At 37.9% G+C, this 72,089-nt stretch overlaps 1 protein-coding gene across 11 annotated transcripts; it reads right to left on the bottom strand.

Moving 5' to 3' along the window:
• Positions 1-13,354: 13,354 nt before the first annotated feature.
• Positions 13,355-71,389, bottom strand: Map2 (microtubule associated protein 2). 11 transcript variants are annotated; one of them, XM_051190375.1, is made up of 13 exons: positions 71,114-71,389; positions 55,294-55,407; positions 53,190-53,267; positions 39,194-42,913; positions 38,792-38,998; positions 38,487-38,621; positions 35,212-35,273; positions 31,356-31,500; positions 28,431-28,771; positions 20,770-20,862; positions 18,809-18,890; positions 14,349-14,461; positions 13,355-13,856 (listed from the first exon to the last, which is right to left on the bottom strand). In XM_051190375.1, the coding sequence occupies exons 1-13, from the start codon at positions 71,373-71,375 to the stop codon at positions 13,641-13,643; spliced, it is 5,568 nt and encodes a 1,855-aa protein (XP_051046332.1). In that variant the 5' UTR covers positions 71,376-71,389; the 3' UTR covers positions 13,355-13,640. The 11 variants fall into 11 exon arrangements, with proteins under 11 accessions (XP_051046332.1, XP_051046335.1, XP_051046334.1 ...); XM_051190378.1 differs by having other exon boundaries at positions 35,212-35,270; XM_051190377.1 differs by having other exon boundaries at positions 53,190-53,264.
• Between the last annotated feature and the right edge of the window lie 700 nt (positions 71,390-72,089).

The raw sequence follows: 72,089 nt of genomic DNA, 5'->3' as shown, positions 1-72,089 counted from the left end.
CAGGTACTCTCTGGCTGATTCTAGATTCATTACAGATAAGCAAAAGCTGATATTGAAAGAAGCCAATTTACTTAAGTCTGTACAGACACCAAGCTGAAGAACAGGGCTTGAAGCCACCTTGGACAACAAAAGGCAGAATGTTTGACTCGGGCTGAGGGTACCAGTGCCTCCTCAGTGCGTCATCCCTCATCTATGATCTTCCTCTTCCTTTGCCTGTGAGATACAGGGTCAGGGACTGTATGCAATATCAGTATACATACGCAAATCAGGTCCTAGGCTACCAAAGCTGGGGGAAAATCACATCCTTTGTCTATTTAGGGAAAGTTTTTTTTTAAAGAATAAAATTTTGAAATGTAAATATTGTATGACCTTTAGATTTTAGTTCCCACGAGTAAGCTGATATTGGAACACAGCCACACTCATTTATTTATGTGTTGCCTGTTTCTACTTTATATCATGACACATGGAATGAGAAAACAAAGAGGCTGTGTGTGAACACACAGCCTGTAGTACAGTGTAGCTGCAATTTGGCTTATTAGAAAATAATTGTGTAGACCTGTGATTGAATCTGTTCAGGGCTTCAGGGTTGAAAGAGGAACCTCAATTGAGGAATTGCCTCCATTGGACTGACCTGTGGGTATTTTCTTAATTGCTAACATATGTAAGGAGCCCAATCTACTATGGGCTGTGCCATTCCTGGCAGGTGGTCCTGGGTGGTATAAGGATGCAAGGTGAGCAAGCCACAGGGAGCAAGCCAGTAAACAGTGTTCCTCCATGGTTTCTGTCTTGAGTTCCTGCCTTGGCTTTTCTCAATGCTGGGCTATAGCCAGTAGATCAAATGAACTTGATGGGAGATGTCATTCTATAAATATGTTTCTTATATTGGTTAATGAATAAAGCACTGTTGGCAAAAAGGAAAGCAAGATAGGTGGGACTAGGAGACAAGGAGGAGAGAGGAAGTAGTAGGGGGGAGTCAGCATGGAGAGACTGGAGAAAACAGAGATCCTGGCCCACTCTCCGGTAAGATGAGACCATGTGGAAATACTTGCATTAATAGAAATGGGTTAATATTTAAGGCAGAGCTAGCCAATAAGAAATGATAGTAACAGGCCAACAGAATTATATCTAATACAGCGTCTCTGCATGTTATTTGGGGCTGGCACGGTGGTGGTGAGTCCAGACCAGCAGGGAAAAACCTACTCATAGCCAGTAAATCAAATGAACCCTTTCCTTTCCTAGCTATTTTTTGGTCATCATAATAACCACAGCGAGTAGAAAGTAACTAGGACACATTATTTGCCTCGATTCTTTTTTTTTAATCCCTTGAAATTTAATGAGAAAAAAATTTCATCAATTGTTACAATTGATGTTACAATTGAAATATAAAATGCTGACAAAAGCAAATGTAAAAGTTAATTTAAAATCCATGTGGGGCAGTATCATTTTATTGTGGGTATAAAAACAAGCACCTAGTTTTCAGAAATGATATGGCTATAGGTATAAGAAACCCTCATAATTATGACTATCTTCAATTCAACAACTCCTAGGAACTTTTATTAAGTACTATTTTTAATACAGGGTCTCATTTTGAAGTCCAGGTTATCCTAGAATTCACTATTTAATTCAAGATAACTTGAACCTGCTATGACCTTCATATTCCAGCCACCTGGGTGCTGGGGTTACAGGCGTGAGCTACTATTCCTGGAGCTTGATTTTTGTTTTAATATCAGTGAAATATTTCCTTCTAAAGTGAAAGTGAATGTCAGTCTCTCCCTAGACTTTTCCTGATTTTCATAAGCTGCATGATTGTGAATATGCTCTTTTTGAATTGGGTGCTATTTCCTTAGCACCCAAGAAATGTTGTAGGCAGGAATAACATTCTGTGCAAGAGCTAAGAGCTAGCCTGTAAACTCAGTCCCTCCACTTTCATAACTGAGCTGACAGAAATATTTCACTAACCAATACAATAAAAACTAACAATTTTAGGACGTGCATACCATGAAATGTAGGTTATTTGTAGCATATGTAAACATAAGAGTCAAAATAGAAAATAATTTTAAGGCAATTAAATAACAAATGGTTCTGTGATTGTGTAATTCATTGAAGCCTATCCAGAGAAGATATCCCTATAAATTAAATAACCAGTTTTCCAGACTGGCCCTGAGGCAGGCTGTCAGAAATCTATCAACCCATCTTGCTCCACCCTTACAATGTATAAATGAGAAAGCTCAGTCATTTTCATCCGAGAATCACAAATTACTCTGGAAATCTAATTGACTAGAACACTAGGATATAAGCAAGAATTATTACGACCATTTCTGTGGCTAGAGAACTAACTCTAACAGGGTGGGCGAATCAGTAATGAAGCGCATTTGACACTTTTCCATTACTCCCTCCCGGCCCTCAATTTCATTGAGCTAATGTGGCCTCAGTACTCACTAAGGCCCCTTCAGACTTTTGGAGATTTTCATTTGCACTTGTTTTTCTACAAGCAAACAATTCTACTCACATTTACTTAAAGCTGGTGTCTGAGATAGCAGTCCCATGTCAGCCCATAGTGGACACGCTGATGAAGCAGTGCAGGGAGGAGCTGGTATTCACCAATAGCGACTGGCAGGACAGAGTGAGAGGTCAAAGCACAGAGAAGCTTTAGTGTTTTGTTTTTCCATTGTCAGTGCTGACAAATACCTTCTCTCCATGCATGAGAGGCTTTGCAAGAGGAAAGCATTTACATCAAGGTTCCTCAGGTATGGTTGGGAAGCATTTCAGGCTGCCCTTTCAGAGATGCAGAATACACATTGTTGGAAAGGACTCTGATATGCAATTTTCCCAGTTACATGTAGGAATGAAGAGGTGAAGCCCAGTCACCTTGTTCGTCTTCACCACTGACTATTCTGCAAAGTCACTGTGTGCTCTGTCCCCACCCAGCATCTCATTTCTCACATCCTTCACACTGCAGACTGTGAAGCATCTAACCCCCATGGCTTCTGTCATCATCTCACTCTTAATGTTTTTCTCTTTTTTGTGAGTACAGCTTACATAAACTCATCCATTCCTGAGGACTCTCATCATGTATATGTGAGGAATTTCCCAAAGTTCTGAAAAGATTATTAACCTTGTTCAATAGGAAAATAACAGATGAAAAAGTTAATCCCTATGGCATTGAAAAATTAACAAACTTGCTCTGATTATGGCTTGAGAATTACTGCTAAATAACCAGATGTTTCGCCTGCAAGCAAAAGTATATGGAACCAAGACATCTTATTTGTACTGCATTAATATGAAGAGAAAGTAGGGAAACGAGAACAAAAAGACCCTCTGCCAACCTCAGACATAACAGGCTCAGAAACAGAGCATTGTGGCACATGCTTCTAATCCTAGCTTTTGAAGGGCCAAGGCAGGATGATTGACTTGACTTTGAGCCTAGCCTGGGCTACAAAGTGAGATTCTATCTCAACCAACCAAACCAGGGTCAAAACAAAACAAAACGAATCACAATCACAGTCACAATCACAGTTGCCTAATGAAGATCCATACAACTGTGAGAGGCTTTAAAATTCAGTGTCTGTTTCTTCTAAACAAAATCTACAGAGACCAAAAGCAGACACTGCATGGGGCTTAGGTCACCAACATATCTATGGTCAACTAGACTCATCCCAAAGAGATAGTACCTAAAGTTGGAGAAAAACAAGAGCTTAGAATGAACTGTGAGGGATGTGTGCTGTTGCTGTCATTTCTTACTAGTATACTTCTTTAACCAAGAGGTTTCTTCCCTGCTTTAAAGGCTAGCTCTACTGGTGACCATTATTAATAATGAGCTAGATTAGAGATGATCCCTGTATGATGATCATACAGCAAGTGCTGATATCATGAGCCCACCTGCAGTTATCATTCCACCTCTGCCAAAGATGAGAATCTCTGATGGGATCTCTGTGAACACAGCTTCTTCTTTTTCTACATGGTTTACTTAACAGTTGTTATCTATTTGATTACTAAACTTTAAGCCTCATTCCTCCTCCTCCTTCTTTGTTAATCATCTCATATGCTAGGTTCTATCATTTTATTTAAAGCTATCCTGATCTTGTTCATTACACCTGAACTTGACTGTCACTCCTCTACCTAGTCCAAGCTCTAGTCATGTCTGCATTCAATTATAATCTCTGCTCTTGATCTATTCCTGACATTGCTGTTAAAATTAATATTCTAAAATTATGAACTAATGCTATTCCTAATCGTCAAAAATCTCTAAAAACTTCTCTTTAGTTTGTACTTCAGAACATGTTAAAATATTGAGTACTGTCTCCAGGATCTCTTTTCCTGAACTCATGCAAATTTCAGGTGAATTTATGTTCAGAATGTGTCCTTTTATTTATAACTTTCTGCCTTTGTTTAAGAAGCCTCCTTCTGGTCCATTGTACATTCTTTTCCCTGTCCTTCAGGGCCTTTGTGTGAGTGTGGACTTCAATTTGTTCAGAGCTCTGATGACTTCTGGAGAAAGTTTCTTTCACTTGTCCCTGAATGCCTCTAGGACTTTAGAAGACCATGCAGTGACACTCAGTGTTTATGGCCTTTATCTACTTTCTATTCCACAGGTACTACATCAAGAGACTAGCTAAAAGTACAAAACAGACAAAATGTTAAAAATGCTCTTCTTTTGGTTGAGAAACGAAAAAGTGGCTAAGTTGATCGATATCAGGTCACAAAAAATAAATGTGTGTGGTGGTTTGTATAAAAAACAACCCTCCCCAACTCCTACATTTTAATCCTTAGTCAGTAGGGAGTGACAGTACTTGAGAAGGATTAAGAAGTGTGACCTCCTTGGAGGAAGTGTGTCACTGGGGTGGCTTTGAGGCTTAAATAGACCATGCCAGGCCCAATATTCACCCCTCCTCTTCCTTTATTCTTGGCCTGTAGATCAAGATGTAGCTGATGTAGCCCCAGGTCTGCATGCTCCATTCTCCCTGCCCTGATGATAATGGGCTGAACCTCTGACACTGTAAACCAGTTCCAATAAAATGTTTTCTTTCAATGAGTTGCCTTGGTCATGGAGTCTCTTCACAGCAATAGAGCAGTGAGTAAGACAATGTAAAAATTGTCCCCTCTTGTAGGAAAATTAACAATGGAAATAATATCAAGGATTTGTCTCAACAGCCAAAGACCCATATTGAAGAACATTTGATATGGGAAGATTATTGATAAGGGGTTTTTGGGGCTGAAATTCAGTGTTGTTTGTGAGCCACATTTTCTGTTTAGGTGGGGATACACTAGCTTCTTAGCCATAGGTTAATGAAGATACCCAAAGGGCTAATTAAAGGGCCTTTAAACGAGGTCCATTAGGTTTTGAGACAAAGATATTAAAAAACATTAGATTGGTACAGAAATCCAGTATTCAGGAGAAAGCTGGTGACTCGAGATTTAGGGCTAAAGGATGCTGTTATGACAGGAGCTTCTCCAGGTTTAGAGTTGTTAGAGTAAGAAGCCCATGAAGGTCAGAGGAGGCCCATATGGAAGAGTTCCCATGCAACTTAGTAGTACAACTGCCATTTTATTAGACTAAATAATCCCTAAGTACATTCTAAATACATCTCCTTATACCAACAGGTAAGTGTAGTACTTGTCCCTTTTCAAGGAAACTTCTCTTTGCAACAGATGGGAACCTTTACAGAAAACCACAACCAATCACAATGCAGAGTGGTCAAGTCTAGTCCTAACTCATACATCTACAGTGCAACCCCTGTACCAAGGTAGAAAAACTGTAAAAGCCAGAGGAGCAGTGAATCTTCCATGAGATTGTGTCTTCTAGAAATGCCAGAAGCTACACCCATAAAGTCTCACCAATGTGACTTGAGCAAGGATGACACCAATAGACATGCTTGCATGAATGGGGAGAGCTCATAAGACAGGAACTATAGATAAATAAGGGAAGCTGAGAATGGGAGAAATACTCTTCCCCAGGGGAGAGTGTACCAGAGTGTACCAATTGGTTACATAACATCAAATTGTCAGCCTTGAAAACACACCTGTAAGTAATATTATTCAGACTCAATAGGTTGTACTCATGTGTTTAGGGACACACAAACACACACACACACAAATTTGAAAAGAGGCTGTGAATTTGAAAGAGAGCAAGGGCTGGGGGGTGGTGACATGGGAGGTTTTTAAAGGAGAAAAAGGTAGGGATAAATGAACTAACACAGAGAGGGGAGAGAGAGAGAGAGAGAGAGAGAGAGAGAGAGAGAGAGAGAGAGAGAGAGAGAGAATCAGACACAGCGAGAGAGCCACCCTGAGAGGAGGGCAGGCAACAGGAGTCCAGCAGAGCGTCTTCAGACAGCAGCTTTCATCTCTAGGCCACATTCCCAGCATCTGAGGAGTCTTGGACCCTAACAGAAGTCTCTGACTTTCTATAAGATAGTGAAGGTCTCACATTACATGATTTAGTTTAGCACAGCATACATGATAGGGAGCATGGTGGAGCCTGTTACGGTAAATTGTGAGTTGTTAAGCAACAGAGCAAACTGTTTCTTAATTATCTATGCAACAGGAAGCCACAGGGATGCATGGCCTGATTCAGGCCATGCAATCAGACTAAAGGTGCAGGTTTGTGTTCTAAAACTGGAAGGTGGCCAAAAGGACAGGCCCCATCTCATAAATATCAAAGGACCAGATGGAGAGAATGCAAGGTGCAAATCATGGTGTGTGTGTGTGTGTGTGTGTGTGTATGTGTGGGTGTGTGTGTGTGTATGTGTGGGTGTGTGTGTGTGTGTGGATGGATGTGGGTGTTTCTTGAGTTTGAAAACACACTGTGCTGACAAAACAGCAGCAGCAACAACACAAACCAAAACAAAGCACACCAGGAAGCCATGAGTCCATTACTTCAGCTTGAGGAAGTGGGCAGTGTGCTTTCAAAAAGCGTGTCTCTGATACTTCAGCATATTTAAGAAAAACTGGCAAAGTCCTCAGCAGTTTGAAAATTTTAGAGAATTAGGTTGTGAAGTGTTGAAGGCTACCTAGATGTGAATGATTTGGGTCACTGTTCTCAAAGTACCAGTTGACCAATGAAAAGAGGTACCTTTGTACTGTCATCCTACATCACATTTCTGTTCTCTTCTCAGAATAAGTAAAATTATCTTTGCTTTGTCAATAAAAAGGAATCCAAATTTCTTTATGAATTGTTACTGAACAAATGTAACCTAACCCTTCATTTCAAAACACTCTTTGAAGGACAGCATGAATGTAAGCAAAAGTACACACACACACACACACACACACACACACACACTGGATGTGATATTACTCCAACACACTTGCTTACATATATAAGGGCTTGGTTTTATTTCTAGAACCAAGAAAAAACATTAAAGTGTACCCTAATGATTTTGGCCAGATTGCACTAAATCTACACTGTTATTTAAAGGGAGGGAGTTGAAACTCTGGGAATGACTGTAAGTTGGTTTTAGTCAAGTTAGAACTCTAAATGTCTAATATGAAGATATTTCTTTTACCAGTACCATCACTCTATCACACAGTTCTAACATGTGTAACAATGCTGCCTCAATGTTAGCACTGATAATCTTGACAATAGAGAATTCAATAGAAATTCTTGTCCTTAAGCATAGTACCAGGAATTGGACATACATGACAGGGAACCTGGACAGAGTCAGGTACCACAAACTATGAGCTGTTAAGTCATGGAACAAACTACTCCTTACCTTTGTTCCAGAGAAAGCTTCAGGGATGTGTGGCCTGATCCTATAGTCAGAATCAGGCCTAAAGGTGTAGACCTATGTTTTAACCATAAGTAACCAGAGGTGACTAAATACGGCAGCTCTTCTAAGTGGATGATGTGGCCTAAAGTTATCAGTTCCTCTTCTGATAGGAACAGCCTGGATTAGCCATGGTGATGCATGGTACCTCCACAAAAACTTGCGGAGCCTCAGATGAAGGTGTTCTTGTACCTTCATGCTCCTCATGTGCCAGTGGCCTGTGATGGAGTTGGTTTTGTAACCTTAAATAACATAATGGGGCAGGAGATGCAGATAACTTCCATGATTTTAAAGTGTGAGTTGTGTGGCAGTACTAGCAGGAATGAGGTTTTCATTGGTGTGTTGTGGAGTCTGGAATTTCTAGTGTCTGTCATGGAAGGGGGTTCCTGACTGAGATGAAACACAACACCGAGTAAGCCCAACTTAAAATTGAAAACAAAAATTTCTTGGTGATGTCTTTGATGACTAGATCCGGAGCTGGGAAAAGAGAGGCTCTTGACCAAGATTTTGGGTGTCTAGCTAGATCCAGGCATGCCTAAGATAGTATAGGGTGGTTCTTTTTCCTCCAACCATAATTGGATACCTTTCTAGAACTAACCAATGGTAGCTAGATGTATGGTATTGACCCTTACCAAGAATGGTCAGGACACTTTTTCCTGGGATTCTATTACTCCCTCCTCTAGCTACAAGTGATCTTAGAAGATGCTAGCATATACAAAAAGTAAAGCAAAAAGTTAAAAATGAGACTTCATGATATAGTTTCTATGAGGTTGGGGTGACTTGAATTTTGTGCAACCATGCTTACCTATGCTCAGTAAGAAAGCTCAATCAACCCAGTGGTCTCACCAAGTTGGACTTCTGTGAAATCAGACTTTGGTCTTTGTTGGAGCATACCCTGAGATGACTAGATGTTTTCTTATGTTCTCTAGGCAAAATGAACACAGCAGGCACATGACCTGCCTATGTATTAATTGAACCAAGAAATTAAACCTATATTTAAACCTTTTAAAATTTCTGGTACTGACAACAGACAGCATCCTGCTAATGATGTTGTCTGATATTGGGGCTCAGTGGGTATCATTGTGAATCCAAGGCTCTTAAGTCCTGGAACAAAGAACAGTAGATGGTGACGAGCACAATGAAAGGATTTATTACAGATGTACTTTGAGTTGAGCAGCCCAAGGGCACCACTGCACCAAGATGGGGCATACATTACCTTAACATAGGGTTTGGGGCTCATTTGCAAAACATGGGTGTTGTTATGTCTTGCCTTATCTTCATGGGGCACCATCTGATTGGTTTAATAAATAGCTGAATGGCCAATGACTAGGCAGGAAAGAATAGGCAGGACTTTGTGGGAGAGAGGAACTAGGGAAGAATCTGAAGTGTGTGGATTTTGCCAAGGAGACATGGAGCAAGCTAGATGCATAATACTGAAAAAAGGTAAAGAACCATGTGGCAAAATGCAGATAAACAGAAGCTGGTTAATTTAAGTTGTAAGAGCTAGTGAGATAAGCGTAAGCTAAGGCCAAGCTTTTGTAATTGTTAAGTCTCTGTGTCATTATGTAGGGTCTGGCAGTTCAAAGAAAGCATGACAATGAAGCCCAAATGTACATGAGCTTTTCGGTCCATTCTCTGTCTTGTCACATATAGTTCTACACAGAAGCTCATATATCCGGTGTCTTCTTATTGCAACTCTCCATCCAGGGCTGTGCATTTTAGTACTATAATGAACTGCAACTTACTCAGGAACACCCTGGAGCCACTGAAAGGGAGCCAATAGAGTAAGTTAGGTTTGGGGTGGGGAATCCGGTTTTTCTTTGTCAACTTACTTTTTCAGATGCTAATTTTATGAGACTTTTCACAGACCTTAGCCTCATTCACACTATTTTCTTAAAATAGAAAGCAGCATTTCCACTGAAGCTTTGCTCAGTGGTAGAACATTTCTCAAGTATGTACACTACCCTGGAAGTGATGACCAGCACTGAAATACAGAAAACCATTGGTTTATCAAATAGATTAGGTAATATAGAATTGCCTTTTATAGGGAGTGGGCACATAATAGGAATCTGAAAGATAATCATGGCCTTTATTTAACCTTAGTTTTTCTTCGATTGAATCAAATGATGTGTATATACATATACATATCACACACACACACACACACACACACACACACACACACACACACACACACACTTCCACCTCCAGGAATGAAGAAATAATTTCTTTAAAAAAAAAAAAATCTGAAGTTTGTAGTTAGGTGACAAGCAATTTTATTTTGCAAAACAATCACTATACAGCAACAAATACATTTGCAAATTGATTGAAAAACATGAACTAACTACAACCAGCCATTGAAGAAATGCCTTTCTATGGTAACAGGCTCTAGAATTATTAGAAGAAAGAATCCCCCACAGATTTGTAGTGATGTGTTGGAACCTTGGGAACCCAGCATACAGAGTACACTTTTTGTTGATTTTTTTTTTCCCCTTTTTGCTAAAGTTGAAGTGGACTTTCATGATTGGCATTCTTTTGGGGTTTGAAAAAGATCTTTTTCCTACAGAGGGTCTTGTCCTCAACCTACAAGGCCAGGCTGAAAATCTTAGGTGTCAAAACACAAATATCAGTGTTGCTAGTAGCACATCAGTCTTTGAAGAAAGGCTTGAAATTGCCTCCCCAACCGATTAATCTACTTTTTCTTTTCTACTTCTACTACAAATCAGTTCCTTTCCTTCCTGTGGCATAAAAATAAGAGGAAACTAAACCCAGCTAGGTCAGAGTCATCCACATTTAGAATATTTCTTTACTACCACTGAAAAGATGCTACATTTGGCTGCTAATCTCACTTCTACCCTGTGTATGTGTGCACGTGTGTGCCTGCGTGCATTTGTGTGTGTGTGGAGAAGGCCAACTATTGTCTACTCCAGTTTACTGGACCTTGTCCTTCAGCTACCTTCAGCCAAACAGAGCTGGAATTACACAGGCATCTTTCCTATGGGTGGAATTTCAGCCCACCATCCTGCTGGAACTCAGCAGGCAGATCCAGAAAGAGTCTGTTCCTAAGTGAACACGGCCTTTGAAACTCATCGTGAACTCGGATCCTTCCTGCATTGTTGCAAGGTACCCAATTTCAATTGCAGGAGACCCAGAGTGTGTGAGTCCATTGCAAAAGTTGGCCTTTGAACTCTTCAGAACTCTGGATACTTATGTATTCTTAAACAGGTTCTCAAAGGCTAAAGCCAGAGAGAAACTGGCATAAGTGGATCTAGGAATGGAACTGTGAAGCTTTCATTTCTAGATCAGCGTATGGGTATCCCCACAAAAGTGGTGTCCAAAAAGCTTAATTTGAGTCATTATCTTAAAAGAGTAGGTAAGGTGGGATCCATCCCATGTTCCCATAAGAAAATATTGTTAGCCTGTGCATTTCTCTGTCTCTGTCAGTCCCTCTGTGTTAACTTTATATGGAATCACATTTTCACATAAAACAAGTACTTGTACTCATTATAATTGCATTAACATTAGAAATACATGATAATTTTGGTGCCAAATCTATTCACATTGGGGCTTACAGAATTTTATTTTGAACACACATTGTAAGAAACTGAATTTTAACTCTTGGAACTTGTTTTCTTAGCTTTAATGTTTATAATAAACAAGGTTGAAATTATTTTCCTCATAGTTTAAAACTACCCTAACCATCTGTTAACTTTTTTCCCTAGGGAACTTAATCCCTGTCTAGCACTATTAAAACATTAAAAAAAAAAAAAAAAAAAAAAAAAAGAAAGAAAGAAAAAGAAAAAGAAAAGAAAAAAGAATGGACTTCTCCACACACCATTATCCCATCTTCCATTTCTTGTGCATTTCAAGAGAAGGTAATGAATGAATTGTCCAGAGTAAAAACAGACATTAAAGTTATTTTAAAAATAACTGCTTTACAAACAAGGATATCCTTTTTGTGTGTGTCAACCTCCTCCTCGCTGAGAAGACTGCCCTGGTTTGATGTTGAGTTTTCCGTGTGACTGTCACATTGGCTGTAATACTCAATGGGTCACCAAAATGCCACCAGTGTTTCTCTGCTTTTGCATCTTTTTTACTTCTCTCTTAAATACCCACATACCTCTCTGTCCTGTTCTTACTCGTCTTCTCCTTGATTTGCCTCATAGACATTAAAAAAAAACCTAGCCAACTTCTTTTATTTAACTTTTCAGATTCAGTCTACCAATCCTGAGCAAGAAAAAGAACAAATAAAATATTTTAAAAAGTCCACCAAGTTTGATAATGCTTTATCCTATTTTGGTCCACTGACTATTTCTTATTCATTAAATATGATTTGTAAATAAATTAATTTAATTGTGATGTCTAAACTTATATAAAATAAAAAAATAGTATTTACTGATAAGTAAGTCATACCATGTTCTTGAACAGACTTCAACGTTGAATTCTGGGAAGATGGATTTAGTTATCTGTGTCTCAAAGATTATATCAATGTAGTTTTCCAATATGTTGTATTTTTCCTTTTTGATCAAGGGGTCATAGAGGTAAGGAATACAGCTATCTTCTACCAGAGAATTTAATGAACAAATACTATTTGGAGAACTGGAAAATAGATCCAAAATCATCATTCATAGTTTCAACTTTAGCAAATGGAAAAAATAAAAAGAAGAAAGGGAGGAAACAATAAAAAGAAACCTGTTTCATGGATGAGTATAGGAACAAACCCAAACTATTCAGTGATTAAACATGAGATAAATCCATAATCTTCGAACCAATGACCTGGAAACCCTTTTATGTATAACTGGACCCACTCCACAAACTCCATGTTGGTGAAAGCAAAGAAAAATGAAATGTTCTAGCATCACAGGAGAGACTTGACTCTGCCACTAAAACAGGGTTACAGCTTTGAGTTGTTACAGAAAGCAACTTCATGCTAAAACGTTTTGTCTTTTTTCAAATGTATTTTTAAATTAGGGAGAGAACCCTGCTAACATCTACTTTCACATACCTAAAATTGCAACACCAAAGGGTGTAGGAGACACAGATACTGTGAATAAAGAAGTATCATATTCAAGTATATGAGGAAGTATCACAAATGGCCACAGAGAAATATATATATATTTATATCTATAATACTGTATCAAACAGATGGATTGGGGGTGTGAAACTGATTGTGTGGACACAAATGTAGCCAATCAACTGACATTCTAATCAGACACAAGCCCATCCTGACGGAAAGTGCATCAATCCTAAGAAATGCACTTAACACTGCTTCATCAACCACAGCTCCAAAGCTTTATATCTAGCTTTTAGTTAAATAATTTATAGGGATGGCATACTCTGATATAATCATCCAGGTCCCAAGTGTTAATAACTTAGCTGCATCTTTCTTCCCATTTACACAAAGTAACACTTTGAAAATGTGTTTCTCACATGCTCTTTCAGACTCCTTGATGTCATTGAACCTGTCTTAAGTGACAATGCACAGTTTTTAATCTTTCCAACCATAAACAGAATAGTGAAATGAGCAGCTTGGATTTTTAACAAGGCCTTTCAGAATGACTTGGATAGCCTTCAGGCACATGAAAGGTAAAAATGCAATTTTAAAAATAATAATAGTACTCCATGCAAAACAGAGCAGAGCGAAAATAATTGTCCAATTGTATCCATGTAAAGCCATGTGTTCCTGTTGAGGATGGAAATCAGGTCATTTTCTGCATATACTATTCATTTTTTTATATAAAATTGTAACAATTACTACAGTTTGGGGGTGAGATTATTTATCTATGGTTTGTAAAGAATGAATATGACACCTGCTCAGAGCCCACTCTTGCCAAGAGCTCATGCCTAAATATTACTCCAGTGCTAAAGGAGAAGTATTCACAAGCCCTGCTTAGCAAGCGCGGCAGTGACATCCTCAGCCAAAGTGGCAAGCTGAGGGGATTCGAGCAGGTTGATGCTTCCAGAAGAGGAGACATTGCTGAGTCGTCGGGGCGATGCCACGCTCGACCTGCTTGGGGACTGTGTGATGATCTCAGCCCCATGGTCTACACGGGCCTTTGCATGCTCCCTGAAGTTCAACTTTTGGCTGTCAATCTGTTTAAGGGAAATATTTGTCTTCATTAGTTCAAGCATCTTCACCAGTCCCCAGCTCTTTCTCCATATCCCACAGCTGATAAGAATCTGCTATCTATTCAGTTCTGCTGCTATCTATTCAGTTATGCACCCCGCCCCCTTCTTGTTTGACACCTTCTTTAACTAAAGATCCATTTTGATCAAGCTATTTCAAAATGTAGTTAGGGATTATGCTGGGCTACTAAAGTGGTAGTCGTAGGTTTTTCCATTTAGGGACATGTATGTATATAAACATACATATATGTATGTAAGAACAATTATTTAAAAATATTGGTTATAAATTTGAAAGAGAATGAAGGATTCAGAGAGAGGAAAGGAAAGGGAGAAATGATATAATTATGCTATATTTATTATATTATAATTTCAAAAATAAAGGAAATGATTTAAAAAGGAATATTTCATAAGAAATGTGTTCACACAAACACATGACTGGTTCATGGCCTCATCTCTTACCTTCACATTACCACCTCCAGGTACGTGGTGAGCATTGTCAAGTGAACCGACTTTAGCTTGGGCCTTTTCCTTGAAATCCAGTTTTACACTCTCAATTTTCACACGTCCACCACCTTCAAGAGGAGAAAGCATTTCAAATTCCTTGCTGAAATGAAATCTTATATTTATGAAAGCTATTCTCACAAAAGGAAGAACCACATAGAATGCCAGAGACATTACATTTCACTCTTGTAACTAGACATGAGAGGAATCTGTTCAATTTTCAGACTACACCATTTCCCATTATGAGTCAAGATAATGGCATTCTTCTTATATCATTGTATAGATTGCTTCACATATTATTCATTATTCTTTATCTGTGTCTGCCTTAGAAACCAGAGAAGTTTTCCTGTCATAATACTTCTAAAAATAACACAAGAAGAAAATATCCTATTGCATCTTTGCTAAAACTTTGGACATCTACTCTTTTATTTTTACTAGAACAAATTAAGTGGAAATGAAACTATTCTTTATTGATCTTCATGATTAAAAAGTCACTTGTCTAAAAAAAAAACTTTTAGGCTATAATGGTGCATTCCTAGACAGCTGTGAACTTGACACACCTAGAGTTATCTGAAAGCATCTTAATTGAGGGCTTGTCCAGATCAGAGTGGTCTGTGGCCCTGTCTGTTAAGATATCGACTGTTGATGGTTATGGCAAGGCCCAGCCTACTGTGGGAGGGACCATCCTGGAGCAGGCAGACCTGGGCTGTGAGAAATCTAGACGAATATGAGCCAATAAAGAAGTCAGAAAGCACCCAGCAAGCAATATGTCTTCATGGCTTCTGCATTAGTTTTTGCTTTACTTCCTTGTTTCCCTCCACAATGGACTGTGACCTAGAAGTGCATGATGAAATGAACCCTTTCCCCCCCTCCCCATGGCTTTTAGCTATGGTATTCAACAGCAACAGAAAGAAAACTGGGACAGTGGATATACAATCAACAAACAGTTAGTTCTCTGTATCTGCAATTCTGCATCCTTGGGTTTGAAAACACTTGAAAAAAAATTGCATCTGTATCGGACATCTGCAGAACATTTTCCTTATCATTATTTCCTGAATATTCTACCATCAAGATTTATACATTTAGATTGTGTTAGATGCTATCAGTAATAATGAGATGATTTAAAATATACAGAAGGGGAGAGAAATCTATGCCATTTTATGTAAGGGAGCTGAGGATCCAGGTATCCACATGGAGTCTCACGTCAATCATCCAGAAATGAGAGAAGACTGCGCTCATTTGTACATTTTCAACCTCAACAACTTTGCTGATGAAACGAGTCAAGAATTGCATGTTATACAACTACTTTTAAGGTCTACCTTAAATTAGCATATAGGGTGCTAGGCTATGACTTTGAATGGATTCTCATACAGATGCTGACACTGCCACTGTTAAGGTAACACTGAGACAGGCTTTTGGTCAGGCTATTTTATATATTTCTAACAGTTTGACATGTAAGAATCTGCTGATGGTTATGGCGTCATGAGCACCCTTTACAGTTGTTTTCTCCATCCCTGCAGACCCCTCTCACATGTAGGGGTTTCTTCGTTCTTCTACACAAAGTAGTTATTCAGTGCCTCTCAGACCGTTCTTAACCATGGCTGAGTGTTTGCTGATGTCTTTGACTTAGAAAGGTAGAGCAGAATCTTTTTTTATTTATCTGCACCTAAGAGATCTTCATGGAATGCTTGGTTTCAGCCACACACATTTGTTCAGAAGTGCATCTTGATCCTTTAATCAGACTTAATCAGAAATTTTCATGGGGAGTTTGATTTAGAAAAATGATTGCAAGGATCTAAGGATCTATAAAAACATTAATACCTTTCAATTTGGAATTCTTTTTCTTTTCTCTTTTCTTTCCTTTCTTTCTTTCTTTTTTCTTTTTCTTTCTTTCTTTTTTTTTTTTTTTTTTTTTTTGGAGACAGTTGTAGACCAGAACAGGCTGGCCTTGAACTCATAGAGATCTGCCTCTACCTCCTGAGTGCTGGATTAAAGGTGTGCCCCACCATGCCTGGCTCAATTTAGAATTCTTGATGTATCAAGGGGTCAGTTGTTCATTGGCACAGATTATGCAGATGATTTTCCCACTTTCGAGCAAATTTCAAGGATCAGTTCTAACCCACAGACAATGGAGTAGGCTCAACTTGACAAAACTTTCTTAATGATAGTATCCTTCCTACCAGGTGATGAAAGAGGTCTCATTAAGTTTTAATTACATGTCTCTTAGCTTGTGATGTCTTTTTTGTTCTAACTCTAAACATTTATGCCAATACCCAACTGTTTGGCCAGGATCCTCTTGTAATTGTAAGGTATTGAACTATATTTTCAAAAGCACTCATTTTTTCCTCCTGAAACGTAGGGTATATAAACTACTATGTAATTCACATGTAAGGGACATAACTCAAAATATGCATTATTTCATGGAGCATTGTTCTTCCTGTGTTTTACCTAGCCTGTGGGTCTCACTTGTTGATTGTTGGGGGATTAACTTCCTTCATAATGATTCATACAAATGTAATCGCCTTGGTTAGCTGGGGAATGTTGGGCCTTTTTAACTAAGGATATTAATTGCTTTGGAATATTATTCTTGCACTTTTTGGTAGCTTTTGGTAGAAATTGCCTTCCCAATATTCCTTTCTTTGACTGTGTGCAGTGTCAACATAGTTTGGTTAAAATGTTATTGAACTTTTTCTTAAAGAGAAAGAAAAATAATATACTAATGACACAAACCATATCCAACAAAGGAAGCTTGATCAGGCTATCTCTCTTGGTTTTTCACTAGTCTTATGTAACATTTAGACAAGCCTATTTAAATTTAGAGATATATGCCTCTGCTTTTAAAATACTTTGACAGCTACCTTCCGTAGTTATTATGAAAAACTATAATCTTCATCAGGCTTTAAAGTGTTGATATTTCCATTTGTACCCTCGGGTGCTGAACTGTTTCCTTTACTTTCAGTGTAGATATTGTACAAAGCTGCACAACAACTTTGTGAAAAGATTGCTATTGTCAAGGATCAGCACACTGACATTTCCTTTATGAATTTAGTCATTCAAATTAGTTATAGACAAACTGGATTTAGAAACAAGTGGGAGTCTGTGACAATAGCCTTTTATGTCTAGTAAATCACACACAGAATATTGCCTTTATCTCTATGATGGTTTTTATGCATCTAAACTCCAGGTGAATTTGACTAATTCTATCTGTCTAGAATCAACAAAACCAGCATTTTCTTTTGAATTCTGTAAGAAAATTGACAATGTGGCAAACTACCCAAGTTATGCTATGAACTAAACAGTAGTAGTTAATAACTCAGTGGTAGACCAGCTATGGAGAGGGTGTTTTGAAGATCTGAACTAAGGAATGTGCCCTTGTGGCTTATGAGAGTGAATGGATCCACTGGTACAATTCTGTATCCAGCAGTGCAAATACCATATACAAAGATTCAATATCCTTGACTTGTCGTGAACAACCTTTGGTACAGTGAAGACTCATTTCCAACTATTTCTAATGTAATTGTTCACTCTGAGATATGTTCTACCCATCTTTGTATCCAATCTAAAGAGTATTAATAATTTCCTATCTAGAAGTCTCAGCTCAATTATTGTTATACCTTACTTTTGACAATATTTGAGATGATAGTTAATCTACTAATCTTCATTTGGTTTAATGCCAATCAGGTGGTTAAAGCTAATTACTTTGCTATCCTGCAATCCAATGTTATGTTATAAATTGTACAGTGTGAAAATAGTCTCAAAAACATTGAACATTTGACAGTTTTCCGTTATTATATAGGTTTGGATAAATAAACCATTTGTGCTCTTCAGATAAAAAAAATGACTTATGTCATATTCATACTTTTGAAATGAAGATTCCCCACAATGGCAAGTGGGGATTTAAGTTCTACTTAGAAATACTATCCTATGAGATACCCACAGAAGAAAGGAGAGCCTAGAATCAAGTAAACTGCAACATGTTGTCTTCTGCTGAGGAGTCCCAGTGCTTTTTCACTCAAGAATGAATCGGAGAAAGAATCAGATAAATGACTTTCTTTAGTTGTGACACCCAATCCCTATTTTACACAATGCAGAAAGCATAATTTTAGGAAAAATATTGGGAAATGCTGTTCTCGATCACTGTTCTTATGTACAGACTCCATATATTTTGCAGTCTACACATTCTGAAAGAACTCTATTGTTCTATACATGTGGTTGCTTCCAGGTAATTAGGTTCACTGATCTCAAAAGGAGACTCTTTTTGACAGTTTGGACTTAAATTTCTATTCACAAAAGCATGAAGTATCAAGACCTTGAAACATCTTTTCACTCGGGGTTTTCACAAAAACATCAAGAATTCTGCTTGTTTTCTTCTTCAATCCAACTAAGTATTATTCAGTTGTTATATCCTATTTTTTTACCTGGCCTGTGACGGATGTTCTTCAGAGAGCCACATTTGGATGTCACATGGCTTAAGTCTATCTTCTTAGTAACAATTTGTACCTGTGTGAATCACAGAAAATGAACTTTAGATACCCTTGACATGGAAAGCCCCCAAGCTGAACACAAATCTGGACATCTACTCACACTTGTAACATTTAACAATCAGAAACACACGCACACACAGACACAGACACACACACACACACACACACACACACACACACACACACACACACACACTTTCCCATCCATTTCCCCTATTTCAAACTGGAAAGAAGAACCCAAGTAAGTGAAAACCCTGGAATAGAAATATTATTAGTAGAAAATAGATAACGCCATAAGAGTGTGGGGACATTTGTATTAATAAGGCAAGCGTCCCCTGAGAAAAGCCCCACCATGTTAAATTCTTCCATAGCAAAGAGCCAAGAGAAGGATGGGTTATTATTCACAAGGTGACTTTTATATAGAAGAGACTAAGGCTGTGTAGAGTAACAAGACCAGCAAGTAGACAAAGAAAGCTCTAAGTGGACTTTACTAAACTCTTCCCTTATCTTGGCTAAATAGACTTTTTCTTGTATACCGAGTTAGAAAATGATACTGCTTTTGCATTTTTGTTTCATTAAAATGTTCAATTTGTCAATATTTGAAGCAGTTTTCTATTATCCATTGGAGTGGTCCTGTGTCTGTCAAACTCCAAACATAAGAATCCCTCAGACACAGGAAATATGCACAACAAAAATGATAATTCCTCTCTTAAAGGATATGTAAGACTACTGTTTTGCAGGTTGGAAGCTCCCACCTAAGATCTTATGTTATCTGAATTTATTCTTTACTGCTGTATTTGGACCAGAGGCATTCACCACATAGGGCAGCATGGTCCATCTTCTGCTGCCCTCAAGGGAATAAATTGTATGAAAGCTTCTTCCCTGTAATATCACATGATTTCATGCACACTTATACTCATGAGAGCAACCAAGTCAGTGTGGGTACTGGTTCCAAGGCATAGACCAGTATCCATGATGGAGCCCAGTTAATACTATGGTAGCATTCTCATGGGAGAGGGTTGATGCTCAGGCTGCTTTTATTTTCAGTAACTGCTTGGTATGGAAGGGGCTAATCTTTTCTTTTTTCATGTTTAAATCCATGTCTGTCCAGTTAAAGAGTGAGAAGAAGGAATCTTAGATTACTGAAGGTTCAGGATCTGATGTTCTGTATATTACTTAAACCACAGATCACCAGACTCTCATGTTTAGATGGCAGATTCACCTTTTGTAATTATTCTTATTTTATGGGGAGACATGATTTCTTTAGCTTGAGCTTAACTGACTATTTCCACTCTGCCTCTTCCAACAGGTAACAAATACGGATTCAGTATTCATTTCTTTTCATAGGATAATATTTACACTAAATGAAAGAGGAAGAAATCCCATCAGGATAAAATATGGGCTAGCACTGCAGTCTTTTTACTGTGAATTCTAGATGAGCCATGCTTTGCCAATTTTGTGTTATTCTAAAAGACATCCCATCTTTCATGAATAATGAAGCATGGGGGATTGACATCACACACACATACTGAGCACATTCAAGGATACCAGTCTTTGCCTCAAGAGTAATTTAAATGAAGTTAGAGAAGTGTGAGACTGGCTCAGTTGTTCAGAGGAAAAGAGACAGCAATACTTCTACTGATGACTCAAAAAGCCAAGAAACAGTTAGCAGGTGAGGAGGGTAGCCATCCCCTAGAAAAACCATGATGCATCTAACCAGCTTTGCTTTCTCAACTGATCACACAGGAAAGGATGGGAAATCCATCACCCAGAGAGCAAGCCACCACACTGCTGAGGAATCAGTGTGTCATGAGGAATACAAAGAAAGAGGTGCTGGTTGTGCTGGAGGCTGCACACACTTTGAAGACATCTTTCTCAGAGGAGCATCTACTTACATTTCCACCCCCAGCAGAATGTTTGATGTTATCCTTGGAACCACATCTTGACTGAACTTTGCTAAAATCGATCTTCTTGCTTAAAATCCTAACCTAAAAGGAATTGGAGGTAACATTTTTCTTTCCAGATACTGGGCAGAGGGGAACCAGAATGCGAAGTACTATAGAGACCCTCAACTCCCTTCCACCCACGGTCATGTAGAAGAAGAAACTACACTGTAACTATGTCTGTAATTGAACGGTAGATATGTCATACAGTATGAATTCCTGTTTTCCTGGAATCCCGAAGGCCAAGAGCTCTGGAGCGTTAGGTCTTCTATATAGATATAATCTAAAAATGGGAAGAATGAGAAAATAATACTTGGGTCATTTGTGTTGGGGAGGCTGGAAATGCTGGGGCTCTGGTTTGCTCAGTGGTGTAGTACAATACAGGCGAGCCCCAAGACCTTGGAGAACATGCCAGTGTTACTCTCAGCCCAGGCTGCCTTCAGTTACTAATCACCGCCTGCATTTGACTGTTCTGTTAGCCTTCAATGCATAAGTGAGGCTCAAGCTTGGTCTGGCTGACAGCTCCAAGTCAGGATTCTCACTCATGCAAGAATTCCTGGATCCTTAGGAAGGTCAACAAAGAACCCCCTGGGGCTGCTTTGACTGTGACTGTGCCTTTTAAAAGCCCCCTGTTGGCAACAGTTTCTGAGCAACCATTATCCATTTAGTGACCATTTGGAAGCATTCCTTACATATGCGAAGTTAAGAAAACACCTAAACATCATCTAGGCTTTGGTTGCTGCCTCAAGACATGAAGCAAAATGCTTTATTTTATATCAGGAAGTCAAGCATTCATCCTGAAAACCACAGCAAATCAGGACCTGGAAAAACATTACTGTGTTTTGTAACATACTGTATGACAGTCACAGCTGTTATAATTTCTTTCATCTGTCTTTTGAACTTAGCATGTTTTGAAGGACAAACAAAATAAACATAGAAAGAATAATTTAGTTTTTGTTATGATCATTGCTATCCTTTTTTATTTTTTTTATTTTTTGGATACATCTCCCCCATAGCTTAAAAAAAAATCACATTGTTATGTCTTTAAGGTACAGTTTATCTTCTGTACAAACTCTTAATAGCTTTAGTTTAAATGTATAGTTTTCTTGAGAGTATTAACAAGTCTATGAGTGTTTGCAGAAAAGAGTCTAAAATTCAAAAGGGCATGGAATTCTATTTTTAGCTTGGCAAGGCTTAAATCACGGTGCCTGTCTAACATGAACAAGACAGCTTGTCCCTTACAGAGAGTTATCATTGGCAGCTCTCATCAGGAGCCCAAGGCAAGGACCTCTTGTCAGCATTGATATTCAGAAGACATGATGGCTAGGCTGCTCTCTAGGGTATAACAAAACTTTCAATGTAAAAGCTATGGGGATAGCACAGGATGCACAGCTACCATTTAATATACCTCGTTCTAAGAGTTTTACAGATGTGGTGGAAGTAGTTGCTTTTAAAACTTCAATCATATATTACCTTCAGAAGGCAAATCATCTCCATTTATTATGCCTCGTAATATTTTAAATAATTCTGGAAATGAAATAGAATCTATATGAGCCATTTTATTAATCTCTGGTGATGAAAGATATTTCTAATTTTATTTCATGAATTTCAGTTTAATCACTAAAGTCTCAAGTGACTCACCACTAAATCATTGGAACACCAACACTGATTCTGATTCACTCACTGTAAGAATGGAAATCCAAGTTCAGCTACACAGATCTGCCCAACCCTAACGTTTAATTAACTATTTGACAATTTTTGTGATTTCCAAAATAAATGATTTAATCCAAAAGACTCACCTTGCCAATATCATTTAGGATGTTCTAGAATCTCAAAATCCTATAATTAAAAAAAAACTTACTTTTGTTCATTTTTTTTCCAGTGAAAAACTTATCTGGTCCTTTTTTAATGGTAGATCTCTACTCAGTTTATAAGGTGAAACTGGCTTTGGGCATGAATAATGATATATTTTTTACAAATCTATGTATTGCAATAACTTCATAACATTTTTATTTAAAATGAGGCAAAGGATGACAAATAAAAATAAAGTCCCCCATGTTACATAATGACTAAATTTAAATGCTGAAAGGTGATTTTAGTCTCTTGTATTTTACTCAGATATTGGTGATTCAATAGCTTAGTTGATTTTTTTATTCAGATAGCAGTCATATAATTTTGAGGTGGTACATAAGTATAGGTCAATAATGAAATTTAGATCAGAAGTTTAGAAATTTGATCAGAAGTTTAAAATTCCTACTAATTCTATCTGTTCTTCTACCTTGCTTGAGAAGTACATAATCAATTTCTAGATATTTATATGACTCTAGTGGGACTTCAGCATAGTGTTTAATTGTGACAAATTATAACCATGATAAACTGTTCCTTTAGAAGAACTACCATTCCTCCCACAAAATAAAATGGGGTTATTTTAGGAAAAGGTCAGAAAAGAGCCAATCTAAGTAGTTACTTAGAAATTATGGAACCTGTAAAATGAAAGTTGACAAATCCTTGAAGGTCCATTTTTAGCAAAACAAAACAAGCCAGAGACATTTATCCTGGTATCAACTTGAATTTCTTGTACCCTGAGATACTTATTCATTTTAACACACTGAGGAGTCTGTCTTTATCTAAAGAAGCACATGTTGGCTCCATTGCTAATATACAGACAAAATCAGTATATATTATACAAAATCAGCACTCTGCAATCTTCAAATGCCCTGGAGGGATGGACATAAGTTGCAACAAATGTTGCTGTCTTCTCCCAGCTGAATTTGTCTCATGAGATTTGTGAAAAAAGTGGTGGACAATGATTTCCTTAGGTGTTGATTATTTCTCAGCACGTCTTAGAATGAAGCTCTCCTTTGACTACAAATTACCTGCCTTTCTCAAATACAACTCCTATTCCACTGGAATACTCATCTGGTTGCTTAAAACCATCAGTTAAAATAAAAGCAAGCCTATGTCAGATATCCTGAAGACAAGAAGTCAGCCATGTTGGTGATGTTCTAGAAGATTCACTCATCTGAAAAGTTTATATTCTCATGTGTACATGTTTGGGTTTAGAACTACTACAGTCAATTTGGAATTTAATTAATCCAGCCTATAATGTCCTCAAAATTCATGTAAGTAATAGGTCTTCTTAAGTAGACAGTGAAGTTGAAATAAATTTATGTCACATGCAGAATTAGCGTAAAATTCTAGAGGGAAAGAGTAAGTTGAAGAAGGGGCTGATTTTATCATACAGACTGTATCAATATCAGCTTATTATACAGCACAGAAAGTGTGACCTCAGCCATTGTGTTGAGTAGGCAATGCTGAGGTCTTAGAAAGTTTTATCATTTGACATACTTCAAGACTTCAGAAACAGCCCCCAACAGGACATGGAAGGGACATAGCAAATATTGTAATTCGAGACAGTCAGCAAGCAATGAGTCTTTTCAAAGTCCTACATGGTAATTCCTTCATATTGATGTTTTCCCTTCATTTAAATTTTTAGAAAATTCTAAGGCATAGAAGACCAGGTCATTGAAGTGAATTAACTTCTAAACAATCTGCCCAGCTTCCCACTGCATCCTGAGGTCTAGGCTATTCATGTCCTTGTTTGGCTGAATGAATAAATAGCAAACAAAATGGGAGAGCACAGATTTCAGTTTTGTGAATTCAAAGTAATAATTTTCTCAGGGGTTTGAATAATTGATATTTACAAACATAGCTCTAGAAGTCCGGTTACCCTACAAAAGACCTTTGAATTATATAGTTTTTCAATCTCTGTTGAATAAAGACAGGCTCACTGGTGTAAGGACCTTTTGTTTTGAGATAGCAATGGCTTTAGTGACAGAAAGGTCAACACGATCAGTAAATAAGGCTTTACAGCAGAGTGTAAAGAACTTCAGTGAATAGCTCCCCCTTTCAGACGAGGGTAACTGACATTATTTTCAATTCTAAATTATTTAATTATCCATCTATTTATCATTTACCATAGCCTTAAATAGTTAAATGAAAGTAAGGCAGTAGAGGAAGACAAGAGAAGTCACTATAAAACTTGTCCAGTTTTTAAGATTTAGAGGCCATGCCTTGCTCTCTTGTACTTCTGTCATAGATCAGTTGGCAATCTCATTGATTAAGTCTTCATATGTGAGCTAGAAAACAGTCTACCTACTCTCTTTGCCTTAGTCTTTCTTGGAGATCCCACTATCTTTGGCCCAGCTACTCTGAGAAAGACAGATTGAGGCAATAACTGAGAATTCACAAGGCCATCAATCAAATTCACAGGCATAGCCACAGCTTTGCTTTCTCTAGCCATTTAATAATGAACAGTCTGAGAAAACAGGTTCTGTTGACTGGTTCCATTTGTAATGCACAGCTACTGCACAGACATAGAACTTAGGCTGTTTCTGTTGTCAGGGTTTTACTGTGTAGCCCAGGCTGGCCTTGGACTTGGAATCTTCCAGTTGCTGTTTCCCTAGTGCTGGAATGATACACTGTGTGTAATATCACACCCCAAAGACCCTGTGTTTTTAAAATAATCCTGATAATACAGATGATGAAAGAGAGAGAGAGAGAGAGAGAGAGGTCCCAATACATGCTATTTCTTTGTTTCACAGAAAAGGTAAAACAGAAGTTGCCTAAATTTTCTTGTTACATGTTTGTTTCATATACTTCTTAAAAGGAGAATATTAATTAAGACTGATTAAATTGAGATTGAGGACCTTGCCACAGAGAGTTCCCATATAAAATATGGGATGCAGTTATGCTTTGAGTTAAATGAGCCAAGTTTGCTTTCTCCAGCGAATCCATGGTTGTGTTTTTTTTTTTTTTTTTTTTTTTTTCTCCTCAGTAGAATGAGCCCATGTTTGGGCTGACAGGATTAACATTACTTTCTGCAAAGCTCATCATATTTTCTACTAACTCATCTATCCCATCAGTCACTAGTTTGCTTCAGTTAACTGTGTTGAACTTTTCTGGTGACACAGACTTTAACATAAGAGATAAGAAACCAGTACAAAAACTGTATACAGAAAGCAACAAATATTCCAATTGGAGACAAATAACCAAGTTGCCACATTTCTGCACTCCATTGTTATAAAACCCATTTTCTACACAGAGTATAGGATTGCTTTGTCTTCTTTGATGGTTCTGGACTGGCTGCTGCTGCCCTATACTTGTAATTGAAAGCAGCATGTTAGTGGTTTTGATGTTTTTTTCTCAATGCAACCAGATCACTTGGCTATTCTATGACACCCTAACACAAAGAATTTTCCATTTATTCTATAAAGTAGGAATTGTAAAATGCTCAAGTCAAACCCTCTAATAAACATCCACACATAAAGGCTTTCTTTACTCCCAGTATTTGAGAAGATACACTCACTACAAGGGGCAGGGATCTTTGGAGGAAAATGCTACAGTGTTGAGATCTAGATATTTTCTGTAAATATAGCTCAATTGCATCTACCCTTTTTTTCCTTTGTAAATTTATTTATAGCATTCACCAAAAGTTGGGTGTGGGATATTTTCCCTCTGCCTCTCATCTTGTTGAAGAAATACCTCCTGCTTCTGAAATGGAAGTCATGACATCATTTCTTGGTTATAGATTTCTTTTTGAGTTGTCTAGGTTGTCTGATTTCTTTATGAGTTGTGCTGAGTAAGGGTGACTTCTTTTTTAGTCAGTGAAAGAAGAAGCTATTTTTGTTCATGATATAAATTTTGGTTGATATGCCTTAACTAGTCCTTAAGCATAATTTCTGGTGATGCTTTATCTCTGATCAAAAGAATACACCAACTTTATGAATTACCAACTTTAGTGGAGGTCAACTTGGAGGAGATAAACAAATGAAAAGAGAAGTAAATGGATGTCCTCTTATTTTTATACTGATTTAAAGAGTCTTGCTAAAACTAAAGTAGAAAGGGTCAGATAACCTTTAGGAACCCTCAAGGAATGTAATATATTATAAAATTCATATCATATCATATATTTATATAACATTCTAAAATACTATCAATGCCTTTTATTTTTTAATTAATTAATTAATTTTTTGGTTTTTTTGAGACAAGGGTTTCTCTGTATTATGGAGTCTGTCCTGGAACTCGCTCTGTAGACCAGGCTGGCCTCGAACTCATAGAAATCTGCCTGCCTCTGCCTCCTTAGTGTTGGGACTAAAGGTGTGTGCCACCAACGCCTGGCATATCAATGTCATTTAATAGTTATCAAAATTTCCTGTTAGTTTCTATTATGACATCATACAAATTACATTTTTTTGTGACTCTAAGGGATGATAGTTTATAGTCAACATTCTTTGGGAAACACAGCAAGTCACTTTTAATGACTTGTATTTTTATTACAGATCAAATTTGTTAGAATTTGGGTTATAGTTTTGGCTTTAAAAGTTTCTTACACCTCATATTTTCATGGCATCTTCCTGTGAAATGTATCTGTCTGTGACTATAGACACTACTACAACTGCTCTTAAAGGGGTCCTTTGCCCTGGCTCATTAGCTGATTTTTTTGTGAGCCTTTGGGCTTTCCTAGAACAGAATCATAATGTGAATGCTAATGCTCAGGATAAAGCAGCAAGCAGCAAGGAATTTTTGTACCAATGGTGGGCAGGAATACTTGAAAATATCACACTTCAGCAAGAGCCTTCTCCAAGGCCTCCCAAGATAGAATTTTCTTAGCAAGAAGGAAGGCTCTCAGAAATCAGAAGCAGAAACTATAGGAGACCAGTGGAGGAATGAGGGAAAAAAGCACTAAGATTTAGATAAATCTGGCATCTAATGGAGCATTGTGTTTTTGTTCACAAAGGTAGACATTTCTTTTTGTCCCATATTTCAACAATAATTAAAAAATGCTTTTGAAGTTGAACCATCCAATAGTATAGTAATATTCTGAGACATATTAAATAGTATTTGTATCATTTTCTTCTAGGCTTTGTCTAAGCAAGTTCTAGGTCAGAATAGAACACAGAACCCTCTGCTTAGAAAGCAAATTAGTGTTTGTTCTAGACCTGCTGCCAGGAGGAAAGAGATATTTTTTTTTTTTTTGCACAACAGTACAGTTCTTAAGTAGAACTTCCATGGCTACAGTTCTTTTCACTAGAATTGTACAGAGTTGTCTGTTTAGCATCACCTGAATTATCTACCCTTTTCAATACTTAGGCAATAAATAGGCAAGCAGCAACTTGGTGAACTAATTTGTGATTCTGGAATAAACATTAGGAAATTGTAAAACACATCACAAGGTATCATTGGTCATAAAAGAAGGAGTTAAAATTGCAATTACTAAAATTAAAAGTCATGTGAGCTCATGGTCTGAATCTGAAAGAGAAAACTCAAATCTTTATCACAAGTTAACTGTAATATATTCAAATCTACAAAGCTTCGGAGACCCATTCAGAAATCAACTAAAGGAGTCTTGCATCTGGTTAAGCCAACTAGTATCCACTAATGATCAGACAGAAATGACATATTGACTAATTTTCAATGTATTTCCTAAGCTTGATTCTCTGAATGAGATGCAGACTCGGCAATGAATAGTGACTGGTGACTTGTAACATCCCCATCTCCTGTGTGCAAAAAAGATTTTTGACATCAAGTATGTGATATTATGAAGTTCTTACCTGACCCCCTTTAGGCTGGTATTTGATGTTGTCAGTTGATCCAATTTTGGATTTGACATTCTTCAGGTCTGGCAGTGGTTGGTTAATAAGCCGAAGCTGCTTGGGAGTAGCTGGGGACTTTGGAGGAGTGCGGATGATGGCGACCTTCTTCTCACTGGGCACCAAGATGGCAGATTTTGGGGTTCCTGGTGTATGAGGGGTCCTGGGATAGCTGGGGGTTCCAGGAGTGCCTGGGGTACGTGACGAGTAGCTTGGGGGAGTTCCAGGCGTGATTGCAGTAGATCCAGGGGTGGTAGGGGTTGAGGTGCCACTCTTTCCTGCTCTGCGAATAGGCTCTGACCCTACGTTAGCCACCGGGTAACACACACACACACATATACAGAGAGAGAGAGAGAGAGAGAGAGAGAGAGAGAGAGAGAGAGAGACAGAGAGAGAGACAGAGAGAGACAGAGAGAGAGAGCGAGAGAGAGAGCAAGAGAGAGAGACAGAGAGAGAGAGAGAGCGAGAGAGAGAGCAAGAGAGAGAGACAGAGAGAGAGAGAGAGAGAGAGAGAGAGAGAGAGAGAGAGAGAGAGAGAGAGAAGAAAGAAAAGAAAGCCATACCATAGAGTTAGAAAGTTCCCTTGAAGGTACCCTTCTTTCCACACATAGTGCTCATAAATTACTTAATTCAAATGCATTTAGAATTTCATGAAAGACCACAGCAATGCCCAAGGAGGCGAGATCCTCCTTTCTTTTCTTTGTGTTCATAAGCCAGTGATACTTTGAGATGTATGTTTATACACAAATTTAAAACTTGTACATTTTCCTATTTAGTCTCATACTTCTTACTGGGAATCCTTGGAAACTATTCTTCTGTTTGTACAGTTATTGAGGCACATGGATGACCTGTAGCTAGAAACAGCACATTTATTGAGGTATATAGATCTCTGCTTGTGGGAAGATTCCTGAATGGCACACACAGATCGTTCATTCCCCTCCCAAGCAATCTATTCTGAGATTAAGATGTACACATAATACACAACTGTGTATTTATTTCCCATAGTTTTAGCTTGTGTGGGTTTCAGTGTTCATCTCTCAGTTTACATTGAGAGCACAGATAGTTCCAAACTAATGCATTTAATAAGAGGGTTTTATTATACCAAGATCCTTATCTCAACTGAATTCAGCATTACACATGTTCCTTTCTCCCTGAGTTCATGAGATTCCTGCATAGACTTGTTCCCTTCAAATCTTTTCAGAGGTTGCATAAATGCCAGGGCATTCCAGTGTGTAGTTAAGGAGATGGCAGGCAAACAAAGGAGGGTGAAATGCTTGACTTTCTAATTGCCTATGTATGTTTTTGCTATTGCTGTACAGAGCTAAAATAGGGCCAATATTTGTAGATGTCAATATGTCGGTTATAATCACTATCAAGAGACACAGTGCAGTAGACAGCACTGACTCAGGACATTTTATAAAGCAGTTTATATAGGAATGCCTCTTACAGGGAAGAGCAGGGAGAATCAAAGGAGTGGATTTATGTAGAAGGTGCCATTTTGTTTTCATAGCAACACATACAGGCATAATTTAAGTTGTTCCTCTGGGGAACACTTGATGCTTTTGTCTTGTCTTACCCTCCTCTGGGTTCTCGTTTATGTCCAATTTCAACCCTAGATATTTGGAATTAAAGTCACTCCCCTGGAGATTACCAACTCTTAAATGTCCTTCTTGCTAGCTCAACAGTTTATTTTTGAATTGTTAAGAGTTTTGAGGGTTTGAAAGTGTTCTTACCATAGACTTCAAAGAATGCTAATATTTCATAAAATTAAATGGTGCTGGGCATAAGTGTTCTAATGACAATAAAATTTTCACTGTAGACAAAACCAGTAAATATCATGTATGATAGTTAAGTCTGAATAGGGCAATTATTATTAAAATTTTTTTAAAGCAAATGTTGTTAAAAGCATAGTAGTGGCAGTTTCCATCATTACATACTAATTCCTCAATCACAGAGATAGGGGTCTCCATATAGTTTGATAGAGCATTTCTCTATTACTGTTTCCCCCAAGTCAATGTTAAGGTATTAAGGCACATTATCAGTGGACTGAAGACCAAATCCATTTGGGTATTAGCTGCACAACATCCAATACGGTATCCTCTCTGTTAAGTTTGTTTCTTGTCATTGCTAACAGATAACCATTACAATGGTTAACTCAAGTGTTAACAGTTGTGTGTCTAATACGTGCTAAAAATGGTAGCTGCTTTCATTAAATAGAAAAAATGGGGTAATAATCTGATATAGGATTTAGTAGATAGCCTCAGCAGCAATGTAAACTACAGGACAATGAGTGGAACATTATACAGACCACACAGATTGCTATAATTGCTGATCAGTCCATTGTGGGCCAGAAATAAAAAGTAATTGAATATATTGTACAGAGCATATCATGTTAAAGGTCATTTGACATAAAAATTCTTAGTAAATTGAGCAGAATTTTCACTTTTCTCATTGGATGTGTGTTTGTGAATATGCTGTGTGTTCAGAAGTCTGAGGTTGCCATCAGCTGTCTTTATTCTTCATCACATTACATTTTGAATCAGGGTCCCTTGGTGAACTTGGGTCTCATGGATTGGTTAAGCTCCATGGCTACTGTGTTCTGGGATCCTCCTGCCCCACTCACGGCTGAGGTTACAGATGCCCAGCACTGTACTCAGTTTTACACCAAGGATAGGGAGACAATGTATTCCCATTTCTTCCATCACTTGTTTTGACTCAAAGAATTTTTTGAAACAATCTACAATCTAGATTTTTCTAATTCTTATCTATGAAGATCATATTTTTTTAAATACATGTTCACTTTATTTAAATACTATAAACTTAAATGAACTCTATCAGTGAATGGAGTAGACAACAATGAAAGGAAAGCCAACTAGGATAACCTACTGGTGGTCCGTCGTGCTGAAGAGATGGAGCTGTTCAGAGAGAATGAGTTCTCCTCCCTGTCTCCTGATACGCCCCTGCGAGGAGGGAGGATGGAGGATGGCCTTGGGAGGGAAGAACGTTTTTCTGGGCTCTTGGTTACTCCATCCTGATTAGGGAGAACAAAGACATTAGGTTCATTTTAATTATGCAAAGTGATTACACTGCCCTACCTGCTTTTTTCCTGGTAGATAAATTCTTTTATTAAAACCCACCAACATTCACGTACTAATAAAACTTGCTGTTTTATTAGAGTTCATATTTTCCAGTTGGTCTACCATAGTTTATAATCCTGATGTGATACAATTGTAAATGAATTATGAATTTCAGGTTTTAGGCAAGAATGTAGCTGGAATGAACTTATAAAAGTTATCTTTGTAAATTGTTAATTGGGCCAAAAGCTTTATTAGTATATTTTTTTTTTTGTCAGAATGGACTGGAAGGAGGGTTTTACAGTATAACACCCCCACCCCCCGTGAATACAGTCACCTATCTTCCATATATGTGACAGGAACTCAAGTATACCATACCAAGTTATAATTTCACTCTCATTGCAAAATATTATACATGCTTTAAAGCTGAGAAAATTCATAATTTAATGTAACTTTTCTCAATTCCGAGAGTTTGCCTGTGGCAGAGACAGTAATGAATCCTGATGTGTCTGATGGGAGTCCAAGCGTCACGTGGAATATGGTTTGCTGTTATTAGACTATATATTATCTATTATATATATATTGTATATGGAACATATCACAATGGAATGCATTTTATTTTGCTGGCTGGCTTTAGTTGATATTTCATAAAGTAAATAACTAGGAAATAAACAATGAATAGGATCTAGAAACTGGAAACTTTTGTGTTTCTTTTCTGACATGGAGGTGGTCCATCAAAGCTTTGTTTTTCAGTTGTATTTTGATATTAATACTGTCTACTGTTAAGACTGTCAAAGATTTCTGAATTTTACATCTTCCTTTCATAGATTTTTCTGAGTCATGGCATATAATGTCCTCGCTGATTTTATTCCTTTCTGCACCATTTATTGGCCTTCTTATGCATCTCATGTTTGAGGACCCCATACAATCTGCAGTTCTCCAGTTATGCTTCAGCTAGAAAGTGTCACAGGTACCTGCAGGAACTGCCCCTCTAGTAAGTTTAGGCTTTATGATGGTAATACACCCATAACTTTATCAAGTCTTAAGAATCTTGAAGAAATGTATATTTGAGGCCCAATCATGGAAAATATTATCTTAAAGATTAAGAAAATTCAGTTTTTAATTATCTGCATTACTTAATCAGAAAAAATTGATAAGAATTATTGTATGAGATCACCTTAGGAGAAAACAAAAACTGGCCAAGCTGGTTTGTTCACTTACATGACTTCTATGGATGAACCACAACCATGTAATATGTTATGAATCCAACAAAGGCAATTAGCACTGAAGAGACTATACCAAAACAAACAAACAAACAAAACAAAACAAAAACAAAAACAACAACAAAAAAACCCCCGCGGGAATTAACATACAGATAAGGATAAATCCTAGGGAGATTATGCAAGGCAAAGTGGGTGGGGTTAGTGGCTCTGTTGGAGGCTATGCTGCATGCCACGTGTCTCTTGGAAGACAGGAATGACAAAGCCCAAGAGATCACTTCAAATAATTACTTTGATTTTCGTGTTATATAAATAGAAGGTGAAACTGAGATTTTCATCCCAAGCTTTAACTCAGCAGACACTTCTGGGGAGACATAAGCTCACACACATGCACACTGTTCCCTTCCTCTGTGGTTCCAGCACCTTGAGTGGGAAGTATAATTGGGTTAGCACAAGTCATTATGTCTTGATTGTAACTAGGAAAAAAGAATGAAGTGACAACATTGCTTCTAATTAAGAATGATACAAGCACTGGTATTAAGCACAAACCACCCAAAATTTAAACACAATAAGGGGAGGGGTTGTTGAGCTTTACTAATGAAGAGCTACTAAAAACTGAGTTGGACTGAGTTATTAGTAGTAAATCAAATAAGAGGAAATTTAGGAAATTGTAAAGAAGTACGCTAGGAGGGAACACAAATGATAAATCAAAAGCAGAAACAATAGAGTAAATCTTTCTTTAGACACATGAAATACATGACATTTGGAAGGGTAAGCATTAGCTTTGTGGCAGTAATGTACATAGCATGTGCTCAAAGTTAAGTATTAAATGCCGTTCCCATGAGTTGCTTGGCCCTAAAATGACTTGAAAATTTCCTAAAATTTTTCCAGATAATGTTCACTTGAAGCTTTTCCCAAAGGGGAAATTCTGAGACTTATTTTCTATATCTGTGACTGAAATTTTCCATATTTAAAAAATAATATAATATCAACTAATAATTAATCCTATTTAATGAATACTAAATGATTACTGTATCTAGGTACTATACTGTTTATATCAGTTGAGAAAATTAAACATGGTAATTTTATATAACAGGAAATTTAGAAAATTAAGATATAGGAATAAAAGAGCATATAGCTAAAAATGTTCAGGATTCAGACATGAAAGCATATTAATTTTAAAAAATAAAATCAGAAATAGATAGTAGAGATCCAAATATCACTCAAAGTACAGCTCCATAGTTACTAAAGCAATGGGGTTATAATACCATTTACTAAGGCATGTGTCTAATGTATAAATACTCACATAAACATTGACTTTCTCCTCCTATCAAATAAAGACCCTCAGTTTGAGATGGTTTTCAAATATTTGACCAGTATTGGAAATAAAACACTGTCTTTATTAATAACAAAGTAGAAGTGTAAAGTGTTGTCATGTTTGATAAGCTAAAAACTGTAATATATATATATGATTGTGGGAACCCCCAAAATCTACATATTGAAATCATTCAAACTGCTCCTTATAAATTTAGGATTTCACTAGTATACCTTTAGTCGTTTTTCTTCCAATCATAAAAAGAACAAAATATCTCATGTTGGTTTCTGTCTTTTTAAAACACAGTTGATGACATAAACAATTTAAAAAAGAAAAGGTAGACAGGATTGATACACATATAAAATAGTTAATCATTAATACAGCCACATTTAATCAATACTTAATTATCATAATTGAACATATAAAGAACAATATGACTTTGACAATATGGAGCACTAACTTTAAAATACAGTATTTTGTGTAAGAGAAAACTTTCCCAAGGAAATGCCCTGGCACAAAAGACCTCAATAGCAGTATTATTAAAATGACAACAGAAATAGCTTGAAAGCCAGATAACAGGAAACTGACTATGTTGTGATGAATTAATAGAATGGAATGTCATGCTGCCATTAAAATGGTTATAAGAATGCTTTTATTTAATTAAAAATCAATACAGTGTTTTGTTTTTGGTTACTAAACCTATAAAGGCGGAGAAAACATATTTTTTAAAAATCAAAATGTTAATGTAGACAGACATCTTTAGTAAAATTAACTATACTTATTTTACTTCCTGCTCATCTATATAGTTTCTAAAATGTAGATTTATTTTGTTACAAAAACAATAAGAACATAAAAATACTAAAATTGCTTCTACAAAATGTAAGTAAATTGCTCTTCCCAGTTGTTGCTAACTAACTCATTGTGCATTGTGCAAGCCCAGGTGTGTCCTTACCAACTACCACAATTTATCATTCTAGATGATGTCAATTTTAGTGTGGGTGCTCCAGAGATCATGCTGGGTGAGTATAAAGTGGCCATTTGGAAATAAGTACAACTGTACATGATACCTACATTTTGTAAGACATTGAATGAATACTAAAAGTAAAGGACAAGAGCAGACTTGGTTTACTCACAGTGACTTTGTCCTTCGCCTGTTTAAGTGCACTGGGAGCCTGAGCTGATTCACCACCTGCTGCTGTTGAAAAGAAACAAAGAAATAATCAAGTGGCTAAAACTCATACAAATGTGTTTTCCAATACCTGGGTGTTCCACTATGTCACAAGACTAAGGTAAAGTGCAATTTCTTGCTACTGAGGCTCAAATTAAGTAACCAAAGAAAATTGGATAATAGTAATGCATAATGTGGCTCCAACTACAGTGTGCATAAATTAATATAGACTGGAGTCTACTGAAGTGCAAGGAAGAACAGCACACACACTCATTTTCTATGGGGCATCAAGGTACTTTATAGTATCTACTGTATAGACACAGAATCTTTAGATCGAAAGGCACAGACATCAAGGCAAATGCTGCCTGGTTTAAAGGAAAGGAAGCCGATTGGTTCTTTGTGTTGGCATGATACAGAAATGTCTAACCCTCCTCTTCTAGAAGCAGGTCCTTCTGCATTTTACCACCCAGGTTGTCATAATCAGCAAACCCCTTTGCCTGTGGACATCTTTACTTGGCAGTATGATTGACATACTTGCCCAATGTGAAAATGTACCACAAGAAGGGAAGGAAAACAAGTTGTCGGGACAGAGGGTGAGAAACTTCAAGTCCAATAAATACGAAATACGTTCTACGCATGCACTTCCTGTATGACACTGCTACCACATCTGTTACTGCTGTTTCTCTTGATTCTGCTGTTTGATTCTGGTCTCAATGTTTAACTCCATCATCTCTAGCACATTTTGTGTGGATGACTTACCTGATTTGACTTTAATATCTCACAATATAAGAGCATCCTTTGTGTTTTGAAAAATAATAGTATTTGACAAATATTCTCAGAAGTAAAATACTCTAGTTTGTATGTTTACTTTCTTCTTAATTTTCTTTGGCAAAGAAATTTTCAGGAAAAAAATAGCCTTATAAACCTCATATATGTTCTAAAAAGGTGTCCTATGTCATGTGAGTTCTTATATCAAGACAATGGCTGCCTACAGTGTGCTTTATTCTATGTAGGCCTGGCTAGAAAGACTTCCAGATCCTTGCATTGATTTTGTTTTTTCTTTAAGAAGCAGTGAAAACGATGTCATCCACTATTCTATGACATATCCAAAGTAAAGCAAAATGTAGTTTGTTTTAATTCAATAATTTCTAAATTTTGTGTAGGCTTCCTGCTGGGGTTTCTTGGTATTTGACTAAAATAGGGAGAGACCCTAGTTAGTCTCCCAATGTAAATTTTCTTCAAAGAATAAATATAAGGAGGGAGGTGAAGTGAGTGCCCTTGGCATGCAGGAATGTCACACAAACTATTTACAAAGTATTTTATATTTCCTCTTAATTTCCATAATCCAGGCAGCATTTTTAGATTTCAAGGTAGAATACAGGATTTCATAAAGATACTCTATTTCTCTAAGTATTTGCCTAAGTCAAGTAAAATATCTGAAAATTTGACAGAATCATCTAATCATGATACAAGATGCAGAGATGGCATGTTAACTCCTAAGTACTTCTTACCCTGAGCTGCTCTCAAGATTTGTGTATAGAAGAGCCTTCCAAAATCAAACCCGGCTTAGGTATGGTTCTTACATAAACTATACCATATGGTTCCTATATGTAGAACACAAACACATACTACTGGGAACTTTGGCCAGGTATGGTGTTGCACACTTGCAATCTAAGCATTGGGGAGACTAAAGCAGGGTGATAATGAATTCAGTGCTGATCTGGGCTACATACAAATACCTCATCTCAAAACCCCCCAAACCCAGAACCCAAACCTGAATAGAAAACCTAAACAAACAAAAATACTAGTGACTTTTGGTGGTTGTTCTAGAAGATCAATGATCTTTTTCTCAGTTAAGCCAATGATGTCACTCCTAATTTTTAAAGTGCCCGTTATATTAAGCCATTTCCAATATATAATGTAAAGGAGAACATTTCTTCCTGGTATTTTGTAGACTATAAGCATATCCTTATAGAAAATTTAAAATTAAGATTATCAGAGCATGACCAGGCACAAAAAGTAAACACTCTGCTACTCTACAGTGAAATTTCAAAATAAAATTCCATTGTAGAGAGCTGTATAGATTTTTATCATGATTTCTTTTATATGCACAGGTGTTTTGCCTGCATGTCACTGTACAACATATGTGTAGTGCTCCAAGAGGCCAGAGAAGAGGTTGAACCCTCTGGAAACTGGAGTTATAGAAGGTTATAAACTGCCACTGGGAGCTAAACTCTGGGTTTCTGTAAGAGCAGTGAGTGTTTACAGCAATAAGGCCATCTCTAAAGCCCTCTTTGTGATGAATTCTGCCATGTTTCCTTCTTTTGTTCTACTAGATTTTCAAGTTTATAGGTGTGTATATTTGGGAGTGACAGAAATAAGCAGGTGACAAAACAGAAACGTCTCTCCCCTTTCTCTTATATTAAGGTGCCTCAGTGTAGCTCATGTGGGACTCAATGGAGATCTACCTAGAGAGCCACCTGACTTTGTCTCCCAGTACTGAGATTATATAAAACGTGTTTTTGTTTTCTAGTTTGATTAACTATTAAGGGAGTGGAATTTTAACTTAGTATTCTGCACGTTAGAACATTTGACAGTTTGGATTAATAACTTCAAAAACATTCCAATGATGAAGTACAGGAGACTGAAAGGTATTCATGTTAGACTTGAAGAACAACATCTGATAGGACACAGATCTTTTCCTTTCTTTCTTCGTCTTTTTTTCCATCTAGAGCAAAATAATCTTGAAAATTAGTATTACCCCAGGAGATTTTTTCATTTCCAATATCTAAGTCAATATACACTGTCTCAGTAAAGTCAACACCAGTAACAGATTTGGCAGTAACAATAGAGAAAATAGAACAAATATACATGGATTTAAGCATGGAGGAGATAAATAAGCAAAATAATGAGAATGCATACCACAGTTAAATTCATCGCCATCGTCTAACCAAACACACAGAATGAAAATAGGGATCCCCAGAACGTGACACTAGAGCACAATGCCAAGATACAATCACGCACTGTTATGTCTGAGCATGACAAAGAAACAGATGGTCATGACCTCTTCTGTAGGGAGGGGAAAAAAAAGAATAATGAAACAAGACACTTAATAGCGAAATTGTTCATGATTGCTGAGATTTGGAAGTAAAACAAAAGGAAGAAGCTTCTACAGTAATGAATTGAAAAAAAAAATGCACATCTATGTTTGCCAGCCACCTTGCAGAATTAAACAGTCACCTGTGGTTTTCCGCTTAACACAGGAGAGATGAGTTGGTCTAGTGTATTTGATAGCAGGTTTTAAAATGAATTTCCTGGAAGGAGAGTGGGCCTGAACTTCTGTTTTTTTAGCAAGTTCAGCCTTCTTATAAACTGCTATGAATAAGAAAACACAAAACAGCATACCATCAGGAAAGAAAATAAACACTTGGAAAAAAATGAACAAATTTTTTTTTTATAAGTAACCAGTAAGGCAGTTGCTTCAGTAGAGTAATAAGAAATTAATTTTAAAAACACATTTTAAAAGAAGTGATTGTTAAATGAACCTTTTTTCCTTCTCACTTCATCCCTGGAGACCGTGCTAGGTTCCTTTTTAGCTACTTTTCTTTCAGGAGTGGAAATTCTGCCTCTCCCGGTTTTAAAGGGTTTTTCTTTTCTATGTTTCTCGAGAGATGGCCTCCGAGCTTCCTTCTCAGCTTTCTCCTCTTTAGGAATAGTTTCTAACTGTTCTGTCATGATGCTTCTATCATCATCTGCGGATTAAAGCAAACCATGGCAACAAGAACAGTGAGAACATTAGTGACAGATGCACAAAAGCCTTCATATACTTAACACAATGTAATGTAAATAGAGAACTCTTTTTTTTTTTTTTAATTTTTTAAAGTGAAAACCAAACTCCCCACTAGGCTATGGGTTTTATTTGGGAGAAGATTGAAAAAGAAGCACACCTTGAGTGTCCACCCACAGGCTGTCAGCATCCATGATGGAGTCATCAATGGTGGTCTCGTCTTTGTAATCGTCGTAGGTTTCTGTTTTATATTCTGAGAATGCAACCTCTTCTCTCTCAGGGGTAGCTGGGGCATCTGGAGAGCCATCCTTGGGTTCTGCCTGGGCTTCTGCTGCCATCTCTACTTCAAGCTCTTCATCATGGGGGCATGGTCTCCTTTCCTCCTCAGGCTGAGCTAGAGCTGCAAAGCGCACACTATGGGACCCTGACTCCCCTTCATCGGTCGTGGTTTGCACTACGGTGATGAAATCATCCTCGATGGTCACCACAGACTCAATCACACCTTTGTGCTCACCTGGGCAGGTCTCCACAAACTCCTCCCTACTTCCGGGGACAACCAGGTCAGTAATCTGAAGGGTGTCTGAGCGGAAGAGCAGTTTGTCATATTCTCCTCCAGCTTCGATCTCTTCCTCACTTGGGACCTCTGCTGGTTCAGACACAATTGCTTCAGGCTGTGGCTGGGTGACATCGGAAGGTATGGCAGGTATATCTGGAGTCTCTGTGCTTTCTTCCTTTGGCAGCTGAATAAATTCCATTTGGACCTCAGCTTTCTCATCAGTGGATAAGTCAGCCTCTGAAACAGGGGGTGGGCAAGGGATTTCCACAGACAGTTTGAGGGCAACTTCGTCTTGAATCAGAGATGACTCTGGAGAGGTTTCCTTCTTGCCCTCATCCGGCTTCAGTGAATCCATGGTGAGGCTCTCATGTTCACCACTAGACTCATAGGACTCTTCCTTGTCTACAGCCTCCTGATGTACCAGGTCAGGCTTTGCCACCTTCTCTTTGACTTCTGTTTCACTGACTTTGGCACCTTCTTTCATGTGGCCAGACTCAGCAACCATGAATGAATCCTCTTCTTGAGGACCTTTGGACGAGAGGGCCAGCTCTGGAGAAACCTCGAACTTGAGTTCTGTGGCCTTCCCAGCGTCTACATTCATCCCTGAAGCCATCTGTCCATAGTCACTGACTTTTATATCTAACTGACTGGGCTCAGCTTTCTTTGCAGCAAAATCGAGCCCTTGGTCGGCTTTTGTGGTTGGCTCCACCTCAGCTACCTCAGGCACCGAACTGAGACCTTTTGCTGCTTTCTCAGGGGATGTATCCTTAGCTGTTGTCAGTTCTTTGGTGGAGACTTGCTCATAGGTTACACCTAATCCGAAGAGCTCCACCTTCTCACTGGCCTCTTCGGTCTCCTTGGCATGCTCCTTTGATTCAACATGCTCTTCACTCTTTTCGAGGACCGTATCCAGTTTGTCATTAGCTTTCCTGTCATGGTCAAGCTCCCTACTCAGTCCTGATTTGTCAGCAGAAGTGGGTGTGGATGGCTCATTCTCTGCAGTGAACTCATCTTTGACTCTTCCAGCAGCTGCAAGTTTTACTTCAATCAGTGAAAGGTCTGTCGCCAAATCTCTGCGGACTTTGTCGTCGGTTCCTTCATAAAACGAACCACTCTCTCCTGACAAATTCTCACTGTCTTGAACTGGCGATGGGAGAGGGACTGTATATTTATTGAACACACAGTATCCCATGTCTTCAAGTTGACTGTCTGGTTTTGCAGCAACTTGGTTTTCATCAGCAACAGGTGGCAAACCGGTACTACTTTCTGCAGCCACAGCCTCGGAAGGGACTGATTTTCTCCTGGCAACCTCAGCCTCTGCACTCACAGAAGCTAATCTGGACCTGGTTCCTGCCAGATCTAGCATCTCAGGCAGGTCAGGGGCCATGACGGTACCATTTTTGTAATATTCTTTGGCTGGGAAGGGTGACTCAGAGGATGTCTCAATTTGAACAGTTTGTGCTCCCGTCACTTTCGCTCCCTCTGCCTTCTCCTCTTCCTCTTTGCTCTCTATTGGGAAGCAAGGGACTTTCTCCACTGCAGGTGTGGTGGGAGGAAGATAATCATCTCCTTCATCCATGCTTCCACTAGTGTTAGTTAGAATATCAGAAGCCAGAGGGGAAAGATCATGGCCCCGGCCGAAGTTAAATCCAAGGGCAATGGAATCGAGACAAGACATAGGCAAGTTGATGGACATGCTTCTTTGCTCTATTGCAGACCTACCACCAAGCCCTAAACTTCGACTAAGTGTCAAATCATCCTTGTTCTTACTGTGGAGGTCCCTTTTCTCCCCATAAACTTTGGGGTCAATAGTGAACATTCTTTCTTGAGGAGAACTTGGTTCTTCGAGTAACTCATCAGATGGGTAACTCTGGGCAAGAGTGCTGTAGCCTATATCCTGTGCTGGAGCACTGGGCTGGGATTCTTTCGTCTCAAGTTCCTTTTCACCGTGTTGGTGCTTGGGAGACACAGTGTCAAGAGATTCCTGGGCACGTCCTCTCGTGTCACTCAGTTCATAGTAATCACTGCTTTTTGTCACCTCTTCCTTCAATGCAGATGTTTCAAAGTACTTGGACATCCCTGACTTATCTTCATAAAATGGCATTCCAACCTCAGCTATTGTTGCAGACCCAACTCCTTCAAATTTGTCTTTGACAGCTACATTCTCCCCAAAAAGTCCCTGGGTCTCTCTCATTTCACCTACGGCCTCTGACTCAGATGTAACTTTTTCCAAGGTCTCAGAGGTCATGGCTGGATATGAAAGTGCCTGTTCTAGACTTACAATGAAGGAGTCCTGTTTTAGCTCATCTGCTACCCGTTCCTGGCCTTTTTGTTCTTCTTTGGAGAAAGAGTGCTCAGTGGAGGTCTGAATTACAGCTGTTTCATCATCTCTCAGTTTGGGGGGTTCACGTTCTTTTGCCACAGCTTCTTCCATGGGAACCACTAATTTCTCTTCAAGCTTTGTCTGTGGTTCATTTTCAGTGAGTGTAGGTTCCTGTCCGCCGGGGGTTGAAGTTTCCTTTTTCTCTTGATTTGTGGCACTCTTTCCTTCCCCTGAAACACCTTCTCCAATATAGCCTTCCATAACTGGACTATGAGTATCTTTGGGTAAGGTGGCATCTTCTGAGACTGGGGCATCTGCCATGTTGTCTGCTTTATCTTTCTGTGGCTCCTCATCTCTAGAACTATCTTCGGCAGTAGCTAGGCTACTGGTGTCATGCAGAGATGTTTTGTCATCTGGTTGGAAAAAGACAGGAGCCAAGGGTCGTGGTACTTCTGTGATTCTTTCATCCTTTACAGCATCTAATGGAAGAGTGAAGCTTCCACCATGAAAGGGACTTGGCATGGGAGAATCAAACTGCTTCCCTTCCCATCTTGGGATATCCTCCAGCACATCTTTTTCCCTCATGGGTGTCAGGGGGCCAGGAGATGTTGGGGCAGCTAAGCCCCATTCATCTTTCTTTGGTTCCATGGGCATTTCGATGAACCAGTCTTTCTGCTCTTTTGGAGCTAGAGGCTCTGCAGAGAGGCCAATGCTAGGTACTGTTATGCTTGGTTCTGTATTCTGTTTTATGTCTTCCAGGTTGGTACCAAAAGTGTGCCCAAATGGAATGGGTGGTGACTTTTCCCCTTCAGTGCCCTGGAGATCCTTTTTATCCTGGGGAGTTTTAGTTGTCTCTGGCTGAGGAACTAAGGCAGCATGTTCAAAATCTTCACCAGGCTTACTTTGCATTTCCATCTTCTTTTCTCCCTTGTCTAAAGGCTCAGCGAGAGAAGTCAATTTCTGCTGCTCAGGGAATTCCATCTTCGAGGCTGAAAGTAAATCTGAAGTAATCGGGTTGATTTTTAAACAAACAATAGGCAACAGCTTTTGGGCAGTAAGCTTAAAGTCATACTTACAAGTAGGCAATGAAAGAGAGGGAAAAAGGGAAGCTGTGGACCATGCAAGCATGCTACCCACTGGAAAATGAGCACGGAATGTCAGGACTGGAGTCTGTATGTACTAGTACTGAGTAGTCCTGTTCTAAATGAATTGTGTACATTCATTTGCCTCAGACTGCTTGTCTGTGTTGTTTATTTGTCTCTCTTGCCAATGCCAATAAATACATGATGATTCATGTATTAGGAGTTTCAGTTAACTTGATATAAAATTCTGAGGACCCATATGGGGATACTAAAAGTTACTGGCATAAAGTTTTAGAAGACAGCTGAGATTAAAGTAAACATTTGCTACCAATTTTATATACATGACCAAAGAATTGGTGAGCCAGTTTGTACTTAATCTGAAATTTTAATTTGCAGTCATGGCTTCCGAATTATGACAGTTGAGTATCACAAGAGCAAGACATTTTTTTTTCAAAGAGCCAACTGTTATAATATTTTTCTCCCCAGGGTCTTGACTTGGTTCTCTGGACATGGTCAGCTAGCAAAACATTGGCTAGCATTGGCCTCAGAAATACCTGACATTAAATAAATTACATGGTTTTGGTTTTATTTGCATGCCAATCCAAGTGTCTCTTTTAAATTACTTCCTGTGGTCACCAGAGCTAAGTGTAGTTATTTGAAAAGGATTTGGCAGTGACTCATAAAAATTCAGCCATCTCTTGAAGATGGGTCATCTTGACCTGATAGAATTGTGTGTCCTGTTGTAATGAGAGCAATGAAGTAATTTAAACTTGTAATGAAAGCTGGATGAACGAACACTCAAGCGATGCAGGCATGATAAAGGGGTTGGCTGCCCTGGAGAGACAATGACAAGAGAAGCACTGACAGGGTCTCCGAAGGAAACCAAACCAGCATTTGTTGAAGCATAAGAACATAGCACTCTGTGGCTGCAAACAAAAGCGATCCTATCATTTAAGCCTGTATGTGCTAAAATCCAGCTCTAGGGTTTGAAAAGAAAAGCATATGAATTGCTGTCCCAAAACATAAAAACAAAAATATACATGTATTAGCAATGTGACTGGCAAACACTGGCGATGAGGAGGGAGGGGGGTAAACCAAGAAGAGTTCACACAGCATCATCAGCTTGCGGCAAAGCGTATTGTATCATGGCAAAGGACAACCAGCTGCAGCAGGGGACAACCAAGCTCTCACAGCATCTGCACAAGCTACAGTCTCTGCTCACAAAGCCTGAAATGGTGTCTTATGGCCATGAGAAGACCCAGCGGTGGGCCAGCGTTGGGAAGGCATTCGCTTGGTGAAATCCATGGCCGCACATTCGTAGCACGCATGCAAATCCTGACAGACACACACCTTCCTTGGCAGAGGAAGGGATTTTTACATCCGGAGCCACCTCTGTGACCTCTTTTACATTTTTCTCATGCAGAGTCCCTGTCAGGGCACTGTCTTCTGGAATTATCTGCGCCTCTGTGCTAGATTCCACTTGGCCCTCACTGAGGCCCTGGGGGTGGTCTGAGGTCTTAGCAGCCCCATGCTCTTTCCCAGGTAGGGCAGCAGGTGTCATTTCCTCAGCCATCACACCCTCTAGCGTTTCTTCTTCTTGGGGATGAAAAAGATGTTGACATCATGACCACAGAACAATACACGAAAGGACAGAAACATTATTCATGGAACACTTTCAGCTCCATTTGAATGACCTCTCTGGGGCATCAGGAATATTTTCCTATTCCATCTGGATGAGCGAATTAATAACTGAGTGACAGACACATTATGTACTCGCTGGAAAATGATGGTGTATAATATGCAGACAGAAATGCCTTTGAAAACTCTAATTAAAGGACTGTTATTTGTTTTAAAAATTGAGAGCTGAAAGAGTTTTATGGATTACTCATCCTTAGTGGGAATGACAGAAAGATGAACACGTGGGTAAGGCTTGTTAGAAATTAGAGATGGTGTTAGGCCAGCAGATGGTGAGAGAAGGGATGCATTGGTGTGCTGGGGGAAAATAAAAGCCTTCCAATTGGTTAGACATGTGTTTTCTCCCATGCAGGAAGTCCCTACACAAGATTCCCCGATTGCTTTATTTAAAATGTGTAACTTTGCCAGACAGTTTTAGGAATAAAGTAGGCTTAGCCTCAAAGTGTTACCTACTTCAATTGCTTAATGGTTTTATCAAGAAGTCCATCAAAGCACTCTACTGTATTTCTAAGGAAGTGCTGTAAGGTTAGGTCAATTTATCTTGCCTCCATTGAATTATGTGATACTCAAGGAGAAGAAAGATACAAAGTAAAATACTTTTTAACTTTAAACTTTATCATTTATGAAAGTGTTTTCCCATTGAATACTATTGTTTTCATATTACTTAGTCAGTAATAGTTCATGAATAGCTCTTTTTTGACACAAAGAAAAAGTGTCCATAATCTTACAATCCAATTCAAAATAAAATCACCAAGGAAAGATGACTAAGCCACATTCAGACTGCCAAAAATATCCCTCCCAAAGGTACAATTTGAAACAATGTTAGCCTTTAAGTGCAAACATCAAGCTTCTGAAAGCCAGGAATCATTTTGTTCATTTGCTTCTCATTTACACTTCAAATGTCCACAAAAATCAATGAATCCATTTTACCCTTTAATAAATTAAAGGGAACTACATTAGCTGTTTTAGAAGTCTGCAGTGGGAAGATGCTTATGATATTTCCATAAAAACAATTGGAAATTGTGCAAAAGGTCCTGTGGGAAAGACTATAGATGGAAAGGGAAGGAATTTTCTGTTTTAAGAAATATATATCAACACCCTGGAGAGTGGCAGAACTCCCTCATCGATCTTTCCACATTTACCATGCAGACATTTTTATGTCTGCAATTAATTTTGAAAGGGACATTTTCAAAATTTAAATTCTTCCTTATTATTCAGGAATTTTAAAAATAATGCATACATATTGATTCTAGCGAAAAACTTTAAACATATCTAAATTCACCAAGTTCATCTTATTAGATGAAGCCTAACCAAGTCAATTTACATGTTTTCAGACGACATAGTGTTTTGGTCTTTAATTTTTAAATTTTGAATTAGGTATGCTTGTGTCCCTGTACCTATGTCTTAATTAAAAATCTCCCATATAGTTTAATCACTTTAAGTCCGCACTGTAAAAAGTACTTACTTTCATTTAATGCTGAGAATATTTCTTAGGGTGTCAGAGCTCTTTGGTTTTCAAAATGAATTTGGGAGAATCTTACAGCCATGCCTGTGGCTGGCAATCTGTGAGCTGATTCCTTGCTGCCTTGGAATTATCGGTCCTTGTGGTCCTTGTGTTCTTAGCACCGTGTATTGTCTCACATGAAAATGAGCAAGTCATTGTTCTTACCCCAAATTGCTTCTGTCTGAGCGAAATATTTTAGCTGTACTTTCTTCTTTATAAAAACCCCCTAGTTAAAAGTGGGACAAATAGCAGCCCATCTCCCACTGAACTTCATTTATACATAGGTAGCTCAGCTTTATGCAATGAAGGCTCTGAGACACAGCCTTCATGCTAGCCCAAATCTGCTGACATGAATTGAGGACAGTCCCCTGAGGATCCCCCACGGTTTCTCATTAATTGACGTGTCGTCATAAATTCACCCCATAACATTTATTCTGTTCTAAGTGGGTTCTTTATTCTTTCATTTTGAATAACAAGCATATGAATATAGTTGTAAAAACGTGACTTCCACTTAAGGCTAACCCTAATCATAGTCCATATCTAAGGAGGAGAATACACATTAGGGTCATCTTCTTCAGTTTAGGTCAATAATATGTTTTTACTGAATAATTTACAAGGAACAAAACGGAGTCATACTTTAATTGCATTGTTTCTTGTTCCCCTTTCTTCTCCCTTCCCACCTCATAAGAGCAATAATGCAAACATAATGTATAAAAGCAAATGTTTGCTTCATGTAACACATTTCTTTCATATAAATTTGGAGGCGTTTCAGTGGAAGACTCCTTATCTAGGGACTTCACTTTCATGGGGACAAAACAAACCTCTGCCCATCCACCGCCCACACAGAAGCACACTGAACATGATGTATATGGACAGAGCTGCAGGCTGGGAGGAGGGGCAAGAGGGCGCCATGCTCCTGTTCACCTGTCTCCTGGACTAAGTGGGCCTCTGCGCTCTGTGCTGTGACACTGGGGAGCACACTAGTCCATTCTGAGCTGAACAAAGGATGCTCATAGTATTCCTCATCCGAATTGTAAGGCTCATCATCAGGCACAGACACGGAGATGGAGGGGGCTAGAAGCCTACGCCTCTCCCCGCTGCTGGCAGGTTCATGGCTGGGGAACCTGTGTAGAGGACCCACTTGATCCTCAGCCCCTTCATCTACAAACAGACACACAGGATGAAACTGCAGGGAGAACTGGACAAGACAGACGTGAGATCAGACAGACGAGATAGACAGGGTCACCAAAGCAGCACAGCAGGATGGAAGGGGCTGAGACAAATGGAGCTGATGAAGGATGGAGGCAGTGAACGGCGCATGCTTTTCTGGGTACTTAATTTAAACTACCGTTTAAGAAACTTTGCTATTGATCTAAGAGAGTAAGAGACATTGACACCCCTGCTGCAAAATAGAAATTATCTGTGCATTCTTCTATAGTAATCCAGAATAACCAAGGAAATAATGGAACAGAAACAAAACATCACGGAAACAAATGCATTCTTTCAAAAAAAAAAAATTCCTTCCTGAAGGTGAATTCTTAGTCATACATTAATATGATTAGTAATTAAGAATGAGAAACCTTGTCAGGGTACCATGTCTGCTCAGTTACTGGGGGGGAAAAAGCTGCTTTTTGAAACTGTGATTATCTAGTCATGTACAAATACTTAACATTTTGGTTAATTTAAGATTTAGTTAATGATTTCAACCAGAAAATAATATAGTTATTTATGCTTGCATTATAGATTCATCTCCTTAGGGACATCTGGACTCTCCTAGAGTCAATAATGAACTCTAGGACCTTTGGGTGTGCCTCATTTGGCTTTTGATGCAGTCGTTGGCCATTGTCAGAATTATGTCCATGTTACCCAGGTGTTCACTCATCACTGATACTTATATCTAGACCTAAGTAAGGTAAAACTTGTCATCCTCAACAGCAGAAATAACACTTATAATATCTCTCTGTGTACTGTTAACTTTTCAGTTTTCAGACTTCATGCAACCAGTCTTCCGACCTTATTTTGCAAATGTAATGTAAGAACTCTAACCTTTTTCCATTAACCAAGTACTGGTAACTGGAAAGAAATTAGAAAGCCTGAGCATATTAAGAATAACACGCTACAGAGAGAATGCATTTTTTAGCCCTTATCATATTAGTTATTAGCATGCTAGGTGTTGATAGTAGCTGAGCAGATAACGTCAGGGTCTGTTAGGCAGCAGAGACTAGACTGTAGATCTGAGCTTATGATTTGTCCTTGTCAGTCACATGCTCCCCAGTGACTCAGATTTGTCATGCAAGCAAAATTGTTTATAAAATGTTTGACTTGCTCAGCTGATTTCATGCACTGTCAAGTAAGTAAAAATGAGATATATATTTCTCTGCTTTTCAACTTTTGTTTTCTGGGAAGCAGAGAAGATTACAATACAAAGGGGACATTGAGAGCTGAGAGCTGTGGAGAAGAGGTGTTAGATACTTGGTGATGTTTCAGCCTTATAGAGCATTTGGCCTCCTGTTATCATCATTGTTTTAAGGGCTAAGACATAAAAACAGCTCAGAGGTCTATAACATCTCATAAGAAGTGACATTTTTCTAATATGAAAACTTTTGTTCTAATCTTAGAATGGCAGAATCATTAATGGCCCAAGTGAGAAGGCCATTTCTCCTTAGTCTTTGTGTTTTCACTCAAAAGGGATAGCTGGCCAAGTCCAAACATCTCCTGGGACTGTGTGCTCTAAGAATTTCAAGGTTCAGAGCTTGTGAGCAAAGACCATCTATGATGCAACCTTCAGAGATATGCCAGAAAGTTTCATGCTAGGGGTTGAATAAGTCTAAACAGTGTAGGAGTCTCCAAGGGGCAAGACAGTAGACTATTGAGTCTCATTAGTTGCAGAGATGAAATATACATGACAGATGCTTTTGGCTCCCATGCATTAGGGGTGGGTAATTAAAAATAAACAAACAAATAAATAAGGAATGGAGTATGTATTCGGGAGAAGTTTTATATTAACCCACATAAGAATAGTAGCTTGTAACGGAACTCCTGTCTGAAAGCAATGGACTTTCATAGACCTATAGTAACAACCCTTAGTACACAGCTTTAGGGAATTCTGAGTTGGAAGACTCAGATTTAGATATAAATTCTAGCCGAGTCATTTATCCAGATGTAAACAATGATATTCCTGACAAAATATGTGAATTTCTATCTGTGTGGGCTACTGGATGAAATAAATGACAAGTTATTTGTAAAACTGTAATGTGTAACTATACAAAATATCCTATTTAATTGTGTATACTCCCGTGCACATATGTGCACACACAAATGCCTAAAGGTACAATGCACACTATGGTATACATGTGATGGTCAGTGGACAATGTAGTTCTCTCTTTCCACAATGTGGGTCCTTGAAATCAAACTCAGGTAGTCTGGCCAGAGGGCAAGTGCCCTTTACCAGATGAACCATTGTACTGACCCTGCACACGACTACATATATGTCTGTATGGTGTCTTCCATATGTTCCATTTCAAGTTTTCTTCCTTACCTTAATTTGACATTTGAATTTGGGTTTGAGAAACTTAAGGAAAATGTGAATTTATTTTATAAGCTACTTTCATGACTTAAGGTAACAGTTGAATGCATTCACCCCTTGTTTTAAGTAAACATGCTCTGGGAACTGTTTTTGTCACAAAACAATTTACTCTTCTAACAAGTGACATGTAAAAGGATATGATCACCTTGTGAACCTTGGCCTTTTTAAATAGCTCTGTGCATAACTACAGACTTTAGAAATGAAATCCAACTGGTTTTGACAGGAATATTCTTTCTAGTTTGCTTTTATTTAAACTTTTTATTAACACATTTAAAAATTTTATATTGGGCAAAAGGAAGAGTTGTTATTTCAAACTCAGCCTCAGTTGGTCAGACCTTTTTGGGATAAATTTGCTGTCGTATTTTTTATAATCTAGCTCTCAGGGAATATTAAGGACTAATTATTGTTTTTGCCTCGTGACATGAAGCAGAAGGCAGCTGACTCCAATTAATAGTTTTCTCCATCATCTATCATCTTTCACCTCTTCACAAGCTTTTGACTAAAGATTCCTCAGTGTCTCTGTAGTTACCTCCACCCTCAAATGATATGGGAGGATCTACTTTGAGGTAACAATAACTATTATGCCATCTTATGACACTGGGAAAAGAAAACACTCAAGAATTCTGGATTACACTAATAAGGAGGCAGAAAGACCTCTGGTTGAGGTTATTCTATTATACTTGCACAGACTTCCATTTCTAATAGCCCAGTCTAAATGACAACTGGTATGGCTAGACGAAGGAAAGGAAAGGTGGTGAGAAAATGTTATAACTAGTAGAACCTTTTATAAAAGTACAGAGATTTTCCTCCTAGGTGAGCTGCTTGTTAATTTTTGTTAATTTTTTTCAATAAAACCTCTTCTAAATATTTCCCCAAATAAAGACACGTTTTGGGATATACTAATATTCCATGAGTTGCAGTAAATGGATGGTTTTAAGGTGATGAATGTCAAATTATTTTCAGTGGAAGCTTTCCCTTTGGGAAAGAACATTTTTTTTTTTAAATGTCTGTTAAGACGGACATTCTTAGAACCACCCATTTACTCAACTTTAATCCAAGCACGCCCTTCCATTTGTATAAAAGGGTCATATTGTGGCTGTTTCTGTGCCCTCAAAGCTGCTGGGAGAGTTTGTGTCCTAGAGGCAAAAAGAATCTCTTAGACAAAGAATGAAGCCCACCTATCCCCTCTCCTAGCAGACCTGATGTTTGTTAGTAGTACACCAGCTTGGGTCTTTAGTAACTCACTGAAAACTTGATTAAGAAACTCAACAGTTCCTGTTTTCTTGTAAATTGTCACTGGCCTTTTTTTTTTTTTTTTTAATTTTAGTTATTTCTTTAAAATCTGTTATTTTTTGAACATTGATTTTATTGGGGTTTGAGATAAAGGATCAATGGAACTTTGCCTTGATCACATCTTTCACACATTAAAGTTGAGATTATCATGTGCCATTTAAATGAATAATATAAGGTTTATCAAATGTGCACATTTATCTTTTCTGTAAGGAAGAATCCAGGTGGATCCCCAGATAGATGGGAGGAATCTACTGCCTTTTCTGCTACAATTCCCACGGAATAAGAGGAGCCAATAAATGGACTTTTGGAGTAGGCAGCTCTGTCAACACCAGTCCTTTCTGGGTTAAGAGGATTCTTGGGCACTCTAACGGTTTTAAGTGGGAGTTCAGAAACATTTCCACCAACCTCAGAGAAGTACAACTGTCCACAGAGCTTCCTGTGCATTTAGTAGGAAATGAATGAAATCTAGGCCCTTGCCCGGGGCTAGTAACTACACTCTATTTCCTTTATCCTTCCCCACTTTCTCACTACCTGTCAGCCATGGTTCCTTGTCTTAGAACACAGCATCATTTCATCTATCTGTATGCGTTTGTGTATCCTGTTTCCTCTGCCCCACATTTTTCCATCTGTGATCTACCAGTATTTCCTCTTATTTTGAAACTAGCAATACAACAAAAGAAGGATCCCATTGCTGTTCTGTCAGAGGCTGCTCTCCTTACCCTTCCTAGAGGTAATCCATTTAAATTATCAGTGTAATTATTGCATTCTTGTTCACTATGCAGTTTGCCCTGTGAAAGCAGGTATTATGTCTGTTTTGTTCTCAGTCATTTGCTCAGAATTTGAAAAGTTTTTAGAACATGGTAAGTGCTCAGGAAATATGGGCCAGTTGACTGGAAAAGTATAAGGCCAAAAAGAACCTTTCAGATGTATGAATGATATTATAAACCACATTAAAGGAGATTAACTAATAGCCAATTCGGTTAAAGCCTAATTAGAGTTGCTAATTTTTTTCATAGAATGATTTGCTTGTTTTATGTTATTTCAGTTATCAGATTGGGGGGGTAGTTTAATTAAGAAAAGGCTTGCTACAAAGAAATGGTGTTGCTTATAAATCTGGGACTAAAATCCTTGCCTCAAAGCTAACAGTATGCAGGTGAATAATTTATCTTTCTGTATTTAGGAAATACTGAAATGAGTCACATTATGAATTATAACACAATAAATATTTAATGGTGATATTATTTACCTTTTGCATAGCAAATGATCTCTGAAGTGACAACAGAAAGAAAAGTAAATGAATGAGAAAATGAATAAAATGGCCTTAGTGCATGAAAACTGAAAACCCACCCCTGTTGTTCCTCTTACTCAGACCAGCCAGCTTGTAAGCATATGCTGAGTCTCTGGACTAAATCTCCTCTGTAGCAGTGTAATCTAGTGCCTCTCATCTCCCATTCTGAATGAATGAGCTTCAAAGCGGCCCTCAGTTTTGTCAATGAGAACGGAAATGCTGATTTGGTGTGGTGTGGAGCAAGTGCGTAAATGTATTCATGGATAGTCTTCGGCCTCAGCGGGGAAGCAACCATGGTCTTCCAGTTCACTGCTCTCAGTATCTGTTCATTCATTAGCTTCCTGGCTTACTCATTAATATTTGTTGAGATTCTGCTATGAGGCAGGCCCTGGGGAAATTCTCAGCAATATAACCGTGAGTAAAACGCATAATTTCTGCCACTTCCATAAGAAGGTACTAACCCCTGCTGTCATGGGGATTATATTTGTTATTTCTTTTCTGTCATAAGAGGACTGTATCATTTCTGTCCAACATCTCCACATTAAGTTAGCTGCTTATAGTTATCCCAGGAACGTGAACACAGAATTGTTTTTTGCATAGTCTATTTTTCTGTTTATGTAACACTGACCATATTCTTAAGCTGATTTTATATAGATCACTGACTCTATTTTCATTCATGGGCTTAGTGAATTAGTATGTTTTCTTCCTGATGATCTGAAATAATCCTAGCCCTGACCTACATTACCTGGCACTGGTGCCCCTGGCTTTGGACTGGAGTTTATTGTTTACCCTTTTGGGTAGTCCCAACCCTAGAAGGTCAAGAACTTACCTTCCTCCACTGGCACTGTTTGTTCCGAGGCTGGAGACGGTGGTGGGGAAGGTGGCAGATGAGCTGCTTCTTCAGCTGCTACAGGTCAAAAACAGAGAAACGAGACAGCACAATTAAGTCTCCCAGGCCAGTGCTCCTCCAATCTGCAAACAGACTCCTATGAACTCTTACCTTTTATCTGATTTACCTGTTGACAACTTAGAAGATTTATATTTCCTGTTTTTAAAAATATTTTTCTCCATAAAATGAGTTAGAAACAAATGAAAGAATTCTGTTGTACTTGTAAATAAATTAAAAAATCCAAGTTGAATTTGTAAAGTTAATAATGTATTTAATTTGCCCCAAAATACTATATGCAAAGACACCCAGACAAGCATTTTGGTTGGGATTAGAATTGTCTATTTAAAAAATAACAAAAATTTGGATGTTCTGGTAGGTCTAGAAACAGAACTTGATCACTCATACTCACAATGCTTGATAAACATTTTTAAGTGACACTTCACATCCACTTTAAAGTTAAAGCTCCTTTACCTTTCACTTTCAGAAAGGAAAAGGAAAAGTGGCAGAGCCTATGGTAAGCATCAGACCATCCCTATCCACCTAGTTGGAGCTGGGCCACTTTCTGGCTTTGATGTCACAGTGAATACAGATGTTGGGAAAGGCTCTGAACCATCTCTGATGTCCTTCTGGGCACCTACCTTCCTTATGACCTTCCTATGCAGGGAAGGAGCTTCAAAGGAAATAGTTTTCAATTACTGCCAGTGGCCGAATCTATTGCATAGATATGTGAACTGAAGTTTCATAACACAGTGACACCTTAGAGTTGGCTTTGTGATGACAGGTATGTAGTTCCCCAACTCTTGGCGATTTGTGCCTATATTTTTAAGATTTCAAGTTTTTTTAAAACCTGAATTTTATTTCAAATAAATAAATAATTGGAGTAAAAGACAATTTAAAATTTAATGCTTTAAAATTAGGTATATTTCCCATTTATGTTCATGAAAAATTTCATCCTTGACAATCAAAACATTCAGAATGATACACATTTACTATATTCTAAACTCCTAATCTGAGAAAGGAAAATATTCTTATTCTTTATTTTTAGTATACACTTCAAGGACTCTTAATCAGGAAAACAAATATTAAGGATCAACTGAACTATAAAATATGAAAATGTTTTTAGAATTTAGAAGCTATGCATTTTGGAAGATTGGGCATATGTATGTATGAAATAAATACACTGAATCCTAGAAAGTCTTCTTCCATCTATACATATATGTCTATCTACTTGTGTACCTATCTGTGATGTATCCATTCTCTATCTGGCTATAATATGTATATATATTAGCTATATATATATACATACGTAAATATATGTATATATTACATATATATACATACGTAAATATATATATATATATGTCTATTCTCTATCTATGCATCATTTAGCTATGTATTTGTCAATCATCTATGTATCTGCAATTTATCTTTATATCTATTACCTATATATCATTTATGTATCTATGTATTTGTGTATCTATATTTAAGTGCTAGATCAATCTATCTCTCTGTGTAGGTCAGCAAGCCTTTGGCTGAGTGCCCTCCTCAGTGATTCTGTATTGCATGCCTCCGTGGCATTGAAGGACATTTGTGGCTATGGGAAAGGGCAAGGTGACCTTAGATGAGCTATGTGATCAATTGTCAAATCACAAGGTCAGTCTTTCCTATGTGATTCAAGTCACTGATGAATCTAACAAAGCGCTAGCTATTGGTTCTGTGTAGTTAAACCCATAAGCAGAGACAGTCACTGCTAACTGAAGTTTCAGTTTACTTTCTTCATGTGCATGGACTCATAAAACCCTGACTTAATAAACAAAAGGGTTACCATATCTAACAACAAGATTATTACCCTAAAATCTATCAAAACATCCCAGTGAACTCACTGAGGGGGTCAAACACAGGTCTTCCTGCTTCTAGTAGAGGTGATAGGTGAATTCCATACATGAAGTATGTACAAAGTAGAAAATATCTGCTGAGCATATAGACTTTACACTGTTACGGGGGCAGCAAATGCTTGCCCTGACCTAGTCTCTCTTTCATTTACCTAAAGGCAGAGCTGCAGGCTGGTCTTTATGTTGGGCTTCCTTCTCTTGTTCCCCTTTCAGGACTGCGACAGCTTCAGCCGTGACTACTTGGACTATCCTTGCAGACACCTCCTCTGCAGATAAACAGTAACAAAAGAACATATAATGACTGGAAGTCCAACCAGGGAGCTTCTCAAATTGATGAATGCATTTAAGAAGAATAATTTCAGGATTTGGCAATTCTCAGATACATTAATTGTTCAATGCAAGTCTAACATTTAAAACTTATTAGTTGAGAATGCTCCTTTCAGTATTCCAGTGTTTTATGGAAAATTGAGAGTAAAGAGAGAGAGTGCAGGCACAGTAGACATCGAGACAGCATGAATCTTGTCTTCTAGATCACTCTTGAATCTTCTTATTAGCACTGATATAACATTTAGTATCCTCCTGTAGCATTTAGCATACTCCACAGGGAATTCTGCTGAGAGATATTGTCTACTTGGTAAACATATACAGTCCTGGGTGATTTCTTTTGACAAGCATACAAGTCTTTACCCCTTTCTCTTCAAGCTCTTTTCTAGACTAAATACTTACTACAATTAGATTTTTTTCTTTTTGCTTTTTTTTTGTTGTTGTTGAAAGGATAGAAAATGAACATATATGGTTTAGTGTCATTTACACAAATTAGAAATAATCCATACTGCATATTATCCTTGCCAACTTTAAAAATGCAAAATTACTTTGTACACTTCGTGAGAATTTGATGTTTTAGAAGAGTACCGTGCGAACTGGAGTCCTACGTACTTGAGTATTAATTAACTTTTTATAATCTACAACTTTTTTATGTGGATTAAAATTTTTTAATTGGGAAAATAATAATAAAAGCACACACAACTATCATTAGTTTATGTAACAAAATTATAACTGAGCATTGCTACAATATTTTAGTATTTCATATAGGACCACATGTTGGGATCAACTTGATACATACAGAATGAGTCACACAAAATAGTCAAAATAACATTGTGGGCATTTTACAAAGAGGTTTTAAAACAGTCTAAGTAGACACAAGTAAGAAGAGAATTGAAAGTATGCCCCTGGTTCATAGTCACATTTACCCTACACGAAATGCATTGTATACACGTTATTGGGTTTCATCGGTGAGCAGCAATTTAGTTTCTGTTTATTTTGGAAGGGAAATCATAAGAAATTTGAATCTTTTTATCTTTGAGAGAAAACTAATTTATAAATGTACCTTTGGTTTCCAGCTGAATAAGGTGATGGTTTTGTGCATGTTTAAATATAACTGTCAAAAAATAATTTTAACAGGATCTTGGGAGGCTTCGTAAACTTTTATTTTTTTTAAAGATTTTATCAGGAGTTGGAGATGTAGTTCAGTGATACAGTGTTTGCCTCACATGCATAAGACCTTGGGTTCAACTCTCAGCACCAATTTTTGATTAAAAAAATTCTATTTTAAGAATAATCTGATAGCATATGAGGAAGTCGATTCCATATTGGTTTAACTAATGTCTTCTAGTTGTATGGAATAATATCATCTTTCAAATAGAAAATAATATGCTTTTTATTCAAAATTTCAGTGTAATTGGAGATACATGAGCATGAACAGGCGCTCTGGGGGTTTCATTTGGTCCAGTGAATTTACAATCTTTTTTGAAAGAGCCAAAGGAATTTATCAACAGGATATCAATGGTAGTTTTCCCTAAAGAGTAAGAGATGGCTTTTTCCCCAGAAGAAATGTAATCAGAGCTCTCCTGGGTGGATTCTCCATCCCCATTGCCTGCCTCATGGGATAGAAGCAAATTCACTCAGGGTTTGGTTAAGTTCATGGATAATTAAGAATAAATGTACTAAAGAAACACAAATGACCAAGTATGACAGTCATAAAATCAAACTAATAAAAATGGTAAAGACTATGATTCTTTTCTTATATATATGCTTATTAGTTTTGTATATTTAATCATGTAAGACCATCTACTCCTCCCCCCACACTGCTTCCATTCATCTATCTATCTGTCTACCTGTCTACCTATCCACTCATCCACAGACCCATTCATCATATTTTTAGCTATTTAGGGGTAACTATCTTTTAGGGTTAGTTATTAAGGAACTATTAAGATCATTAGTTCAGAGGAATATGAGTTTGTACTGAAGAATTTCTACCCTCTGGTTATTTTATCCTAACAAATTCATGTACACTCATTGTGCTTCTAAGTTTTACTCACTAATATGCACAAATGATAGCACTTGGTGCATGGGATGATGTGGGATCTCAGCTAGGTAATTACACAATGTGTAATAGACAGCACACCAAGGATCTTAAGTGAAAGGAAGACATCCAGATGGCTCTTACCACTTCAATATCTCACTAACAGCCATGGAAGTGTATTCTGAGGGACCAGTTGCATCACGCTGGCATTATTATGCTGTGGCTATAATGACGGTCAGAAGTATTTTTAAAGACAAAGTATTAAAGGGAGAAAACACTGTCTTTCTTTCTTTCTTTTTTATTTTTTATTTTAATTTTCTGGTCTCAAACCTGGCTGCATAAATCCTGGGGTCCCATCTATTCAGGACTCTTATCATCAAGTCCCAACTCTGGACTGCCATCTAGATGGAGCTCCAAAGAGCTTGATGGCTTTAAAACTCCCTACGACAGTTAGCAGCAGGAAATCTCCTGATAGGTAAGAGAGTAAAAGACATTTAAATTTTTCATTGCTTCTTTTCTCCACCATCCCTTTTTCTTTTTCAAATACATATGCAAATTTATGAATAGAAATTGGCTGTTGAGAGAATTAAAGGTAATATACATACATTTTATAATTACCAATGATACACAATTAAATGGTAATATTGACTCCCATAGTTGAACATATACTGCTTATTGCACATAGTTATTTTGAAAACTTCAATTATTTGTCTTGTGAACTTCAAAACTTTTGGGGAAACATGGATTTTAGTTTATGGTATAAATTATGTTAGTGAAGAAGCATGTGTGATATTTCTGTTCTCTCTTTTGTGAATGTTAGGATTTTAGCTGATTATCAATAGCTTAGCATTGGAGAAACCACTATAGTTGACTAGTGTTTGAATGTCAAAACTGTGAGTCTTTTTTATCATTAAATGAGACAATGAGTTTCTACAGATAATGAAAATAGCTTGGCTGTAAAGTCAGGCTGTAAAGTTTGTAAGGAAAATTTGTATCTCAAAAAAGATAACTCAAGTAACTCAAGTAGGTCTGACTACAAACTAGAATATTAAAGGTAAGTTTTCTGAATCTGATTTATCTCATAGCTGTGTACAAAGTTGTAAAGTTGTTGTCTATTGGATAGTATGAGAATAAATGACATAAAGATATTGTACAAGGAACATAGAGACAGGTAATACATCACCACTTAGGAAAACATTTGGAATACCTCCTTTCTTCAAAGCTCTGCACTGGCTACTAGACACTGTATCAGACTTTTGTTCCTTACAAAAGGTGGCTAAATTAGCATAGTACCACTGTTCTACTGTGCAGCTCATCATTTATAGCTGCTCCAGCCCCTTGCTTTCCTCAGCAGATCCACCATCACTAGGACCTTTTTGTTCTCAGTCTTCATCATGACTGAATTTAAAGGCAGGCCCAGGCCCAGGATCTGTGTGCAGCATGTCTTCATACTGTGGTTACTGTGACATCGACCTACTAAACCCCAGTGAATTAATAAAATTGATGGAGTTGACAATTTTTCAACAGCTCTGAAAATTCTAAGCTGCATCTTGAGTGACGATGTAAAATTGTTGGGGGAACCTATAATTGTTGAACATGCAGCCTGTGGATTTGGATCAGGACCAGCTGTGACTCCCTGAACATGCAATGGTTCACCAGTTAGACTATGAACACAAAATTCAAGCAAATCGGCATATGTCTGGCTGGACACATATTTTTGTTGATTTCTTGCAGCTTGTTAAAAGTGAACCACGATGCATTGACAGTAAATCCAACCATATGGCTATAAAAACCACTAAATGTTTCTCCTTTGAAGCCTTGTGGGTACAATAATGGTGTGCTAAAAGAAATGACAAATCAGTCTACCGTACACTTGGTGAAAAAGGAAAACAAAACAATTTAAGACAGAATGCTCCTGTCAAGAAGGTTTTTCTCAGTAGGGTACAAAATGGTTGCCTAGGAAACCAGTGTTAATTGCTGCTGCTGCTGGAATCTAGTCAACAAGGAAAGCACTGTGTAGTTCGAAGTGCTCCGCTAAACAAACACCCTCCATAAATTCATGAAGAAGGGGAATAAAAGGAAAAATTCCTCGCTTCTTTCTTAATTTGGAGAGTAAGTGGCTCCTATGAAAGTATTTTCTTGAATCAGCTGGTGGTGAAAGCATTTAAAGAGCAGATTGTTGGGGTGGAGTGATTGTTTGTTTGTTTCCCTGGCATCTTTGCATTAATGAAGGAGGCCAGCATTGGCATACTCCACTCTGGTTGTCTACAAGGTTGTAGCTACACATCTTTGTCTTTGTTAAGCAGTCCTTTCTTCTCAATATTTCTTCTAAAGATACACTGATCGAAACAAGGGGCAAACACATTATTTAAAGGGGCAAATACATTCATTGTAAGTAGAGTCAATTTGTGAGGCAGACATTTAAGAAAAGAAATCACAGTTATATAGAGTTCAGCTTCCCAGTCCCTTCTCCCCCCCCCCCCCAGGGAGTTTATTTTGTGTCTGTTTTAGACAATGTAAGAATGCTTAGCCATCCCTGGGAGATACAAAGACATGACATCCCTGCACACAATTGTTTTTGAAGTACAGGTAATCTTATGGAAGGGTACTTTTGGTTTTTCTTCTTTCTTCTTTTCCATTAGTGGCCACAGATTTTTGACTGATTCTTCTGTGGCCACTCATAAAACCTCCCTTTTGATAGCCATGCCCAAACCAGTAGGGATTATGATTATAGGAAGAGTTCCCTTTCTCTTTTCAAAAAAATATTTTTAAATTATGTGTATGGAAAATTTCTCAGATGTGTGTATTTATATGTGTGGGTATATACAAGTGATGGCAGATGTTCATGGAGGCCAGAGGAGCTGGATCTCCTGGAGCTGGAATTATAGTCAATTGTAACCATCTGAAAGATGCTGGAACCTGAACTCATACCCTCTGTAAGAACAGCACACGTTGCACGCTTAACTGTTGAGCCATTGCTCTACCCCACCCACTTCCACTTATTCCTACATCAATTTATATATTCAAATCCAGTCTTACCGAGATTATACCTTGGCATACTAAAATAAATTATTTCATTTTATTTTTTCAAGACAGTGTTTCTCTGTGTAACAGGCTGGCCTCAAACTCACTGAGATTCGCTTGCTTCTCCCTCCCAAGTGTTGGGGTTAAAGGTGTGGGCTACCACTGCCCAACTCAAATGAATTCTTTAGAGATTTAAACAGGACTTCACTGACTTTCAAATTTGGTTAAGGAGAAATCTGTAACAAACTAAGATAAATAGCAGTGAGAGGACTATAATGTAAGGACACTAAAGTATTGAGCCAAAAGTAATTAGACAATCATAGATCAGAAACAGCACTTACTGGGAAATATTATTTCTAAATTTAGTGTCCCAGATGGAAATAGAGGGGGAAAATATTTAAGCAAAAGACACATAGTTGAATGACTATGGCTCCAATACACACACACAATACACAACACACACACACACACACACACACACACACACGCTGCTACTTGCAGCTCATATAATAGAAATGAGATAATTAAGTCAAGTATAATATTTCACTCATCTAAATTAATTGGGTAAACATAAATTTAATGAAGAATTTACTTTCTGAAAATTTCCAACAGCTTTAATCCCAACAAATTAAATATAATCACTTTTGGCATTGGAGGACTGATAACACCAATGAGGGATTAAATGTTCTGTGTTATATCTTTTGTTTCCTACTAAAATAAGGACTTAGAATAATTAGACAAGAAGTGGCCTGAGGGCCATATCTAACATGCTTTATGATCCTGTGTCAACATAGTGCTTTGTCTTTTTGAGGAAAAGGTCAATTTTCACAGCCCATTGGTGTGTATCCATAGTCCCCATGTCAAACAAACAAAAAGGGGATTGGGGAGAAAGGATAAGCCAGTTTTTGTATATCAACATCTGTGTTGTCTTTCAGAAAAAGCACCAAGAACAGCAATTGTAGTCTAGTGGGATTTATTTTTCACCATTGGGGATTAAGTCCAGGGCCTTACACATCCAGGCAGTAAGACTACACTGAGCTACATCCCATCTCCCATTCCAGTCTTCTCTATTTTTCAAATCTTTGCTTTAAAAGCAGGTAATAGCCAATAGCCATTTTTTAAGGGAGGTGATGAGTTTGGGTACTCAAATAAAACACACTCCAAGGAGAAAACATTATTCAACCAATTCTTTGACCTTTTGTGTTACTCACAAAGGAAACAGGAATTTATAGCTTAACTTATTATCTAAAAATAAAAGAAATGATGCATCACAGGAAGCCCCTTGTAAACGAGACAAAATAAGTACATCTAACTGAAACCAAAGAAAAACCCCACATTTTCCTAGGATAGGGATATAGCCCACAGTAGAGGGCTTGCTTTTTAAGACCAAGGCACTAAGCTCAATGCTCAGTCCTGTCTACAAGCAAAACTTCCTTTTCCTATAGTCAATGTGCAATTTTCCATTTAAATGTAGAAGCACTGTTTATTATTTAAACTCTTACCATTTGCAAGTCATTTTATAGACTCAGACATGAAACACAGAAAGTGGGACTTCAATCACAGTCTGCGTAGATGACTTTACAAATTAGGGTATTATTTTTCCAAGCCAGTATCACTGCACTCCTCTAAATGAGAAAATGACGCCTGTGATGGAAAGCATGCAATATGCTTCAAGGCTCAGGCTGTCCTTTCATCACAATTGGGATTTGCTGTGTTCCTGACCCAGAAGAGCAAAGCAGTCTTTATTTCACAACCAGAAGATCAAAGAAACCCATGCATGTTTGTGTTCCCATCTAGAGCTATTTTAGGGGCATTTTTCAATCCAGGCCAATTGTACAGTGGGCTCAATTTTGTAAGGGTGAAAATTATGATTCTTGTTAGTTAGATTTTTATGTCTCTCAGAAGTTTATTGATCTTAACATTTCATATTATTCCAGTTCAGCAGTTATCAAGCAAATGTCTCTGATTATGTGTGCTACATATTTTGGTAATTCCCAACCCTCCAACTCTCACCCCCACCGCTAAAGAAAGTCACTCCGGTAACTTGTTCCCCACTGAAGTGTTATAGAGTTCCTTTTAAATTACTTTCTACTGTAAGTAACAGCTCTCTCATCGTCACAATGAATATATGTCTCAAAGATTCTCAATTTATTCCTTCATTTCTGGTATTTTGTTGAGTTAATCCTTCTCACAAATGCATTACTCACACTGCCATATCCTTTTTGTAGCACAATTTTGTCTTTGTGATTTCCACTCTTAACTCCATACATGGATCCTTAATCTTTTTTTTGTATTAATTTAAATATTTATTAGCATTTCCTCCAGGAAATAGAGTAATATATGTCAAAGGAAGAAAGAAAAGCAAAGTACCAGTTCAAAGCATTTACAGTCTTGGAATAAAACTGGTTAATAAATAACCTCAGTAGATGGACGGCTGAAGGATGTTCTTAGCAACATATAACCATAGTCCCTGCTGGTGTTTAGGAAAGTCTGACCAGAAAGGAGATCATAGCAGTTCTCTGCTTTTGCTGGTAAACTTCTGAGAACCTTTCTCAAATGTTTCCCCAATATGTCCCACAATACTGCTCTAGAATGCAACCATCACACTCAAAGGACTGATCAATCATTCAGGCTGGAGAAGCCCAAAAAGAAACGTGGTCCTCATTTGTCAGTACAGCCCTGACCAGTACTTCCAATTTAGACTCAAGTCTAGTGTTCAGGATGCTCAACTATAGATGATTTGTCCTGGAGTCTTGATTATTCCTACCTTATCTACCTAACTACAGTGCTTTGTGGAATTTTGAATATTCTTGCAATACATTTTAAATACAAACATTTTACTTTCATATTTGTATTTGGGTAAACACCTAGCATTTGCATAACTGTTACAAGTTGAAGGAGTGCCCAAGACATATACCATTTTTCTCCCTGTTCACCACCTTGGCTAGGTTAAATTGTATTTTTTATGAGTGTAGCTGAACAGTGTGACTCATTTGCTGAGAGCTGCTGAATGGTGAGCTGGTAGCATGTGGTTCAGTCTTTTCTCCCGGGATTCACAATGCCTGGTCAGATAAGACTGAAAGTATCAGGGCTGTAAAGCAGCTCCAGTTGTTCTATTCATCTGCTCTTGATATGAATTTCCATACTCCCTTGAGAGCAGATGCAAACGCTCTATGTAACATGCTAAGGAGCAATGAAGCATGAAGATGCTGGGAGGAAGGGAGCAGGGCTCTATGAACCAAAGCAGGAAATCAGAAAAAGAGCGTGTTGACTGAGAAGCATCCCCAGCCACCCAGTAACCTTCAAACTACAACAAAAGCAAACCAAAAGCCTAGACACTTGCCGTTCAGTGTCAAATACTTCTGATAAAAACTAGCAATATTGTCAAAGTATCTATGTATTTATGGATGCATGGATATGCAAATATTTACTATATAATTCAAATAACACATTATTGATAGATTATTCATAAATTCTCAAGATACATGGAAATTTATTATTAAAAATTACTACCACATTTCTTTCTCTCCAAATCCCTACCTCCCTCTTTCTTTCTCCTTTTTTGTTTTGTGAGGAAAGAATACTTCCAAATAGAGGGGACATTAAAAGGTCCTCTATACTATTAACCAAGTAAAAGGCTTACCAAAATCTAGAAACGAATCTCAGAAGTCACTTCCATTAGTTGTTATTTTCTCATATTTATTTTAAATGAAAAAGATCTCATGAATTGCTGAGAATTTTTCTATAAGTGGAGATTTTTTTTAAAGACTTCAGAGATTGGAAAGCAATGAAAAAAACCACAGTGATAAAATATAACAGCAAATTAGAAAAGAGAAAACATGGCAATATTAAAAAAAATACAGACTAGGGTAAAGTTTGAAAACCATAAAATATAATTAAATTATACTTATATTTAATTCTATATATATGTGTGTATGTATGTATATATGTGAGTGTACATGTGTGTGGTATGTGTATGGGTATGTATATGTGTGTGTATATGTGTGTATGTATGTGTTAGGTGTATGTGTATATGTGTGTATGTAGAGCTTTGCTCATTACAACTCAAAAGTCTTTAGGCATTTAAAATTTTAAGAAAGAAAATAATACTTCAATTTGTTGAGTCATTGGGTTTAACAGAAGCAGTCTTGAGAAACTGGTTTTTCTAATAATTTGATTCAGAATTACTTACTGGCTTAAGACAATGTCAATGTCATCTCACTGTGACTTTGACTGAGAAGCAAAAATGATGGGACAACTACCATGCGACTGTATATTTAAATGAAAAACTTCATTCAGTTCGCATCCTTTCCTCTAATCTGCAAAGCAAAGAAAGCTCTACCTGGGGTTACCAGGTATATATAAGCCCATATCTCCACAGGAACAGAGTATTATTCTTTATCATACTATCAGGTCCAGTTCAGATGGACCTGATAGGCTCAGATCAGCAGGCATTAACACAACAAGCCACACAGTATGACAGAAATGAACACCCACACCCACTTTATCTTCTAGAGACCACACAGAACAAAGCAAAAAACAGATACAAACCTCATGGAACTGCCTTAATTAAAAAGAACCATTTCTCTCTTTCTTTCTAGCCCAGGTGCCTAACCTTCATGAGGAAAACACTGAATCCCATCTTCTGATCTTATCCACCGGTGCCGCCAGGCCCAAGGCTTTGCAGTAAGGCTGTGTTTTTCTGCAGATCCACCCTTGAATGCTAAGTAACTGCTCTCTGCACACGCCTCTCTCTGCAGAGCTCAGGGAAATGGCAGCCAGAGCAATGAGTGGTTGGCATGGCAACAAGAAGAAGAAAATCTGCAACCCTTTGTATTGTTAGGCCTACTTGTTTATTTGCCTCAGGGGTTGATGCGGTAGCTTTAGTCATTTTGCTGGAGAAATGGTACTGCGATATTTTGCTCTGCATACATTAAAATAGTATATGCAATAGGTCGTATTTTAAAGGGGGGTCTCCATTTTGAAATGGAGGCAAAGAGGATAGGAAGGCAGCAAAAGGCAGGTTTCACTTTTCTAAGGTTGAAAAGGGAGAACACAGACAAGGTTAGAGCAATCAGCTGTTTTCATATGAGTGATGCCAACCTTGGCCCTCATCACCCCATCATTTCCTTTCCGGCTTCAATATGTAATCTCTGCAATAATAAATATATGTGTCTGGGTCTCTGTCTGTCATGGGCTTGCTTGAGTTATGGAGACATTAAAATATAGAGAAGACTATACTATCTCCTGGGCAGGGGACAGATCTAGAAATATAGACATGCCAAAAAAAAAAAAAAAAAAAAAAAAAAAAAAAAAAAAAGGCATTGTAGGGAATGGTTAGGAGTAAGGTAAAGAATTATCCTTCAATTTTTATATTTACCCCAAGTGATATCCAGAAAAGAACCACTCATCCCAAGACTTGTTTTGCCCTTTTAGTGTTCCAAGCATCATGCTTGAGGACAACTGAAGTCACCAAGGTCTGCTTTTGAACACTTGCATATTTTGATGTCTATAAATATCTTTTCTTCTCTGCCTCCTTTCTTTCTCCACTTAGGAGGAAACCGAGAAACATGCTATGCCATGCTCCAGGAGTGTGAATGTGAGTTCTGTAACAGAAATGTGCACTTTGCCTGCCGTGGATGACTGACTCAGAGGAACAGTAGAGGAGCTATCTTCTACAAGGCTAGAAGCCTGGACCCTGTAGCAAATACTTTCAGGGGTTGACTACACCTGAGGAGGGTTAGATGTGAGAACTCATCCTCTAGATTCCTCCCAAATAATTGTTGTATTGTTTGAAACCATGGCAAGATAATGGCCAAGTTTCATTAATGTTTTCCAATAAAGGATACATGCTGATATTTACAAGGTTAATTCTGACAGCCAAGAAAATTAACTCTCAAGAAATCTTGAAAGCATTGACAGTCAGCTACCTGCTTAGAAGGTAAATAAATGATAATGTATATACAACATTTACATGTTTTCTTGGGGAATGGACAGCTCCAAATGAAACCAAGTTGCACAAGGTTCCTGGCCTTTGGATTCTCAATTCAACACTTTCATCTTCTAAATATGCATCCCTGAATTACTCTTTTAACCAGTCTGTGCCCTAATTTTCTCATTTGAATATTGAAACACTAATGCCATATCTTTGTGGACATCCCAAAATGATAGATCAAAGCCATGATGGTGTACAAACTGAAGAGCCACGTGGAAGCCTGTGATGCTACACAAAATTCCAAGCTGTGGTTCTAAGTTCAGAGTTGTCTTTCTGTGTCCTTGAGTGGTGAGATGACGGAAGGATCCCTGTAACATCAAAAGTTGTTGAACAAGTCCTTACGTAAAATGCCATGTTTACATGAAGCTTCTGTCATCCTTCTATATGCTTTCAATCATCTCCAGACTCTGTTTATTGCTGGACACAGTATATAAATTCTATGTTAATAACTGATATACCACATTGTATCAGGAAAACACATTTTTGTCCTGCCCAAACACCATTTCTTTCAAATCCATTTAATTCACAGTTATTTCTACCCATGGATGTCAATAAGGATAAATAGAGTAGGCTACAGTTTTTCCAGCAACACTTGAGGAATGAAAAGGAGTCAGAGACTTTTCTATCTCAGAACTAAAACTTTGCTGATTGGGCTTTTTCAATCAGAAAACATTATATTGAAATGATTTTATAATTAGACTTAGTAAGCATAAGACTCTGTGCCATAGATATCAGGACACCAAGTGAAGTGACAACCAGTTACATTGCCAAGTCACGAGCACACCATCTATGAAAATCATGTCTCCACATCCTTAAATCATCACTTGAAAGGTAACTTTTAAAACTTCCACTTTCTACGATGATGTTCTGATCAAAGTTTTACAGATTTTCGGATACTAAGATTTCTAAATTTTATAGATACGAACCAACCCTTTTTTCTTTTTGCAAGTAACCCCTGCTATTTTAATGAGTTCTAATATACCTTTGAAACAACTTATAGATGAGATATCTAATTGCCACTCATTTGGAACTCTGTAGGGGCTAAACTGTATTTCCCTTCCTTTCTTCAGTAAAGTGTTAAAGGAATGGATTGTTATAAGCCACTTTTTTTCTTCTCAATTATGCTTTGGAAAACAATTTAAAAAGAAAATAAAACTACCCTCAAAGCTTAGCATTTTCGAAGCGCCATATTTGAGATTTAAGAGGATATTCTTATACAGGTGATGGTTAACAACTCATGTTTTAAGGAATTTATCTATAAGTAATCAATGACAACTGTTATCATTTTACTAAACTTGTTTGGAAAGAAGCTGACTGCATACTAACTTATCACTGAAGCGTCCTTTGTAAGTATGAGGAAATCAAGTTTTTTCTTCACTTCCTAGAGCTTTCCACATTTGCACATCTTAGGAGGTTCAATAATTGGCTTGTTATTTTTAGAAAGGAGTTAGTTTAAAAATCACACCATAATTTAGATAAAAACATCACTATGGCAACCCACAGATGAAGATGTACCACCTCTGTCACTGTGAGTATACATATGAATGCTTAGAAATAAATTTTTCCAGAATAACACAAAACCCATTTAATACATGTTGAGAGAATTCCCCAACAAATATTGGATACTTCTGACACCATCACTCAAAAGAAATAACTGTGAGTTGGATTTAATTTATATTATCTTCTCAAGGAATCTGGCAAGGACACACTGACCTGACAGATTTTTCTGATGCTGTTAAATTCTTCATTAAGACCACTGAATAAATAGGATATTAAATGATACTAGTCGTCATTGGCTTGAATAAGCGTACTATATATAGTGATTTTTTTTTATATTGCCCCATGGTAGTCAATAAGGGTCATGTATTGAGCATGCAAGAGATGAAACTAGCCAGGCATGTTGGCTCATACCTGTAATTCCACACTTGGGGAAATTAGACAAGGGGATAACCTTGACTTTGAGTTGAGTCTGGACTGTACAATGAATTCAAGGCCAGCCTGGGCTACCTAATGGTATCCTACTCAAAAATAAAAACAAACACAAACCAACAGCAGTGCAACAACAAAGGCCTCAAAACTCAGGAGATGAGAGTATAGTTTTCAAACTAACTTGAGAAGGACTGTCTTTGCATTTGCTTATGCATTTGGTCACTGGCCCGGCACAAGTGTACTGAAGACTGCAGCTGTAAAGCCAGGGCCTGCAGGATGTGATGCTAAGGAAACCTCTGGTCTACAGCATTATCTCTTTCCTTCCTTCTAATCATGATGGTGGAGCTGGGCTGGTCCTCATCCCCTTATGCCTCAAACCTATTAGAGTCCCTTCAGTGGGGAGTGTCACCCTCAGCAAGTTCCACTGTACTCAGGCAGAGATAAAAGTCCTTGTTCAAGAGTGTCACCACCAATGCCAGCCACAATGGTGGCAAATGACAGATACTATGTCTTCGAGCACTGGCTTTATACACTTTATAATATAACAGTCACTAATCATGAAAGTAAAGCCTATTTTGAAATCATTTTCAAATCATAATGTCTCATTAATTAGATGTAGGAGCACTACACAGCTTGTCAATTTCCTGGGTTAGTGAAGAAATACTGCCATCCTGTTTTCCCCTTTGCAGGGAATTCTGCAAGGCTTTCCTGGAATTCCCAGAGGCTTTGCAGCAGAGAAACTGCAGAGGATCCAACTCAGTGAAGAAGATGCACAATCTTTTTGGTTGTGAGCCTAGCCTTTAACAGCTGAGCCACCTCTCCAGCCTGATGCACAAGCTTTTTTTTTTTTTGGGGGGGGGGGGGAGGGGTTTGTTTTGTCTTTTGACACAGAGTTTCTTTGTGTAACAGTCCTGGCTGTCCTGGAACTCACTCTGTAGACCAGGCTGGCCTCAAATTCACTGAGCTCCACCTGCCTCTGCCTCCGGAGTGCTAGGATTAAAGGTGTGCCCACCACCTGGCTAAGACACGGTATCTTTAGGAGGGAGACAGTGTATGCAGTGAAACAGAGTTACCACAAGCTGAGTTAGCCTGTATTTCAGATTATTCATGCTTCCTTGGTGTATCCCTGTGGATTTATTTGGCACCTCAGGACACATTTGGGAAAATTAGCCCTAAGTAAAAACAACCCCTTATAAACATCACCTTTCCATACTTCTAATTTGTCAATTAAAACCTTGTAATTTGTATCCTAATTAATTTTCATAGAGGTCATATGTCATGAGAGCTCAGATCCATGGATTCTGGGCACCAGATTTTGTTTGGAAGCTAATGCAACACTTAGTATGTAGAAAATACACAATTAAACTTGTGTTTAAAAACTTACACTGTGTATTTTAAATTTTATTCTGTCATTTAAAATGTCTTCACTATTTCCTTATTAAAATCAGACATGCATATGTATATATATAATATATATACATATATATGCATTTTATACACACAGATACACATATAATTTGCACCAAGAACCTTATGCACAATACGTATGTTCTCTAACAATGAGTGTACTCCCCCATGTCATATATGTGGTGGATACACATCACAGTTTAATTGATGTGGTACAGAAACCCATCTTCAAATAAGTAAGGGATGAATTTGAAGGGGATAATACTTTACTACTTGTAGTTTGTTCATTTTTTTTTTTTTTTGTGAAGAAGTAAGCTGCTATCTGTAAGTTTAAATACCAAAATTCTGAATTATAGGAAAAAAAGATAGACGAATGCTATATTGTAAGGCCTTCTCATTAATGATTATACTTGTGGGGCCATTTATGTTAGAATCAATGAGAGTACTTTAAAAAGAAGTGCACAAGAGCTAGTCACAACTGGGGCTCAGTAGTTTAGAGCATTGGTTGCTCTTCCAGAGGACCCAAGTTTTATTCCCAGAACCACATGTTGGCTCACAACCATTTGCAACTCCAGTCCCAGGGAATCCAATGCTCTCTTCTGGCCTCTGTGGGCCCTGTCTGCATGTGCTACATCAACATATATGCAGGCAGAATACCCACATACATGAAATGAAAATAAAGATTAAAAACTAAAGAAGAATCAGTTATATTTACATTGTTCTTTACACCTCATGGTACTGAATTTTAGAAAGCTGAGAAACAGTGAAAGGCCCCTATATTTGAACATGCATGTTCATCTCCCCTCTCTTCTCTTCCTTTTCTCCTGTTTCTTTGGAAGGCTGATGATGAGGTTTTCACTGTTCTTTCTACCCTAAAAAGAAATATGCTTCTAATCTATCCGTTGGACTTAGGCCCAATGTTACTTAAGGTAATAAGGAAACATTGTCCTCCCCCCCCAAGAGTTACGTTACTATAGTTTAGAGCAAAATATACATACACTGAGTATTTTGCCTATCAAAATTAGGGTAGTAAAAATTAAGGTGACAAACAATATATAAAGACTATAACCACATCTGGGGAAGTCAGGCTAACTGCCCCCGTGCTTGGTGCTTGATGCATGGCTTGCTAGGGCATCCATTTCTCCTGATTGGACTCCAGTCCTTGAAGAGTGAAGGGACCAGCTGCTGCAAATTAATTCCCTTTCAGAGTAAGCAGACTACAAAGCACAAAGAAGTTCTTGTGGACCTCAGTTACCTGCTGTTTCTCTGTCAGCCGAGGTCAGCTCTCCATTGATCCCATTCTCTTTGGTATCCGAGTAGGAGCCCTGCGACCCATGCTCCCCGAAGGCTCCCTCCTCCTCCTCTCTGTATGGAAATCCATTGGCGCTGCGGCTCAGCCCTTCCCCTGCCCCGCCTTGGTCCTTCATTTCTGGAGGGTGAGGGTGTGCAGCTGCCTCTGTCAGTGGGGCTGACATCCAGTGTGGCGCCTTTCCATCGTCTTTCCGCTCATCAGCCATCCTTCAGAGCTGTACTGTCTCCTGAAGGCAGAAAGTGTGTGTGTGTTAGCTATCACTTTGGGCAGTCCTGATCTAAAAGCTTTGGTAGTGAAATGAGGGAAATTTTGAGGCCAAATCAGTGGCTTGCTTTATCGATAACCATTCTTAAAAAAAATTAACTTATTATCAACACAATAGTTTTTACATTTACATTGCTTTTGCAGAACATTTTTGGAATGTTCCATGAAATCATATATATTCTACAAACAAACAAACGAACGAAGAAACACACACACACACACACACACACACACACACACACACACACACACATACCACACCACATCTTAACCAATGTCCTTGACATACACTCTAAATATTGACTCGTTAGTAAGAATCATGCACTGGGGGAATTTGCAGTGGAAAATTAAGTAGAAAAAGGCAGGAAGAGAAATGGCTGGAGGAAGTAGTCAGTTATCAGACAACACTCAACTACTTTTTAAAAGTATAACTTACAAGAGAATCTAGAAGAGAAAATGGCTAACACTTTCATTCCAACAGCATTCATGTCAAACCAGCTGAATATTCTCTTCTGAGTACTGTGTTGTAATGAAAGTTATTGACTAAATTTTCCAACAAACATTTCTTAACCCTACCGCTAAAACCGAAGAGACTCTGATATTTTTCTACAAGCACAAATCTTGCAGGGAAAAAAAAATAATGAGAACAATAGTT

The sequence above is a fragment of the Phodopus roborovskii genome, unplaced genomic scaffold (genome assembly GCF_943737965.1).
Source record: "Phodopus roborovskii unplaced genomic scaffold, PHOROB, whole genome shotgun sequence".
NCBI classification, from domain to species: Eukaryota; Metazoa; Chordata; class Mammalia; order Rodentia; family Cricetidae; genus Phodopus; species Phodopus roborovskii.
The sequence above is the reverse complement of the archived record's forward strand: the minus strand, read 5'-3'. Positions and strand labels throughout refer to the sequence as shown.

Bases quoted from the DNA above. Each gene is read 5' to 3' on its own strand.
- Map2 (XM_051190375.1), bottom strand. From the start codon at position 71,375: ATGGCTGATGAGCGGAAAGACGATGGAAAGGCGCCACACTGGATGTCA. The intron at 38,622-38,791 runs GTTCATTTAACA...TCTTATTCATAG, and splicing joins TGAAGTGAGAAGGAAAAAAG to CAGTTTATAAGAAGGCTGAA. The intron at 18,891-20,769 runs GTAAGTAGATGC...TGATTCACACAG, and splicing joins ATTCTGCTGGGGGTGGAAAT to GTACAAATTGTTACTAAGAA.